Source organism: Wolffia australiana, chromosome 13 (genome assembly GCF_029677425.1).
Source record: "Wolffia australiana isolate 7733 chromosome 13, ASM2967742v1".
Classification (NCBI taxonomy): Eukaryota; Viridiplantae; Streptophyta; class Magnoliopsida; order Alismatales; family Araceae; genus Wolffia; species Wolffia australiana.
The window spans coordinates 4,655,707-4,727,795 of NC_135847.1; the positions used below are offsets into that span (position 1 = coordinate 4,655,707).

Genomic DNA, 72,089 nt, shown 5'->3' on the forward strand with positions numbered 1-72,089 from the left:
TGTTTAACTCTTCTTGGAGGACTGCCCTGCCTCCCATATCTCATCTCTGCCCGATCACGCCGACATCGCTGCCGCCGCCGCCGCCATCGCCGCTGCCGCCGCCACCTCTCTCTCTCCCTCTCTCTCTCTCTCTCTCTCTCTCTCTCTCTCTCTCTCTCTCTCTCTCTCTCTCTCTCTCTCTCTCTCTCTCTCTCTCTCTCTCTCTCTCTCTCTCTCTCCCAGTCTCTCTCCAAGGCTCTTGCCCAAGGCCGCCACCCCAGACCACCCTAGCCTGCCGCCCAAGGCAGCCCAAGGCATCCACCCTAGGCTGCCCCAGGCTGCCGCCCAAGGCAGCCCAAGGCTGCCGCCCCCAGCTGCCACCCAAGACAACCCAAGGCCGCCTCCCTAGGCCGCCCCAAGCTGCCACCCAAGGCAGCCCTAGGCTGCCGCCTTCCCAGGCCGCCCCAGGCCGCCCAGGCTGCCGCCCTAGGCACGCCGCCTGTGCCACCGCCCAGCCGCCGCTGCTGCCAAGGCAGCCCTAGGCCACCGCCTAGACCGCCCTAGGCTGCCAGCCAGCGTGATGTAATACAACCTGCTGGGATCGGTCGGCTCGTATTACACCACAGGATTCGATGAATAAGCTCGCGAATTATATGGATGTATGCCAATTGAAGAAATCGTCGGATGAGCAATAACGGTGTCGACCGATAGAGAAGTAAACCCACGACGATCAATGAGGAGATATTGATCCTAAAATCAAACTCCCAATGACCCTGAAGACCAACTAGACGTCTAAGCGGTGAGGGGCGTTTGACGGCTCTATGATGTTCGGTGTCTAGGTCAATGGTTACCCTTTCAACCACAAGAAGAGTCCTAGCTCTCAACGATCGTGGCTATCCTATCAAAGGTTGTAAATGTGGCAGAGGACAAGATAGCGGAAGACGATACTGGAGCAGGTAATAATATTGGATATTGATGGAGGAGAGACGAGCGGTACCTGATTGGTCGATAGTCTGCAGCGATGTTCGTGTTGAGTTGGTGTCAATGGAGAGGAGAAGCAACGATTGGAGGGGTGCTGGACGATGGACACTTTCGGTGGACAGTCGGAGCTGGATGGACGGAGCCGCGGACGAGCAGGATAGCAACGCTGCGCGGGGGCAGGATAGCGGCGCGTGGGCGCGGCGGCGCGCGGGCGCAACGGCGTGCAGGCGCGGCCGGTGGGCGAGCAGGGCGACGCGCGAGCGTGAGGGGCACGCAGGCGCAAGAGCGCGCGAGCGCGAGTGCGCGAGCATGGGGCGCGCGGGCGAGGCGGCGAGCGGGCACGGGTACGTGAGCACAGGGCGTGCACAGGCGCGGGCGGTGTACGGGCGCGGAGGGCACGTAGGCGCAGGTGGCACGCGGGCGCAAGCGGCGTGCGGGCGTGGCGGTGGCAGGGACCGAGGTCGGCGGCGGTGGAGGGCGACGGGCGGAGGCGTTGGCGGTAGAGCGGATCTTGAGCCCCAGGGATGGGTTTTCTTGAGCTGTAACCGCCCCAAGAAACCTTCAAGAAGATGGCTTCTTGGGCGTTCTTGGGAACCTTGGTGGGATCTTGAATAACCCCGTGGAAGGCGGATGTCGGTGACGAATCTTCGGCCTCGCGCACCCTCGGAGTGATCTCGACGAGGGGTTTTTCAGCTCCAGGCGTGGTCGACTTTCTTGAATCTTTCCTCTTGCCAGAGTGATTTCGACGGTACGCTTGAACACATCGTCACGGAGTGGTCTCGACGTGACGACGAGGGCTCTAACCACGGAGTGGTCTCAACGTGGTCGAGGCTAGCCAAACCTCTCTACTCTCTAACTACGATAGGGTGGAGATAAGAGTTGAAAAACTTTCTTTCAACAAATGACTCAAATATTCCTTGGGCATGCTATCCCCTTATATAGTGAGGATAGGTGCCAAGTGAACGTGGGGAGAGGACGAACCGTCGCGAGATGTGGTTCGGCCTCTCCTTACAATTTGAAAATAAAACTGAAATTTCAAAAGTAAAGATAACGGCGAGGCCCAATATTGGCCCAGTCCATGAAATCCAAAGACACAAGCAAAACATAAACAAACACAAGGGAAGATAGAGATACTTACACGGGGTACTTGAACCCCGGGTGGCAAGCGTCGACGCGAGCTGCTCGGCATGGCTGATGATGTCTCGTCGTACCGTCTCCAGGATGGTCCTCCATCACAGCGCCGCGCACGCTTGTGCCACCGATGTTGGTCGTCGTTGACGTCGTCCAAAGCTTCTAGCCGCACGCGCTTCGGGTGCGTTGCACGCCCTCCACGCTCTCTGTGCGTGCGTCAGTGCCCACGCGCACTCCATGCGCTCCGCGCACCCTACGCGTGCTTCGCGCGTGCGGGTATTCGCCTACGCCTGACTGTGCGACAACGACATCAACTCACTGCCAGGGCCGTTCAACGCCCGAAACGCCAAAACTCTTCCTCGTCTAGTGGGCCACTCAACACCCGGATCCGCTGAGTTTTGCCACGCTCAGAATTCCCCGCAGCCTCTTCACGCACTACGGTGCCGAGGTACGCCTGAACTCTTAGGTGTCAAAGTGTTCTCCCTCCAGTATTCCACGAGAAGTCTCCACCGTCATCAGATTTGTTTTGATTTGGATTTTCCTACCATTCTCTTCGAGAGTTTCTATGGAGACGTGAATTCGGGTATTGATTTTGGTGCTTCGGCATCGTCGCGGTGCGTGAAAACAGTACTCCCACCCTCGACGAGGATCGGAGCTGCACCACCAGTATTTCATCGGCTTTAAACTCCGAATTCGACCGTGTGGATTTCTATCGTCTGTTTTATCCCTCCTTTACCCAATCCATCCATTACCTTCCACCCGTCCTTATCATTTCTCTGCCCCTCAAGCCATCCATTTCCTAGTCGTCCTACATCACAAGGAATACCCCTTAATGCCCAATATCTGCAGCTACATTTCCGGGCCCGCAGGTTGACCACATATCCGTCTCCGAATAACATAACTTCGAATTGATAATGGCCAACATGTTTGAGTGTGAATTTCCTAGACTTCAATCTGTTCTCTTCGAGCAAGCCTCTTATCTGGGGGCATAACTGGTCGGAACTGTTAGAGAACAAATCCCTTCTGCTCACTATACTCTACGTGCATGCACTCCTGATATCTTCCAACATGTCTATGATACGTTTTCCTCTGTACGGCAAGATGTAACTGTTGAAGCACTCACAGATGTTGTTATCAATCGTCTCACATTCCGGCCATTCACTGATAAACGCCATGCAAAACTTGTGCACACCTACGACTTCAAAATCATGTGCGGCCTCAGGTTTAATTGACCTCATCTGTCGTAGGAGCTTCCAGAATTCTTCGGGATTTGTGCACTTGACAGTCCTCCAAAAAATATTCTTCAACAGCTCAGTGGAATGCCCCCTCTTCTTCCAATTTGCGAAGATATGCCTGGCATAATTACTATGCTCTGCATTTTGCAACAGTTTTGCCATTGCATTACCTAGACCCTTCTGCTGATCACTCATAAATGTCCAAACGATACCATCAAAAATCCCTCGGTCCTGCATTAGCAATTCAATAAACCAAGTCCAGGAATCTTCGTTTTCTCCTTCGACCACAGCCCAAGCAATTGGAAACATTTGGTTGTTTCCATCCTTTCCCACTACACTCAACCACTGCCCTTTCATCTCAGTCTTCAAAAAACAACCGTCCAGTGCAATGAATTTCCTACACCCCTCAAGAAAACCCCTAGCCAAAGACTCAAAGCATATATAGAGTCTCTTAAACCTAACTTGCGAATCAGGGGTGTCCATATCGAGCACTAACTTGAAGGTGCTATTCTCGTATACCTTCCTCAATTCTGCTACATAGGATGGCAACAAGTGGTAGTGGTCATCCAGGGATCCCTAAAGCATCTTGCGAGCAGTAGATCTTGCTTTGTAACATGTAGTCTTCCCCACCGTGATTCCAAATTTATGGTTGATCTCCCGCATCATATCGCCAACAGGCCAATCAATATTCATGCAAAAGTTCTCGATGAAATGATTCGCAATCAACTTATAATCAGCCTGTCTATTCCTTTCAGAACGACTGCACGTATGTCTATCATTTAATGTCTTCATGACGATAGCATCTTCCGTCCGGCTCCAACTAGCATATACCCGCCACAGGCAATCGTTACTGCAGAGCACTTCAACCTTTGTCTCACAAGACTTTTGCAATCTAAAATTGAACCCATTCCATACAGCATAGTTCTTCATAGCCGCCATAAATTCAGTAGCCAACTCAAATTTCATGCCTACTTCAAACCTAATCTCCTCAAGGGGGCAACCGGGATCGTACCTTTTGCAACGTGGCACAATCCTTACATTTTCAGACTCCTCATCTGTATCAGTGGGAGTTATTATCTCATCTTCAGAATTAGCATACTCACTAAAATTCCCTTCTTCACTAGAATATCCTTCAGAATCACTTCTACACGTGTCACTTTCACAGTCATGCTCACTATCGTAATTATATCCAAATACATTTCTCGCCTCATCAGCCCTATTCAACGGAGATAATAAGAAACAATAACTGACGTATTGTAATAATTCTAATTTCACATTCACATAAATGGTGAGGAATAATAACATATCGAATAAAAATTTAATGTGTGTAATAAATGTGTGCTTAAATTGTTTTTTACTTTTACGTACGCTAGAAGAAATGATGAAAATTCGTAAAGGACTCCTCGAATTCAGCGTTGTCTCCAAGAAGAATGTCAAATTTGAGCTGTCAAGATATATGTCTAAAATCAGATAGAGAGTCACAATGATTGAGTCGTGTTGTGAAATCCTGAGATTAAGAAAAATCTTTCTTGGTTCAGATGATAATTATCGAATATCGAATATCGAATACCGAATGCAAGATGGATATCAGATATCGTGTACTGAATTTATGGAGGGGATGATTCCGTTGCCGATATCATGGTATCGAGGTCTTATTGGGATACCAAATCGTTCTAATTGGTATTGAAATACTGATAGAGATATTCAATATTGAATATTGGATACTCTGACTCATGTTTAGAATACCAAGAGCAATATTCAATATCGATTGATATCAACATATCCAGCGATATTGAATACCACCGTTGGTATCGGAATATCGATATTGATGTCGGTATCCAATATCGCATCCATTTAGATCCGACACTGAGCGAGATCCTTTGAGATATTGATACCAAAACTAAATATTCGATATTCAGATCCATGTTTTGAAAACTGGTTTCTGATCGGCATTTAATTTAAAAAAACCCGCGGAAGAAGTATCGATATTAGTTTGAATATCAATTTTCTGGATCCGGTAACGATAACGAATATCGATGATGGTATCGATATATCGATAAAAATATCAATTATCGAATCCAATTAAACCCAATACTGATCGTGATCCAATTGGGATATCTACATCTAAACTCGATTTTTGATATTTGATATTCGGACCCATGTTTCGCTATGTGATATTGGGATCAATATCGGATATTGAAACGGAGTATTGAACACCAATAAGAATCAGTATCCAATGTTGGTAAAGAAAAGTCGCGGAAGAAGAAGAAAAATCGCGGAACAAGAAGAAAAATCGCGGAACAAGAAGAAAAATCATGGAAGAAGAAGAAAATCGCGGAAGAAGAAAAAATTCGTGGAAGAAGAGAAAAATCGCAGAAGACAAATACCAGTTTTGCAGAGACGCTTCTTCGGAATCGATCCTTTCGTCCTTGAATGGATCGCTCGTCAAAATCGCTGGAGAGATGAAAAGGGGTTTTCCCCGACGATTTCCGAACGAAGATGATGACTTATTTGGTTTTTTCCGACGCTGATGTGGCGTCCGACTTGGATGCCACGTCTATTACGGTCAGCCCAGCTGCCCACTTTGCCATCCGCGCTGGACGCCACGTCAGCGTCCGAAAAAACCTGGGATCAATCGCGGAACTTTTAAAAAATTGGGGATGGATTGCGGAACTTTTAAAAAACTGGGAATAGATCGTGTGAAAAAAAAAACCTGAGATAGATCGCGGACAATTTAATAAACCTGGGATATATGGGACTATTTTCCCTTTATAATATTATATTATGTATCCAAACGGCCTTCGGTCCGGTTGGACCTGAAAACTGGACCCGAGCCCGGTCCGGTTGTCCAGTGACCGACCTTCGGTCAGAAAAGTTTTCAGTCAGACCACATCTTTCCCTATATGTTCCCTAGATGTTCCCTAGGGAGAACGTGTCCTTCCCTAGCTTTCGGTCAGAAAAAATTTCTCAAATGCGGCCAGAAAAGTTGTCCTTAATGCCAGAACTCTTCCTTGATCTTTGTAATGTGATTCTCGCTGAAAGAAAATATATATGGACTCAAAAAATGAATGGGTCAATCTATTCACTTATAACAACTCGACATATGCATTTAATATGAAATAAAAATAAGGTAACTGATTTAATTCCAAAATGGCATAACTACACACTGCCATTCATCTCATAAATTATGAAAGGTAAGAAAAAATTCCATGAATTTAATTTCAAATTTTTTGGGTATATAGATAATAATTTTATTATTCAAAATATTATAAATACTTAAGTTTATTTGTACATATTTTTTTATAAATTAGTCCTCTAATTTAGATATAAATATTCTGTGGTAGGTAAAAAAATAAATGGTGGCCATTACATTTCACTGGCCAAATGATTTCTGATGAATATTGATTTTTGAAAAACAATGTAACATGGCTTTTGAAATTTCATAAAAATATTTAGCCCTAAGTCAATGGTTTGAATCATAGAGCAGATAGTCTGACATCAGATATAATCCCCATGTTGGAAGATACGAAAATGAAAGACTATATAACAACCAATCATTTATTCATTTTGAATCAAATGAAACTGTCTCCCCGTGGTGGGGTAACCGAATCAATGGCTCACATGCTCCTTGCACTGGTCCAGCCCAATACAAATAAATTCATTTAATTTAATTACAATATTTTATACAAACTGATATAGCTGAATTGAGAGCTGATTTCTACGCAAGCTCAAGATTTTTTCACTTTTTCTGAGAGATTTAAGTTGGTACAAATCTCTCATAACTAACACAACATGTAATAGATGATTAGATAAAATAATTTTGGACCAACAAAGGTCAAAGATTATAAACTCATACGCTTAAAATATTGAGCTTCTACTGAGTATTTAATTTATGCATATCTCATGCAAATTTTAGAAAATAATAAAAAATATATCATATATGAAATAATGCATAAAATGGGATTCTTAATTCAAGCCCCATAAAATTTCAGCATAATTGAAGTTCTGGATATCATATAATCATTCAAATCATAAAGTTGCATGCATGAATTTTTATATGTCACACATATAGGGTGGAAAGCTCAAGATTGGTTCAGTGAGTGCAATCGTGTACATGGGTTGGCACCCAATGGTTGAGTCTACACATGTGTCTTAAAACATGTATGGTCATCTGAAAATATCGCAAAAACTTCATGCATGCACTTCTATGTGCATTGATGAAAGTAACATAGACAGCAGCAGTGTACTGCATCGCGATGAGGGAGCATGATTGTCACAGTTTCAGTACACAATGAGAGACAATGAGAATGGATCCGAATCGATGTGATACCATGTATCCATTACTTTCATGGATGGAAAACCAACCACCATAGGAACACCCAATAATGTATAGAAGGGAGAAAACAGAGCTAGAAAAATGAAACTTCTACTCTGGATGGTCACAAAAGCCAACAGTATAAATATTATGTTTTTACACAAAGGGTTTCTATATAGGGGGTCTAATTAGGTAGTCTAATTTTTAATTTTATTATTTTTATTCATGTTGAATTTCTGTAACATATATGTTCCTACCTAACTCAAGAAATATAATATAAAGATATTACAGTGTCTTATCCAAGTTTTTGGGCAACCCCTACCCTTATTTTGCATATCCTTCACAATGCACCGAAATCCACACTTTATGCACATATGGCCTAGAAAATGTAAAGTGGGCTTTGATAAGTCCAAATTTATGGATTTTATGCCATTGATTTAATTCAGACTTAACTAACAATAATTATGAAATTTTCCACTTAAATACTCTATAATTCATATAGGGCAAGTAAGTGGTCAATCCACAGAGAGGCAGAACTTCACTTTCAGAATTTTCAAGAATCTTGAAATGAAGGAAATGATTTTAAAGATAAGAGATATAATTTCTAGGATTTTTATGGATTTTTAATCAATCTATATAATTTTATATGGTTAAAATTAACTCAGAAATACAAGGAGACACACTAAAAATATTTTACACTAATTCCCCTAATTTAAATTAACAACAGAAATCAAAAATATTTTTTCTATAATTTTATAGAATTTAATTTACATCAAAACCACTAAAAGTATTAACAACAAGAGTTAGAGATTTTTTAAGAATATTTTTAGATGTTAAAATCACTAGAAATTGATCATATGAATTTTAGGGATTTTTGCTGATTTATTTATAATTTTTAAATGCATAAAATGATGAAAATACCTACTCTGGAGATCTCCGGCGGCAGCGGCAATGGGGGAGCAACAGCGTGCGGTTTGGGCTTTTGGGTCGGCGGGGCCCGGTCTGGACCATTTAGGTGACCTATGGGTCAGCCCAATTGGGTCATCCCAATTAAAATCCCAATTGGATTTGGCTAAGTCCTGCAGCACGCACAGCCTGGCGGGCGGAGGGGTGTCCCTGCCGCACGGCACAACACAACAGCTCACTAGTGAGGCTATGAGGGGGGAAATCCAAGTTTTGAAGGGATAAAATTGATTTTTAAATTTTATTTTCTTGGGATTCAAATTGGGAAATGATAGAAGATATATAAAGAGATATAAATGGATTTTAGAGAGAAAGAAACTACTCCAGAGAGAGAGAAATGTCAGAATGAGGAGATAGATAGAGAAAATGAAGAAGGGGTGTGGAAGGTGTTTGAGAGGGAATTTGAAGGTGCAAATGAATAACATTTTTTATGATTATTTTATTGGAGTAACTAGGGATATGGATGAAGTCTAGAGAGATAAAGAGTAAATTCTTGATAGAGAAAGTAGGGAAAATGAATCTTTAGAGTGAGAGAGTGATGACTTTAAAGGGGAAATGGATAGATAATGATGGAAAAATGTAAATCTAGGTTTCTAAAACCTCAATGAAAGTCTGATGACCCCTCAATGCTTCATCTTAATTGTGGATCCTTATATTTTTTCAGGATCAATGTTTCTCAACGCAAACAAGATACGAGATTGAATGAAAACTTTAACAAACTTACATTAAGTAGGTTGAATAACCTGGATTCTGAAATATGCCTTGTCCTGATGGCCAGCTACTTGCTAGAGTACGTTCAGAATGAGGGGAATTTCAGGAGAAAAAGAGTATTTATACATAGTAAGAATTCCTAAAATACCCCTTTAGGTATTTTCTATTCTCTTTCTTTACATTTTTGCCTTTTTTCTCCATGGGTTGAGAGCTTCCCCTTGTAATCTTCAACTTCCATCTTTAGAAGGCTTTTGAGAGCCCAATGTTCAGTTAAAGGTATTGGTCCATCTTCCTCAGATTTCTCTCTTGAAGGTCTACAAATCCACTTGATCCTTTCAAGCCCCTTTGTACAATCACTAAGCTCCCAAAAATTCTCCAATTCCCTGAGAATTGTATCTTTTAATTCCTGTAAATTTCTGAAAATTTGGAACTATAAAATTCTCATCATTAATCAATCTTCTTGACTTCAGATAAGTCAAGGAAGTTAGTGAAAAATAACCATAATGTGCAAAAATTAGAATTTCTTGCGAATGCATAAATATTTGGTTAATTCAAATGATAACATGATATATTCTGAATTAATAATACCAAAATCATCTAAAATCTATCTAAATATCCATGCATTTATCATGTTATCAGGATTTTACAACCTCCTCTATTTTCTACCGTGTTTGATCAAACGGTCTCACAGTCCCTCAATTTGATGTCCTCCATATGTGTAAAAAGTGGACAAATCTTCATACTCGTGGAGCATTGACACATCCAATCTTTGCACCTGATGACAGCTTCATCTTGATCAATCAGGCTTTTGTGGTGGAGATTTAAATGTAGCCTTCCTACTTGATCAGCCCACATTGGCTCCTTAGTCTAGATGGTGTTGAATCATGTTCTTACTTTCACAAAATTTTGATCAACCTCGAATGGTGTAATTAATATCTTATTAACAGAATTTGGGCTAGAGGATTAAAAAATTTGGGTCAAAAATATTCAGGAGCATATTTATTCCATTTGAAATAATAAACTATATATTGAAAACTAAAATTGGGCAGGTCAGATAAGTCCTCATGTTTAAATTTTGGAATAAAAAAATAGAATATTATATTAACAATTGTAATCATTCAGAACTGGGTTGACTAGGAGTAGATATAATTTCATTTTTTTAATTGATTTTAATTTGCACACAATTCTATATGGTAGTATGGAATTCCAAATGTATGTGTCGCAAATACATTATATTTGGGTTATCTAATTTATATTTTACTAAATAACATCCAGCTCTCATATTTTATAATTTTAACTCAGAGAAGAGACATCCAAATCATAATATTCTAATTACTGCTTCATAACATAACATCCAAATTTTGTTTTTGTAAGTTACACTTCAGAACTTATAATACATTTTTTACAAATTATACATTAAAAAATATAAGAATTGAGAGGAGTAATTTTTTCTTGTATTTTTACTTTAGAATACCAGATGAATATCATTTTAATGCATCTTCATCAGATATTTCAAATTGACTTTGAGATCCCCTCATGAAGTCTGGCCTCTCATTTTCTTTCTCTTTTCTCTTAATATTTTTAACTTCATTTTTTATTTATTGGACCTGCATTCTAAATAAACATTTTCAATCTTTTTATCACTGAATAAAGTACAACACAATATTTTACTGTAGATCAGGAATAGCAGAAATATTTTCTTCTAGGGAATACACCCATTGAGAACCTCAACCAAGGAGAGATTTTATAAGATCCAATGCTGGAAAAACATTAAGGACCTCATAGAAACTGGTTGGAGGTATACTGCAATGACTTATATGAGGAGAGATTTTAGAAGGGGGTACATAGATAATAGACATACTGCAATAACTTACATGAGGAGAGAAATACATTATATTTCTCACCTAATTTAAACGGATTAAACATTTGGGATCAATAAAAACTTCACTTAAATTGATAAGAAATCACAAACTGAGCAATGCTTATGACACTTCTCTAACAAAAAAAGTAATGGGATAACTCTCTCTAGATTTAATACAATGAGAAGATAATGTCTCAAAACCACCTACTTATCTGATTCAGAACATGCGGAAAGACAACATTTGGACAACACCTTATTCCACATTTGGAGAACACCTTATCGTTCTCAAACCCTTGAGAAATAAAGAGTGAAAATTTAGGTAGAAAAAATTATCATGGCATCCTCATATTTCTGAGTTCTCAGCTTAGAGAGAGAAAAAAGAAGCAAGAGGGAAAACATAATTAAAATCAGCACTAGTCTCATGGTCTTCTCTCCTGGGACATTATGCGATGTGGCCGAAAATGTGAAAGGGAGGGAGAGATAGGTCATAAGGCTTGAAACTCATGTTAAAAGGAAAATATAAAGGTCTTATAACTCATAAAAACATGTAAATACACAAAATGATATTACATATTCACAAAAGTTACTATTTGCGACATAAAATATTTCAAGGCTCCCCTCCTTTAAACATCTCTTTAAATTTCAGCCAACGTGCGTATGACGTCTTCCATCGAAGTGTCCCAAATCATGTAACTTATCTTCAAACCTTACTATAAGCATTCCAAAATAATTACTAATTGATTCCAAATAGTCTTTTTACACATGTGAATATAATTTTTTTTCAAATTTTAAAATTATTAACATCCATTAAGTCAAAAAAGGTTTATCATCGAAATTAATAAAATGTTTTCATGCATGTCAAAAATAAGGGCAAGATGCTTATGTATACATGAGAAATGTTAGCATGCATTACTTACATAAAATAAAATTCAAAAATATATAAATGTAGATATTATTTTCATGTAAACGCTACCAGTTTACAGATATATAAAGACTATTGTATTTTAGGGATGTGATTGAGGTTAAACATTGAATATTCATGCAGTGGAAGATGTAAAATGGAATCATAATGGAACACTTAAATCTGATGAACTAAACACTTTATGTGGATGGGATCTGAAATGTGTCGGTTCCTCGAGGGAGGCGTGTTGAGATTTTCATGTGCCCAGCATTGAGACATACCCATGTGTCAAATATCTTCCTTCATCTTGATGAGCCTCATTATTTCTCCATTATCATCGTTACACCGTTCTAGCAACATTGAGAGCGTTATTAAGCCAAGGGAAGAAAAGAGAAGGACATGCACAAGAAAATTTCTGACCTGGATGAATTGTTGGGTTATAACTGTGTGACCGATGTGAAACTTAACTAAGAATGGAATCGTAACAACACTCAAAAATAAAATGACCAAATCACATTTTCTTGGGTCACATATGTGATTTATTGATTCCTCTAGTGTAATGGTGTGATTGAGCTTTTGATGTGTCCAGCCTCTAAACCTATCAATGTAATCCCCAGAAAATTAAATTTCCTCCTTCATATTGATGAGTCCCTAGATCACATCTCCATCGTTACACCTTCCAATCACATCGGAAGTGAAGAGGGGACAAGGGTTGAAGGGACAAGAAGGGATAATCCCAAGAAAAATTATGGCCTAGGTGAATTCTATTCGTGGCATTCCCCTATTTATACTAAATGGGAAGTTTATATAAAAACCCCTCAACTTTAAGCATATCTTCTAACATCCAAAAGACTATGTGCATGTGGCCTTTTAGTCCCATGCATTATTTTAGTTAATGACTCTAGATCCTAACCGAATTAAGTATCTATATCAACATATAGGTTAATTAATCACAAGTTGACTTAACTTAATCAATAGGTCTAGTTTCTCACCCGTAGGATGCAAGACTACACCTCATGTCCTAAAAGATACAAAGGATATATTAACTCTCTCATGTAACACCTTTCTATCAGTGGTTATCATGTTCATATAGTCTCCCAACTGCTTGAGACTCCTCGGATAACTTAGGTTATGGTCAAGTATCAAACCCTAATCTGTCATCGCAGTCGGTGCTTACTAATTAAAAAATCACCAGGGAACTCTTATTTTTTATATGACTATCTTGGGGGAGGACTTCATCACATCTTCTTCATTGAGTTTCCTCTTCTTATATCAAGGGTGAAAACTCTCATCTTGTCCATTCAATCATCTTCCTGAACTTCTTTGTGCACCTAAGATAAGGCTGTTTAGAAATCATAATATAATACTGCACCTAAGTTTATAATTAGGAACTTGTAGGTTATAGAGAAAGTAAAATCATCAAGCTAAACCCTGATCTTTGATGTTTTAGGTCATAGTCAAAGTAAAACCATGATGTGAATCAAAAAAATTATTCAGTATAATTCCATTTAGTGATTCTTTTGAGTCAATTTATTAAATCTTTTTCACCAAAGAGCACACATTATCTATCATTAGTGCCTCTACACAAATGGCTATAAGATCAGCTATACTCATCATATGAGTGGGATTAGATAGTGATATCGTATCAGTATATTTTGATGTTCAGTCGAGTACCTTTTGATTATGAATATTTAGAACACAAACTTAAAGACTAGTGATCAACATCTTATAAAATTATCATAATTAACTAAGTTGGATCATATATTCACGGTCTTCATCATAAGCACCACACATGCTTTATAATGAATTTCATGTACTAAAGAACATTGAAAGAGATATGGAATATGTGATCGGCTTTCCAACCATATTTTTTGATGATTTACTTATATTGACAGGATAATGTGATTATTGTAAAGCTCTTTACAACATATAGTTACTATCACCATGACTATGTCCTTTTCTCATATAGATCAATGATGATGTGTAACAGACATGCTCTATGAATGGGACAAGATATGATTCTTAAGAGTAGATTTGTGCATTCTGGCTTTTGATTTATGGGCTCCATGTTCGGAAGGCCTAAGGTATTTTTATATGGTATTTGGAGTCTCATCTTATTCTCCGCTGAGAGGCATTAAAACGTGAGAAAACCTCACTTTATTTTTACTCCACTGAGAGGTATTATCGTAGTCCTTATGTATAATGAAGGAATATCTCTGAGAACTGAGTGTCATTTGCGAATCCTGAAGAAGTATACTAGCCTATTGAATCTACCTTTTAAATATTCAAACCTATTATTTCTATATAAATATAATCTCCTTCCATTTCCAGACCTAGTGTTTTGTTATTTTAGTTCACAATTTAAAACAGATGAGAAGCATATCATCACTATAATAACTACCTAGTATATAGGGAAATAATGACACAATTGGATCCAAATTCACTATTCAACTAGAATTTTGATTTTCCAGTTTTCAATATCTGATTAGAATTTTTGTCAATCAATCCTTAGATTCTTCTTTGCAAAGTACACACTATCTCATAATATCAACACTATAACGTAATACGTCTCCATTTATAAATCCTAAACCTAATTAAGCTCAATGTTGGTTACCAAATATCAAATATTATTCAATTTATATAATATATATCAGAACAATAGGCAATTAAGTTCTCAAAATTCTAGAAGCAACTAACACCTTGCCATATTGGATGACAAAAAGTAATTTGAAAATAAATGGCCAAAGTAAAGGGGATGTGGCAACCACTCATGAATGTCAAGTAATATGAAACTTTTGAACGGCCGATTTTAATTTCGAAACCAATATTACAATGTACGGACTGAGAGAATTGGATATGAAACTAGCTTTGAGAGATGGAGACTACTCTGAGCTACCAGGCATGCCATTATTGAAGAACTAGAAATTAGCTAAATTGATAGTTTTATAATAGGCTTTCAATCATTACAATTAAGCATGGTTTTATATTACTTATACACAGTGCATGTTATCATTTTCATTGTAAATGTTATACACTCTAGACATATTGCATTGAAGGTGCATATCTGGATCAATGTTTACACACTCTAGACTTGCAAAAAAATTCTGACAAACAGTGAAAAAGTTGCAAGATTTGGATCAACGTGATAGTATGATTATAATTTAAACTTGATGAAAGATGATATATTTTTTATTAAATTACACAGGGCGGAATTCAGATAATAGTTAAGCAGATCCTTCTTAACATGAAAAGTGACAATGATAATCTCAGGAAGTATCTATCTTTTTTGGATATTGTTAAAACAGTCAAAGGACATTCTCTATCTCTATCTCTATCTCTATCTCTATCTCTATCTCTATCTCTATCTCTATCTCTATCTCTATCTCTATCTCTATCTCCGTCTCTATATCTATCTCTATATCTATCTCTATCTCTATCTCTATATCTATCTCTATCTCCATCTCTGTCTCTATCTCTATCTTTATCTTTAACTTTGTCTCTACGAAAAAGATTTCAAATATTAGCATTACATCACATTACATAAAAAGTGATAATAATAAAAATAAAGAAATAGGTCGCAGTAGACATTTTCGGAATTCAGACGTTTTGAGAGAGTGGAACATATTCAAACTTCTAAACGTAAGCTCCACTATTCTTGAAAGTAGTGAATAAATTGGAAGTAGGATAATACCAGATGAACAGTGGTTTCTAGAAAAATGTTATTTACAACTCTTAAAAGCTACATCACCGAGAAGGCGCAGATAAGATATTAAGAAACTCCCTGTTTTTTCACAATCATCACCTTCCACAGATCCAAGCATTGGAGAGCAACCATAACAAATAGACACTGAAATGGGCAGAGATTTTCAGAAAAAATGGTAGATCTACAAAAAATATTGCCACTGATGTCAAAGGTGGAGATCGTCGAGCAGAACGTCTTGAGATAAGAGCTTAAGTTTCTGCATTGACGAAAGAGCAACATAAAAATTAATCATGTGCCTAAATGGGAGAAACGGATGAATCATAGAAAACGCCGTAAACCGGAGATTACACGAGTAAAGAATCACACTATTTTACTGGAAAACAGGTGCAGAAACTGGAAGAAAGATATAAATTTATATGGCAGTCAAAGGAAATTTCTTTTGATGGTGCCCGATAATAATCATCAACATCAAAAATGTAATCCAGATAAGGCCCAGCACTAGTGGACAATGATGATGGCGATGAGAAATCGTCATTCTCATCGTCATCGTCATCATCACTCATCCTAGCGGAAACGTGGATGATGATGATGATGAGATTTAACGATGATGATGGAAAATTCATCATCGTCCAACCACCACTGTTTGGCGTCAGCGATTCAGATAATGAGTGCACAATGATGATTAATTGTCATCCAGTTTCCAAGAGCCATCATCATTATCCATCCTTAACAAACGAATTGTTGTCATCATCCCCATTTATCCAAACCTAAACATGGATGTCAATTGGTGATTATGATATAAATCCTATTTCGACATCAACAATGACGACGAAAAGTCCAAGATGTTAGTTCATTATAATCATCTGGTTTCCACAAGTCATTGTCGTAGTCATTCATTCTTGTATGAATACGGATGAATATGATGATGACAAAATTACGGAAAAAGGCCTTCAATCATTCAAAATGACATTCAGACCGCTTAAAGGCCAAAGAAACAGACGGATTGCACTCTTGTCTGGAAACCATGCATGGATTTCTCACCGTTATGAACTGTGGGGGGTCATCAAGACTTGAGGAGCCAAGGACTACTTCTCGTTTTAACTTAGCAGTGAGCTTGTGGGCAGCGCGAAGCTGAGAAAAGGCAAGATAAAGCCTCAGAGGCAAACCCACCACCAAAAGAAAAATAAAAAGAAATTGGGTATACCTCGGATCGAGTTGCACCACCAATAATAAATACAAAAATACGCTGGCCCATCTTTTTAAAATCACTGCTTGATGCATGCTTCAGAATAGAGTCACTGAAAAGTTAACCTCAAATTATGAATAATTTCTCTAATAGTTCATAGGTCTACAGAGATATTCAGAGTTGCATGTGCGAGTCAACTAAGACAGTCATATATACATAAAGGACACATTTATTGACCAAAGTTTTATTTATTTCTTGAAGTTTATGAAAATGAGTTGGCCTATGAAATTCTTAAAACAACATGAAAGAAAACACTGGGGTTTTGCTGCCGATAGAATAGAAAAAAAGTGAAGCTTAAAGCTTCAGCAGGCAAATGCAAAGGAAAGTTTCAAGGATATCCTTCAAGAATCTCATTCCAAACCAAGAGTAAGTGATATTCTCAGACACCAATTGTCTAATGGTACTTTTCCCTTCTAACCTAATAATGAGATAAAAATAGACTAATAACGAGATTCTCAAAGAATGAGATTCAAACCGACTAACAATATTCAATTGGTGTTTTCCCCTTCTAACAAAAGAAAATAAATCCAGAAAATAAAACTTTCGTTCTTCAAAGTAACTTGACAACAATGATTATCAACTGGAAGAGTAATTCTGAACAAAAAAAATGACCTTGAGTAACCATCGTCAGAATTGCGAGCTCGAGCCCAAGTTGCAGTTCGTCTGGATCTCGTAGATTGTGCCGGATTAGTTGAACGTGCAGATGAACTTGAAGGTGTTCCATGAAATGATTGACTAGGATCACTCATGCTTGGATATTCATCTTTCGGCAGCTCACCTTTGCTGAGTTTTTCAATTAGCTCCTGGAAATGTAACGGAAAAGCAATGCAGCGTCACTTGATGGCAGGCATGAGTAGTGTTTGAAGCCTCAGGACACAGTTATCTTCGACATCCAGAAATTGCCATCATCATTGTCGCAATCTTGTGATGATGACGATGACCATGGCATTGATAGCTTTATATGAAAACTGGATGATGATGACGAGAGTACGAGGTTGGATGTTGGGCGAACAAAAAAACTGAAAGCATGACAGGAGAGGGAGGGGAAGAGAGACAGAAAGAGAGAGAGAGAGAGAGAGAGAGAGAGATTGGGGAGAAATAGATAGATTGAGAGAGAGAGATGGGACTCACCGGAGAAGAGAAATAGAGATATGATAGACAAATATTGGGAGAGAGACAGACAGGACTTGTGATGATGACGACTTTGTCATCATCATCATCATAGCGCAAATGAACGATGGGAGCGATGGTGAATCATCATCATCATCATCAGGGGCAACCCCTAGATGCGAGGAAATATATACATGAAATCTGTACATGAATCTAAATGCCGACACAACGGAATGTCAACACACCTCTACCATGGGATAGAACCGCGCTAGTTGCCATGTACCCTCCTCCTCCTGCCGCTCCTTTCTAGCAGCATGCTTCTTCTGATTAAAAGTGAAGAAAAACCATGACCAACCCCAAAGACCCTTTACCACAACACTAAAATTGAAAATATAGGTTCCACAGATGTCTACCTTGGCAAGGTCAAATTTGAGAGAGAAAGTGGAAGTTGTAGTCTTCTTGCCATCTGAACCTCCCAAGAACTTCATGTTGTTTACCGCATTCATATCATCAGAAGATAATCTGGCTAACTGGAGATGGAAAACGAATTGATTCATGAGGCAAACACATCTATTAACAAATGTGTTTTTAAACCATGTTACATAAACTAATGATTTTTCCATAATCACTGTATCAAAGTTCAATAGAAATGATGCTGCCTCTAGATTTAGTCCATATATGAGTGTCATACATCAGCCATAATTTGTCTTCTAATTGTTCATGTCTAGATATAAACGTAAATAAGTTATGGTTAGTTTGCCTACTGATGATTCTCTTTTTGCCCTGGCCTTCGACTTCTCCTTGATATGGCTAGATAAGAAGCATAAAAATATCGGATATTTTGAATCCAAACCTCCATTTTTTTATAATTTGGACCCAAAGACCCCCAAGAATACAATTTTTGGAGGAACTCCTGCATCTTTTATTCATACCATCTTGAATGATAAGAAGAAAGAACAATTCTTGATACCCAAACAAAGAGATTACAAGGGGTTTTATAGGGAGCCCTAATGGGCTAATAATAGAAAGGGCCCTTAATGGGCTAATAATAGAAAGGAGCTAATAATAGAAAGAAGAAAAGAAAAAAGGAAAGGAGACAATAATGTCAACACTCCCCCTCAAGCTGGAGCGTGGATGTTTTCCACACCCAGCTTGGAACAGAGCTCCTCAAACCGAGGGGCATGAAGCCCTTTGGTGAAGATGTCTGCAAGCTGTTCAGCTGACGGAACATATGGCGTGCAGAAATTTCCCGACTCAAGCTTCTCTTTAATGAAATGTCGATCGATCTCAATTTGTTTTGTACGATCATGCTGGACAGGATCATGAGCAATGCTGATAGCCGATTTGTTGTCACAGAACAGCTGAACAGGGGAAGAAACCGGACACCTTAGTTCACGAAGCAGTTGGGTAATCCAAAGTGCTTCACAAAGACCATGCGCAAGGGCACGGAACTCCGCTTCAGCACTTGATCGAGAGACCATTTTCTGTTACTTACTCCTCCAAGTAATAAGATTGCCTCCCAAGAAGGTGCAGTACCCAGAGGTCGACCGACGATCAACCACAGATCCTGCATAATCGGCATCAGTGTAGACTTCTAGACGCAGACCACTGTGACGACGAAACATTAATCCACGGCCAATGGTGCCCTTCAAGAAACGGAGGAGGCGATGGGCAGCATGAAGATGACTCATTCGAGGGTTCTGCATAAACTGACTTAGAACACCCACTGTATATGCAATGTCGGGACGGGTGTGGGTGAGATAGAGCAGTTTGCCCACAAGTCTTCGATATTGTCCGGGCTCAGCCGGATCTTCATTCTCATCCGCACCAAGTCGATGACTCACATCAATCGGTGTCGAAATAGGCTTGGAGTCTTCCTTTCCCAGCTCGCAAAGAAGATCCACTGTATATTTCCGCTGACAGATGAAAATCCCACTCGAAGAATAAGCCACCTCAATACCAAGAAAATATCGTAATGGGCCAAGATGACGTATGGCAAAGTCCGACGACAGATACATAGCCAGCTGAGTAATGGACTCTGTATCATCACTCGTGATGATAATGTCATCCACGTACACGAGAAGAATAGGCACTCCCCCGGACGTGGAATGACGGTAGAAAAGCGTGTGATCTCCATTAGACTGACGGTATTCCCGGTTCTTCATGGCCATGGTGAAACGGCCAAACCAAGCACGAGGAGATTGCTTCAAACCGTACAGCGCTTTCTTCAGGCGACAAACAACTGAACTCGGAGTAGACGGCACTAAGGAGGCATATCCAGGAGGTAAGGCCATATAGATCTCCTCAGTAAAATCACCATGAAGAAAAGCATTCTTGACATCATATTGCTGCAATATCCAGCCCCGATCGGCGGCAAGAGCCAAGAGAATCCGGACAGTGTTCATCTTGGCCACAGGGGCAAACGTTTCCTAATAATAAATGCCATACTGTTGGGTGAACCCTTGCGCCACAACACGTGCCTTGTGCCTTTCAATAGAGCCGTCGGAATTGTGCTTTACAGCATAAACCCAACGACTGCCAACCAAGTGCTTGCCCGGCGGTAGTGGAACCAGATCCCATGTGTCATTTAGGGCAAGTGCTTGTAGCTCCTCCTCCATTGCCCGACGCCAATGAGGAAGAGAGAGGGCTACGTCCACCGTCTTTGGAAGGGAGATAGTGTCAAGGGAGGTGAGAAGAGCGTGGTAGGATGGGGAAAGACGATGAGATGAGATGGATGCGGCTAATGGATACAATGGAGAAGGATGAGGGCAAGACACAAGTGCTAATGAAGGATTTTCAAGAGGAGTGGATGAGGAGGATGAGGGAACTTCAGAGGTAGGAGGAACACGAGGCTTGCGACGAGCAAGAGTGATACCATAGCGTTTTCTGGCAACGGCGTATAGGTAAAGGGGCACAACTTAGTGGGATAGAGGGATCCGATGGGGACTCTGCAGGAGGGTTCGATGAAGCAGAGGATGGATCTTTAGTAAGGACAGGTGGATTTGGGATTGGTGCAGGCAGAGGATCAGAGGACAAGGTGTTCATGGGAATATCAGATGGAGGCTCTTCGAGAGGAACAGGCAAGGAAGGACTTGGGACTGGTGACGAGGACGATGAGTTCGGAAGGATAAGAAATTCAAGGGATCTGATTGAGGTGGTAAAGAAGGAGAAGGTGGAGAAGAAGAGGGGTAATCTGAGTCAATTCACAAAGGTAGCATCCTTGCTGACAATAAACCGACGAGAGGGTGGATGATAACATCGATAACCCTTTTGAGTAGAAGCATAGCCGACGAAGACACATTGGATGGCCCGAGGATCAAGCTTGTCACGACCAAGATGGTGGTTAGGAGCAAAGCAAACGCACCCAAAGACACGAGGGGTAAGATTGGTTCGGAGAGAAATGTTGGGGAAGGAATGCTGGAGACAATCAATGGGAGTAGAGTAGTTAAGTACGCGAGACGGAAGACGGTTGAGAAGATGAATGGCAGTTAGGACAGCTTCAGCCCAAAAATACTTTGGCACATGCATGTGAAATAAGAGGCTCGAGCCATTTCAAAAATGTGACGAAATTTTTCGCTCTGCAACTCCATTTTGCTGGGGTGTAAGGACATGTGGTTTCATGGATGATGCCTTTTCTTGGAAGAAAGTACTTAACGTGGAATTGACATAGTCTCGGCATTGTCGGAGCGGAAGCGAATAGAAGTGCAGAATTGAGTTTGAATGAGAGAGTAGAACTGAGGAATAACAAGGGAGATCTCTGATTTATTTTTCAAGAGATAGGCCCACGTGAAACGAGTAGCGTCATCAATGAATATACATAACCACCGAGCACCGGACGTGCTATGAACAGGGGAGGGTCCCCACACGTCGGTGTGAACGAGAGCAAAAGGAGTCGTCAAATGGGAAGAAGAAATAGGATATGTAGTACGATGATGTTTAGCAATTCGACAAGCATCACAAACAAAGCGGTCCACAGAGTGGCCTTGGAAAAGTTTTGGAAATAAACGATAAAGAGTAGCAAAGGATGGATGGCCGAGGCGTCGATGGAGAAGCCACAAACGCTCATGAGACGCCGAAAGGGGAACTGCAGCGGCAGCAACAGCGAGGGGAGACAAGGGAGATCGAACAAGATAGAGACCCTCATGCTCCTCAGCAATGGAAATCGTCCTCCCCGACACCTTATCACGATAAAAACAGGTATTAGGAGTGAATGTAAGATCTTGGTTCAGATCACGAACAAGGCGGGATAAAGAAAGAAGATGATGAGCAAGCCGTGGAACATGAAGGACTTTAGTGAGGTTCATCGAAGGAGAGAGAGACACACGACCAATCCCAGCCACAGTGAGAAGATCACCGGAAGCTGTTTTAACTTTGGAGGAGCCGGAAACGGGTTCATAGGTCACAAAAGCTCTAGGATTGGGTGTCATGTGGGCAGTGGCACCAGAGTCAAGAAGCCAAGTGGATGATGATGACGACGGAGATGGTGAAGGAGGAGGAGAAGGAATGGTGGACATACCCGCGTTAGCTAGAGAGCACGAGCCCACGACTGGAGGGTCAAGCAATCGCCAAGACGCCCACTTCTTCAAGTGTAAAGCCGGGAAGAGAAGCACTCGCCGAAGACGCTCCACTTGGAAGAAGACCATAGGACAGAGGCACTTGACCAGGCATCGGTACTTGGTTGACAGAAGGTGCAACCGTAGCGAGATTGCTCTGTTGTGTTCGCTTCCGTTGAAGCTTAAAGCACGTCTCCTTGGAGTGACCCCGCTTTTTGCAGTAATTGCAGAAAAGGGAAGGATCACCTTTGGAGGATTCCTCAGTCCGAGTAGATGGACCACGAGACGAAGCTCCTGCTCCAGTCGATGTGGTCGTCACCGAGGAGCGCGTGGAGGAAGAGGAATGTGCTACAAGTGCAGAAGCCGGGGTCTGGGACTGCTGAAAGCGAGATTCTTCAATTCTCGCGCTGCGAAGCGCATCCTTGAAGGAAAGCTCTTTCTCCCGGTGCATAAGCTGAGCCCGTACCGCTTCATATTCCGGGTTAAGTCCTATAAGGAACTGAAAAACCCGAAGTCGAAGAGTGTACTTGCGATCCACCGAGTGAGGGTCCGGAGGCATGTAGTGATCAATCTCATTCCATAGAGAAATGAGTTCTGTGCTGTACTCCATGATCGTCCTGTCTCCTTGACGCAGATTGGTGGCCCGATGCACTAGCCCATACAGTGTAGCAATATTATTTTTCTTGGAGTGGCTGTCAAGGGCCGCTTCCCACACGGCCCGGGCAGACTCAAGAGACAGAAATTCACCCTTGATACTCGGTGAAATACTATCCAAAAGCCATCGATGGACCACCCCTTCAACGTCTAGCCAGTCATAGTACTTGGAGTCTGTCTTGGAAGGCCCTTCTTCAAGTAAATGACGCATCAGTCGTCCCTTGAGAGTAATCTGGACATATTGCTGCCACTAAAGAAGGTTAAAGCATGTAGTAATCTGGACGTTTGACCCACACTGGGTGGCGTCGAAGCTGGCGTCGATGCTGGCGTCGCACCGGAAACCGATACAGGCTCCGTCATCTTGATCACAGAATGAAGTGTCGCACGAGGAGCACACGGCTGCAGGAACGCCCGCGGCTATTGGCTGCGTGCGCGGCTGAAGAGTCGAGAGGAGCGCGTCGCGACCGAGAGGAGAGCGCGCGGTCGAGAGGGAAGCGTACGCTGCCGAGAGAGAACCACAGCTGAGGAGGGAGCGCGGTGCGGGAAGCCGGAAATGTGGCCGGAAAGAAGCTGCGCCGCCAGGAGCAGGTAGCCAACCGGAAGGAGAAGGAGCTCAAGATCGTGGCGAATGTAGAAACGCCAGAGATCGGAGCTACGGTCGAGCCTAGGAACCCGGATTAAGGTTAGGGTTAGGGCTCTGATACCATGAAGACATGAAGAAAGAACAATTCTTGATACCCAAACAAAGAGATTACAAGGGGTTTTATAGGGAGCCCTAATGGGCTAATAATAGAAAGGGCCCTTAATGGGCTAATAATAGAAAGGAGCTAATAATAGAAAGAAGAAAAGAAAAAGGAAAGGAGACAATAATGTCAACAATACACATTTCTTTAGAAGACCCCAATAAAACACAACTGAACAGCTCCAGCTGGTGTCTCACAAATTACTTCACTTACATCTTGAAAGGGAGTATGACATAGCATGGAAAGCTAGTCATTTTCCATTTAATTGGGGGTTTTATTTCATTCTGTCATCATCATTTAGTATTTTCAGGTCACAATAATCATCACGATGAGAAGTACATGTGTTCATTAATTAATCTTTCTGTCACTTTATCACTAAACTGAACAACAGAAAATTACTTTCCTATAAATAAATATCAGTTGCTAGATTTTTTCCAACTGTTCAAGGATCCGAAAGCATTGCTTATGTGATGCCTTATCAGGAACCTGTTATGAACCTTGTTGGTTCGTATCGGGAGAAGACGGGAAGAGAGGAAGAAGGCACCGGGATGGATGTCGGCGTGCCGGGATGGACTATGGCAGGTGGGGCCAGGCGGAGTGGACGTCACCTACGTGAGGGGTCTGGCGAATTGGACGTCGCCGGAGGGAGCCAGACACATTCTCGATGATACTTCTTGACTGCCCTCCTAAAGGGAGTGCTGCTCTATTTAAAGAGATTACAAAGAGGTCCAAATGACCTAAATGCCCCTATCGGGCTAAATGACACAAAGCCTAGATACATCGGGGTCGTATCAGAAACATTTTGCTCCACGCACAATTTTTTATGTTATCACAAACCACTGAATTAAGAGTTTGTATACGGAAGTTTCACTAAAAATATCCCATGGATAAGAAATAAACTCATTGCAAAAATTTCATAAAAGTGAAGGACTAAATCATTTTTTATAATACTCAGATCTGGAACATCAACAGTGAAGGAATTAAAGCGAAGATCTTCACTTTTATAGTCCACCTATCCAGCTAGGGTTAGACAAATGAAAGAGGACAGAAAACCCTCCATTCGAATATTGAATCAGCTTGCTATATCCCCGCTTACATAGGTATGGGCTAGGAGCCACATAACACATGTGGCCGACTAACATGATGTAAAATAACTCGTATGATACGTTCTTTGCAAGAATGTATTGTCGACATGCCACCAAGCAACCCCGTTAAGTCAAATCACACGTGCTACGTTGACTTAAAGTAAAGGGAGTCAGACAGGAGGAGGCATTCAAGATTCAGTTACTCTTTCGGGCCAGTGGCTGCTGAGACACTTCTGGCCAGAGAGGGGAGAACGAACTATTATCCTGCTCTATCCATTATCACCTCCTTCCCTCTTCTATTTTTCTATTTCTATTTCATCTCAACTTTCCCCAGGCTAGTATCTGTTTGGATTCACAGACATCGGATTTTCTGAAAGTGAATTCTTGATATTGATCCAGTTATTTTCATCTGCATCCATTATCTGATACCTGAAACAGTATCATTGTGGACCACTTACAACATGTGGCCTACTTACACTAAGTAAACAAAGGAAACAAATGTAAATAAACTATTGTGTATTACATCCAATTAATTCAAAAAATGCTTTAATGAACTCTGACGAGAAACTCAAAAAGAATATAATAAATGTAGTGGTTGGACGACATAAACCCTAGACCGGCAATAGGTTAACAGAAGAAAATATTCCATATTCAATGACGCCCACACATCTATATGTATATAGATGTTAATATGGGCTGTACAGTATTGGGCCTAATGTAACAGGCCAAGTTAAGTATAGAGAGTACACATAAGGGTAAATATGGAAAGAAAGAAAGAAACAGTAAAATAGAATCTCCGCTAGCAATAAACAGTTTTAATGCTATATTGTTTATCTCAATTTTCATCCATACAAGAAAATTGCCATTTTTTCAGCTAACTTATAAATAGATATGATTTATAGGAAACAGTAATCCTTCATCTTCAATTAAAAGTGCACTGTAAAAGCAAATAATTGGATCATGTCAGAACTCTTGCCTGCATCAACTTTATGCCTTTGTCTCCTTCAAATTTCTCCGGATAAATGGAAGCATAAATCATCAACAATCGTAACTTATTTTCCCGAGTTGATTCCTGCACAAAGGTTCTGCTTAATTGAAAAGATTTACAGTCCAAACTTAGAATGGTGGATCAAAATAAGTTTAGTGAACCTGATTCGATCTAAGAAAATTGATAACTTCCTTTGTTCCAGCATCCCCAAAAACCAGATCTTGCTCCAGCTGACCAACATCACGAAGCCCTGTTTCCCTAATCATTTTGTTTAGCTTTCCTGCAATCTGCACAAATACATGACCTCAGAGAAAAAACGAAATGAAGCTTGTCAGCTAACAATATATGCCCTTCTATTTTTTCTCTTTTCTGTGTTTTTTGGCCCAGTACGAGGCCCATTATGTATCACCTGTATACCCCACATATATTAGGGTATACAAGGACGTTGTTTTGCTGTTGTTGAAAAATACTTTTATTTCTCTACGTGAGTTTCTTCCTCCACCTCCTTCCGCCCGTCACTGAGGGTTTGGCTGGAGATGAATCTCACATGGTATCAGAGCGAGATCCGTGAGGACCACGCTCCAGTGTTTGACGCAACTACTTGTCATCATGGAGTCGTCGTTGTTGTTCTTGCGGCAACAAGTCGTCGCTGTTTTTCTTGCTGCAACAAGTCGTCCTTGCGGAGTCGTTGCGGAACCGTTGCGGAATCGTCATTGTTTTTCTTCCCAAGTTGCTGTATTCGTCCCTCGAAGATCAGCGGTGCAGCTGAAGGTTGACGCCGGAAGTCGACACTGTAGATCGACGCTGTTGCCATGGTGTGAAGCTGCTGCAGGAGTTTGCATATTTGCATCTGCTACACAATGTCGTATGGTGAGACCATGTCTCATTCTGAGAATCTCACACAGGGGGCCTCTGCAGAGACACAGCATCTGGTGCCGTCAGTGATTCCCCCTGTGGCTGAACCGCTTCGATACAACGGTAGGAACTTCGCTCAGTGGGGTCAGATAGTGGAGTTGACTCTTCTTGGGCGTGAGTTAGTTGACCACTTACTCAAAGAGATGGATCCATCTCATAGGTCCTTCAAAATCTGGAAGCGCAACGATGCCAATGTTCATGTTTTTCTGTTGGGTAGTATGACTAAGGATCAGTTGCCCAAGATGTCTTTTCTGAAGACATCCAAACAAATTTGGGATTATGTCCGGAAGAATGCGCTTAAGAAGAGTAATCTCTGGGGAACGTATGAGCTTGTCATCAAAGCCTGGAATTTACGGCAAGGTGACAGCACAGTAACAGACTATGTGAATGAGCTTCAGGCTATTTGGCTGGAGTTGGACCACTATCGCCCAATTCAAATCCAGATGAATGGGAACATACTCTCAGGGATAGAATGTTTAAATTCCTGATGGGTTTAAATTCGGAGTGAGGAGTCAAATTCTTAATCGGGAAAAAATTCCCAACCTTGAGCAGACGATTAATCTTATACTGGAGGAGGAAGGTCGATTACAGGTAGCTGCCATTGCATCAAAGGAAGAAAATGGAGCAGGACTGATGGCTAAAGTAAAGAATCAGAAGACTGCTAATTCAGAATACTCAAAGAAAGCTAGCACTCAAGAAGCCACCGATTTAAACCGTAAGAGTCAAGGGGGCAAAGTCTACCGGAATAATGTTGTATGTCACTATTGCAAGCTAAGGGGACATTCTAAAGACCACTGCTGGGATCTGCACGGCCGACCTCCGAAGGTTCAAGCTAATTGTGTGCACAGAGGAAGTGATCCGGAAGAAGGAGAAATTCGCACATACTCCGTTCAAGGAGAATCTAATCAGGGGACGATGAAGCATATGTCAACACCCAACACTGATGAAGTAAACAACCTCAGAGAAGAACTTGAGAAGTTAAAGGCCTTGGTCAGCACTACTTCCATGGCCAGCGCAGTTAGACCAGGTAATTCGTCATCTATTGCAAGTCACATTTATTTAGACTGGATTCTTGACTCTGGGGCCACCAATCATATGACTCCATATCGTGCGAAGTTTTGTACCTATACTTCATACGATGGAGATCGAAAAGTCTTTACAGCTGGGGGAGAAGTGCTATCGGTGATGGGTATTGGTGATATTAAGATTGTGGAGTTGTGTATCATTAAAAATGTACTGCATGTCCCTTATCTGAAAGCTCAGTTGATTTCCCCTCAACGTTTAGTTCAAGACATTGGATGTGCACTAACTATTGACTCTACGGGTTGTTTTGCTTATGACAAGGCAAGGAACCTCAGGATGTCACCCTTTAAGGAACGAAATGGGCTGATCTACGTCAAGGGTGAGATAACGGCGGGGATGATGGTGGATGCTCGTATGTTGAAGAAGAGGGACGACAATTCTCACCGAATTGAAGATTTTAAAATTTTACACTCTTGTCTGGACATCCAGCTTTTGTTTTGATGGAACGAATGTTTCCTTCTTTTGCAAAAGGACTTGAACTTTCTAAGATTGTATGTGAATCGTGTCAATGTGCCAAACATAAGAGAGCATCATATGTTGGAAATGGTGAACGGAGTGCAATCCCATTCTCACTTATTCATAGTGATGTATGGGGACCGGCACCCATTACGTCATTAATGGGAGCAAGGTGGTTCCTGATTCTAGTTGATGATTGTACACGGTTGAGTTGGTGCATTTGTTGAAGCATAAGTCAGAAGTGACAAAGGTTGTACAAGACTTCATCATCCGGGTGCAGAATCAGTTTGGAGTGACTGTGAAGAAGTTTTGATCTGATAATGCCAAGGATTTTTTTAATGAAAATTTGTCCTCTAATTTCTTGGCACATGGAATTGTACACGAGTTTTCATGTGTACATACTCCCCAAAAAAATGGAGTCGCTGAGAGGAAAATAGGCCATGTAGTGAATACGGCCAGAACGCTTCTACTGCATCGAGGTGTTCCAAAGTATTTTTGGGGAGAGGCCATATTGACAGCAGTTCATCTTATCAACAGGCTACCGTCGAAGATATTGAATTACGACAGCCCAATTGATATTGTTTTTAAGTTCTTTCCTGATGTGGAATTAAGAACCAAGCTGAAGCCCAGAATATTTGGCAGCGCTGCATTCATCCATGTACACAGTCCAATGGACAAGTTCAGTCCAAGAGCAATCAAATGTATCTTTGTTGGCTACTCGCAAGGAAAGAAAGGATATAAATGTTATGATCCAAAGTCCAGGAAGTTCTATATATCTGCAGATGTGACGTTTGCTGAGGATGAACCATATTTCTCACATGACACAGAGACTACCATTCCAGCTGCCTCAGCTGCAGATAACCATCTGGATGTGTTTGTTGAAGTGGCAAATATGAACCATGCAGATTATACGGCACCCTATGCACCCAGATGGCCCACAACACTGCCAATGCTTGGCCATCTTCTTCATTTCCTCTACCTCTGCGATTCTGAATTGAGGCCCAGAAAGTCTCTTCAGATGTCTCCTTCACCCTTGATAATACAGGGCAGGCCCAAGACGTGCGAGCAAATGAGCACTCAAAGAAGGGATGATTGCAGTCTTCTTCACTATTAGAGCATAGCAGGCATTGTGACGATGTGTCCGGATATAGCCTTTCGTGAAGTCTCTTGATATTAGCCTTCTTCGTACTAACAGCCAACCAAAGATCCTCACATTCAACGGGACTCTTTGTCTCCATATGAATCTGCCTTTCCGTTCCAATTCAGTCCCCTGTCATAGATGTCTCACAGTAATTTGATGACAAGATCATCCCATGGATTCATAATTCTCTCCACCCATTTGGATAATAATGCCATGTTCATACTCTACATGTGCAGGAACCCCAGACCTCCCAATTTGGTGGGGCAACATACCTTGTCCAAAGCCACCATCGCAAGTCTCTTGCTTTGTTCCGGCCCAAATCCTCTCCACAGAAAGTGTCTCATCATGCCTTCTAATCTCCTCCCGACTCCTGCTGGCATCTTATATACTAAGAGGTAAAATAGGACTGGAACTGGAAGTAAATTATTAAATATTTGTTTAATATTTTTTGTAAGATTCTAAATATATTAGCTCAGCATAGATGTGGTGTATTTGATCGTTGGCGGGCACCCACTTAATGAAGATGAGTTCTTCTTTGAAATCGGCCTGCAAGAACTCATCAAAACCTCTTGCTCAATTGAACTTTTCTTCCCTCTCTATTAACCCCCTATAGTTCTCCATGAAGAAACAGAGCTGTGGAGGGAGAAAGACCTAGAGAGGGAGATTGAGAGAGAAGGGGGAAAAAATGGAGACAAAGGGCCATTCATTACCAGTAGTTCTAAAGCTTGTTACGTTGATATTAAAAAAAACCATCAACATCAAGTTTCTACTTTGACTTTGGCATTGTAAAGTTAACATGACCAGACCACGACCAGATCAGACCGGACCGGGACCAAACAAGAACCAACCGGACTGAACTTTAGGTAAGGTTAGGTTTCTGCTAAAAACCCGCATTGAACCTGGACCGTTTAACCCTAGGTGGGATGGCTCATTGAACCCAGTCCTGGAAGATGCTATGTCAAATCAGAGGGCGAAAGGGTTGATAGGGAAGAACCAGAGGGCCCAACAATCACTCATACACCTCAGACATGTGACTGAGGTACAAGATGGCTGGGAGTGGCGTGGCACCTCCATTTCAGTCAGGGATCCCTACATGGTGATCACAGGGAAGAACCAGAGGGCCCAACAACCATTACCTCATGTAGTTTTCTATGGAAACAGAAACTTCACATAAAAGTGCAGATTTTTTTTTTTGGGAAAAGCGATCAAAGTGCAGATTTTTAGATGGCTGTTGATGTGATGGAGACTTGTGACACAAGTCTTAGGAAACAGAATGTTCCCAGACTCCTCTGGTGAATGTGTATTGTGCAAGAGGACCAAGGAAGATTGTTCTCATCTCTTCTTTGCACGTCAGTTCTCATCTCTTCTTTGCAGCAGATCCCAGTGGTGGATGTCTCTTCTGATGAGGCCTTCTGGGACTCTATCAAGGAAGGCCAATCCAGGAGGAAGACAGAATGGGGAAGGCTTCTTGCGGTGTTATAGGCAATATAACTTCACTGCAATGAGGTCATCTTTAAGGGGAGGACATCCTCAATGGACAAAAGTTTAGAAAGGGGTGAAGGCGGGATTTTTTCATCATGTGTATTCATCATTCATATATTTCAACAGCATCAGGTTGATCACCGATCAAGAGTAATATTCCTTATTTTTCAAAAATAATGATATATTTTAATAATTCTTTTTAAAGGGGTTGACAAATAGGGGATAGTGGTGAACCAAACTCCACCTTTATCACTTACAGGGATTGTATCATTGTACTTGTCAACAGAAACTTCATTTTTCTAGAATCCCAAACTCAGAAGCAGGAAAGAGGTATCAACATTTTAATGAAGATCGAAATATTACGTATCGATTTTTTTAATCCCTGATGCAATTTAACTTCATCATTTTATTCCTGTATGGTATTATCGATCTTATGCCAGGTAATCCGCAGCCGCAACGAATCAAATAATTTTGTCCCAAGCAACAGGTCAAACATTGAAGCAGGGAACCAAATTATCGAAAAAAATGAACAAGTAACATGGCATATGCATAAAAATGTGGAGAAGTCATCAGTAATTTTGAAGCCGAGTCTAGATGTTAATTTTGCAAATCAATGTCCTTGAAGGTATTAAACATCAAAATTGAAAAAAAAGAGTATGGTTGACCCATCATGACTTAAAAAGCTAATGACAAAAAAGACTAAGAACCATTGATTTCTAAATAAATAGCATATTTATCGGAGACAAATGAAAATTAAATACCATTAGAAATTTTTAACTCCTCATAAATTAAATCCCAGTTAAATTTTGTTTTTTTATCTCTTAAAACAAAAAAACACAGCAATGTTACACAAATTTAAGAAGATTCACGTGTTATAACTATAACAGAAGATGCACTCGTGAGAAATGGCTAGCCGGTAAACAAACTATTCTCATAATTAATAACAAGAAGGACATGGAAGAGAACTCACATCTACATGAAGGGAAAGTTTATCAACTTGCTCACTATATTGGGGTAGTGCTTGAACCATCTTCTGCAAATCTCTTGTTGTGAGCTCACCGTTACCTCTGTTTTGAGAAGAACACAGATTATGAAAAGTTGAGAAAAGATGTGTTAAACCGATGACATTAAATCAAGAGAGATGAACAAACACTAACAAACTGGGAGTTAAATCATTGCGCAAGAAATCATTTCAGCAATCAATATCAAGCAGTTCAGTATTGGGGGAAACAGTTTCTCTACTGAACAGCAAAGTATGTAAAACTCAGTCCAAGTAAAATGATAAGCCCACATTTACTGACATTACGAAAGAAATAACAGCAAAGGTCAGGGACCTCAAGGGAATTAGTATAGATCACATGACAGGCCAACATATTATTTTTGCAAAAATTTGGATCATAATAAAGTTGGGTCCTCTCACGTCTCCACTTCTAATCTTCTTGGGACCATTTCCGGCTTCCTACCATGAGCCAGATGCACCCGACCCTGTCCAGAAGAAGCAGTCCACAGCCTCATCTACTATGTGTAGTCTTCCTCCCACCTTGTCATGCAAGAAACACCCATTGTCACTGAGAGTAAGTGAGCAACCAATATCTGCGACTAGTTTCTGAGGTGAAATCAATAGTCATTTCAAAGTAGGCACATGTAATCTTTAAGAGCCCCCAGTCTCACACCTGAGCTTGTTACAACACAAACATACAAATACTTCCTTGGAATTGGACTGGGTCCCACAGTTGGATGTTGGGCCCTTCTCCATTTCTTTGTGATCTGTATCCTGTTGACCAGCTGCAGGTGGTCTGGGGACTCCTTTCTTAGAAGACAGGGCAGTCGACTCACCCTAGTTACCTGAAGCATGGACCTTGAGCCAGCTTTCTTCCTCCATAAGTGTGTGGATAATTTTATCTATTTCCAGAACCTTATTTCCATGCATAAGGGTTGCTTTCAGAAGGGCATTGACTGGTGTATATGTGCTCTAATTAGTAATGGCCAGAAACTGACTCAGAGCAGCCAGTCTATCATGGTGTATTTGTGCGAGTTCAAGACACTCAGACGGGAGGTTGATCACTACTTGTTGAAAATTTTAACGTTGTGGAAAAAAAGTACACCAAAGCATTGGCCCTTCATTTGCTTCGACTGTCAACTCCAAGTATGAAAACATACAGACTCCATGAGCAGGACATTATCTCACAGCTCCCTGGTCATAGTGCTGAGAACCCATGCATGAATAAAGACTTCCAGCCTCAAAGCCTGGGTCAATTTCAGCTGGGAGCCCATCAACTAGATGCTTGCTCAAGTCTCTGGCCCTGACAGCCTGCATAACAAATTAGGCCAATTGATAAAAAGTTGTCCTGCTGAATTTGATGTTCTCCAGAACAGGTGGCAGTGGATGAAGTATCTTCACTGAGATCGGTTTGTCCACAGGATTTATCTCTTTCTGGCCAGTTGTACCCGGCCATCGACATCCTAAGGATTATAGAATATCAAGATCAACAGCAACAAAAAAGGAGGTGAGCAGAGGACTGTCAAACAAGTCCAAGGCAAGTCCCGGGAGAAGAGCAAAGTTATGTTGCAAGACTCATCGTAGAATGCGCCACGAGAACCGTGACGCATGTCGTAGGCTCTGCACAACAAACCATAGGAAAGAAATGGCGTAGTTTCGCTAAAACTGTTGCCAGTGTACGCCGTCAAGCACCATCTGTGCTGTGGTTTCTGGTGATCGCCACCAGGTTCTGATTCCATATCAAACTAGGGTTTGTAGAATGGAAATGGTATCCATCAATGTCTAACACAAACCCATTAGAACACCAAAATGCTGTGCATGAGAGTTCACTTTTTGTCCAACAATGGTCAGGTATTATATGACTAGTGACAGTAATTAAAAAACATATATGGCTTGGAAACATCTAATTATAAGAACACAGTAAAAAGAATTATTTCCAACAAAATATGACAAAGAGAATTAACCTGGAACCATGATGAATCTGTGCTGCTTTATTCTTTGATAAGAAATTCGTCATTTTCTCATACAGCTTCTCACTAGCCTGATAAAAGACAAGAGGTCAGATAGCCCCCAATATTGTACAAACTTCATGCAAACTTGAAACACAAAAACATACATCTGCAATATGCGCATGACGAAGCTCAAGCCAAATTGGATCATGATCCTCCAGAAGGACCTCCTTCTTCTCAGGTGGACCCCCTGTCTTGCTTGGAACCTGATAAAATAAGCACCAGTTAAAATAAATTCGACATACAATCCTATACTCTCAAGGGTATAATTGGTATTTTAACCCATTAGAGGCATGTTCCTAATTTGATGTTTTAGGTTAGGTTGCTTGCTTTGCTACTAGTACATACCCTCTCTTTAAGAGTGGAATCAAGAATCAAGGTAAGATCAGCTGTTTGACTCACTGTCTCAATCCTCTTAGTCTAGGTCTCGTCGCCTTGACTGCCCAGCAATTCCCAACCCCTGCAATCCCCAATTCTTCAGCCTGCTGACTTCCAAGCCAATCCCCATCCGGCGATCATCAACCCTTCTCCACTTCTTCGGGAACTCATCCCCAATCAATCCCTGCCTCATCCATTCCCATTCTGCTCTCCAACCATGGGAACATCTAACCTCCCCCTCTATCTCCCTTCCCCGATACAAACCTAGATCAAAGTTCGTATCAATTCATCATTTAAGGTTAAAAGAAATTTGGTATGATGCATATTGTCAGCAGGTGCCCTTTCCCTTTTTTTTATATGTTTGTCCTGTTATTACGCCATGTCTTTCACTTAATTGCTTTAGTACCCTTATGAGATCCGTTTAATTTGGATCCACCATATCGGGTCCGCGAAGACCCAATCGATGTAACCCAGTATAGTACCGGGTAACTCTTAGTGAAAGCAAGTCATATTTTGAGTTGAGTCCTCTTTCTCTTGGCAGCTAGGGTGACAGCAGGCAGAATAGACAACATGGAGAAGAGTCTTCCCTGTTGATTTTTCTCCTCATTGATCAGCAAGGAAGCTGACACATATTCCAATTTTCCCCAAATAATGTGCATTAAATAAAATGTCAATCATAAACAAATACTCAGTACCCTTACAAAAAATCCAACACTGATTAATGGAAACTTCCAACATCATGATTATGTAGAAAATTAAACGTAGTCAATCTAGATGATCAATACTGAATGACGAACTCAATGTGGGCTATTATCCACATTTGAGGATAAACATTCGCATGACAGGCGGATCATTGTGTGAACGGAACTACCTCATAAACGTACTTGTTCCCATCCATATTGAGTAAATCATGGCACATGGCGTCATAGGTCCACTCATGAATTACAGGCGCGATCTGAACAAATTCAAGGAAAAATCAAAGGCTGAATTATATGTCACCAATTGATATTTTTATTTCGAATTGAATCTCTGAATGGTCAAAAACCTGATCGATTGTCCTGTCCACAATAAGCAATTCGCAAGTTTCTTGTTGAGGAAAAGAAGGCAGGGTGGCTTTGTACTTCATCAGAATATTCCAAACCAAAGCAGCAAGTTTTGTAGGAACAACCTCCCGAAAAGTTGTCATAGTCATTGCATCTTTAGATGACTTTGGAGCCTGGTACCGCACAGTTGGAAATTCCTGAGACCAAAAGCATTTGAGAGCGAACACAATCATTAACGCTTTCATCGATATGATATGATTACGCCAGAAAATATCGATTGAAATTCCACAAAAATTATTAAATTTTGTCCAACTGAAATCAGACTTAATCTTAGCATTGGATAAAAAGATTACATTCTTGGCAGGATAACCAGCAGAAAAATCATCCACCAAAGTTGTAAACCATCGAATACAGATATTTAAAAAGGTTGTAAATCATCAAACATAAATTACTAATCATAAAAAAGACACGAAATATTTTTTTACCTTCGCAATTTCATGGCTCTGTCAAAACTACTTCAAGCAGAAAAACATAATTCATCAGATAACTGCCACCTTTTTCAAGTCACCTGTCGAATGCATACTTCGACATGGACTTTAGAGGCATATTTAACGAAAATAGAGAGTATGAGGCAAGGTCCTATTTATTTGATCGGTGAAACAATCTTAGAAAATAACTGATGAAAATAGAGAGTGAAATGAGCGTTTTGATATAAATACACCAGATGGGTGGGAACCTTAAGGGAAACTCAGCTGTCACCATAACCCTTTCCCCATTTGGTATAACCTGTATTTTAGCCAGTTTATGTCAAAGATGAACAAATGTTGCTCTCTGAGGGATCAACCATCCCCTCCTCGGCGGCATGTGGATTGTGCTGAGAGGTGCTTGAAGGGATGACGATGGATCATGAGGCACATGAGGGACCTTGAGAGGGTGGTGATGGTGATTCCAGACATTCACATGAAGCTCAACAAGGTTAACATTGACAAGTGGAGCAATCTAATAGAACTAACCTTGTTGGAAGGGACCTAGGAGATCATCTGTTGGAGAATTCTATCACTCTAGAAGATCCACACTATTATGGAAGTCTGACGAAGCACTCATTCCCCAATGTATTTAGGGTACTATGACCCAGGATATGGTGAACAACTTCCCGTATGTTGACTCAGTAGAAAATTTGTGGAATGAAATACATAACTGCTCCAAGTAACATAATGATTGGAGGATAGATCAGTCGGATCCAAAAGGTAGTTCATGCCAGGAGAGAAGACAGGGATGGTATTTGTCTGAAGGTTGAAAAGTATATGAGGGAGATTGGTCATCATAGGACTGTGAAGAACCCAGACACTGAGCAGAGGAAGTACATATTGTCGAGATAAAGGTGCCTACCATTTTACTGAAAGCTATTGCTGATAGGAATGGTGCTTCTTCTTAACTTTGGCAGAATATCATTGTACAACACTCCCCCACAAATCGAGAGGAAATCAAACAAATAGAGAAGCAGGGAAATGGAGGAGATTGAGGACGAGGAGACAGTCAAGCCAGAGAGGGAGGCGATGGCGAACGAGGTTGATGATGTGACACAAGACACAATTGTGGGTGTGCTCGGAGGCTTTGCGGAGACTCAAAAGGACGGGAGGGGGTTGTGCCAGGTTCCATGAGATGCATATCATGGAATGTGCGGGTGCTCCAGGATGTCAAGAAGAGAGGGATCGTGGGCAAATACTTACGGGAGAGGGGTGCCACGGTGGTGTGTTTGCAGGAGACAATGTTGGAGGAATGTGGAGTAGGGGATTGGCGTGTGGTTGGAGGGAGTTTGCTGGAGGGTTTTATTTTGGTGAACGCAAATGGATGGTCAGGAGGGGTGGTGATTGCTTGGAACGAGGCGATCTTTAGGAAGGAGGCATGGCGAGGTCAATTTATGGCGGCAGTAAGGTTGACAAGGAGCGATGGTTTGGGGGTGGTCGTATCTTCAGTTTATGGTCCCGTCAACGCCAGCCTGAGGGAGGGGCTATGGATGGAGCTGGCAGAACTTGTGGATAAGTTTCGAGCGATGCCATTGATGTTTGGTGGGGATTTCAATGTGACGCTGGAGGCAAATGATAGGCCCAACGGAGTGGGGGGGCGTGACCCGGGGTCGGAGGAGTTCTGGGCTTTCTTGGCGTCAGCAGGGTTGCAGGAGATGGGGCCCAATGATTGTTGCTACACATGGCGGAGTTCGGAGAGAGCGGCTTATAAGTCGCGGCTGGATAGGTTTTTATGCTCAGTGGAGTTGATGGAGAGGTTCCCGAGGGCAGATGTATGCGCCTTATCCAGACTTTTATCGGATCATACACCGATCATTTGGCAGTCTCATGAGGGCCATGGGCGGACCACGTATTTCAAAATTGACAAGTCATGGCTACGAGAAGGGGGGTTCAGAGAGGAGGTAAAGGATATATGGTGGACACAATCAGAGCAGGGGCCAGGGGCTAATAGAATGGCAAATCGCATATATGGGCTGAGAGATCATTTGAAGAGCTACAGAAGGAGGATAAGGGAGGCGAGATGTAGATTGAGAATCGAGGCCCTCACAAGGATTAGAGAACTGGATGAGGTGGAGGACAGTCGGGCATTAGTGGCTGAAGAGATTCAGGAACGAAAGAGGTGGAGAAATGTAGTGGCAGAGGAAGATAGGAAGGAGGAAATGGATTGGAGACAACGGTCCCGGCAGCTCTGGCTAAAGGAGGATGACGCCAACACGAGGTTTTTCCACCTTGTAGCAAATGGACGACGGAGAGTGAATCAGATCCTATCAGTGAAGGTCGGATCACAGAGGTTTACCAGCACGCAGGCAGTGGGGTGAGCAATGGCGGAGCATTTCCATTCGATGTCACGACGGGGGGCCCCGAACAGATGGCGGTGGCCGGGTCAGGGGGCGTCACAACTAACCCAAGACCAGAGAGATGACCTGGTGCAGCCTTTTGATATAGCGGAGATTCGGGCAGCTATGGCAGGTTTGAATGGCGAAGGCGCCCCGGGACCGGACGGCATACCGGTGTTTTTCTACAAGGAGTTCTGGAGTGAGGTCAAAGATGATGTGACCGCCACATTGGGGGAGCTCAGGAACCCTCAAGCAAATATGGAACAGATTAATAAATCTTTCCTATTTTTATTACCGAAGCGGCAAGAGGCAGAAAATGTAGGCGACTACCGGCCCATATCGCTATCCAACTCCATATATCTTATAGTTGCAAAGGTACTTGCCAATCGACAACTAACCCAAGCACCCAGTTGGGGACTTGATTTGGTCCGTTTCAATCTGCCTTTGTTACGGGAAGACAGCTAGTTGATGGTGCAGCCTTGGCGGGGGAGATTATTGCTTCGTGGAAGGAGAATGGGACCAAGGGATTCATGTGGAAGGTAGATTTTGCGAAGGCATATGACTCTCTGGATTGGCGATTCCTATGGGCATCGTTAAGAATAAGGGGTTTCCCGGAGGAATGGATCAAAAGGGTGAAGCCATGCGTGAATTCTCAGTCCTTTGCGGTGCTGGTAAATGGACGCCCTGAAGGGGGGTGGATTAGACTGCAGAGAGGGATCAGACAATGGTGTCCTTTAGCACCGATGTTTTTTGTTCTGGCAGCTAATGTATTAGCCATCAGTACATCCTTGGTATGTGGGAGGGGATGTATTAGAGGGTTCCAAAAGCCGAGCCATCCTGTGGGCATCCCTCTGCTACAATATGCCGATGATACACTGTTCTTCATCGAGGGATCGGTGGAGGAGGTCAAAAATTTGGCGGCACTCCTGCGGGTGTTCGCAGATTGCTCGGGACTGCTCATCAATAGAGGTAAATCAGAATTTGTGGGTTTTGGTCTATCGCCGGAGGAGGAGACCTAGTGTGCTAGTGCACTTGGAACGCCAGTGGGATCACTGCCTATGAGATACCTGGGGCTACCCCTATCTGCCGGTAACCTACAAAAAGCAGATTGGCAACTAGTGGTGGAGAAGGTGGAGAGACGCTTGGAGGGATGGAATCAGAGAGTTTTATCGCGAGGAGGAAGACTAGTGCTATTGCGGTCAGTACTATCAGCAATACCAACCTTTTATTTATCCGTGTTTAAACTTCTGGTGGGTGTTGAGAAACGCATAAGCGGGCTCGTGCGGAGATTCTTTTGGAAGGGGTCCAACGCTGGGTAGGGGCGTGGCATGGCGTTGGTTTCATGGAATGACATTTGCACGCAAACTAAACAGGGTGGACTTGAAGTACCTCATCTAGATGCACTGAATGTGGCTCTACGGACAAAATGGGTTAGATGGATCGTGGGACCGGAGGACAACTTGATAAAGGATGTCTTGAGGGACAGATGCAGCTCCAATTTGGACTGGGAGAATTTGATGGACAAGGTGAGGGGGGAGTCGGCCTTTTGGAGAGGGATGAGGAAGGTGTTCCCATTGGTTAGGGAATTCTTCCGGGCTCGATTGGGGAATGGCGCCGGCTTTAGGTTTTGGATGGATGATTGGACGTCACATGGACGTTTGCAAGACCTTTTCCTTCGCCTGTATGCCCTAGCCCGTCATCGGCAAGCTTTGGTGGACGAGTGTTGGGATGGGGTGTGGTGTCCAATTTTTGAGGCCATCTTATCAAATCAGCGGGTGGAGGAGTTCTTAAGCCTTCAGCAAACACTGGACAACGGGAGGCCAATGGAGGGGATGACAGATGGGTGGATATGGGCATTGGGCCCGTTCTCCAGTCGAGGAGTATACCAGAGGTTGAGAACACACCACAATGAAGACCCGATCATCTTAGGGGCATGTCGCTCAATTTGGAGGCAAAAGATACCTCTGAAGGTTAGGGTGTTTGCCTGGACGCTCGCCAGGAAGCGGACAATGACCCGCGAGAGACGTCGAAGGTTTTTTCTGGCAGAATCATCGCTATGTCTTATGTGTACCAAGGAGGAAGAGGAGTGCGAGCATCTTTTCTTCCAATGTCGGCTTGCTCGTGCGATATGGGCTAGCCAGGGGCTAGCAGAGATTACGTCGAGCTCAGTATTATGGGCCACAATGCCGCGGCGTCAACAGGGGTTTGAGAAGGAGCGGGGATTCGCGGTACTTTGGGCGATATGGTCCCACCGCAACGAGGTCTTATTCAAGGGGACGGCAATGTCGGTGGACAGGGCTATAAAATGAAGTGGAGAGACTTATGTTCTGTTGGTGTGGTCCTGGCTGAGGTGGAGGGAATGGGGGGCACGAGGGGCCATTTTTTTTGGCCTATATCCCTCCTGTCCACGCGTACAGAGGTTCACCAAGCTGGGTGATCTTCTTTATTGTTCAAAAAAAAACAACACTCCCCCACAACACCTAAGAATATGAGAACCTAAGGCACCAGAATTGTCATCAGGAGGCCTACAGCTGATTCCAGAACCGCGGAAGGTCAGCCATGTAGCGTTTTACACAAAGAGTCTGACTCTTGCCCAATCTCAGAAGATGTTTGAGGTGGTAATGCCATAGAAACACCACAGGGCATGCCTGAGAACTCAGCATAGTTCCTAAAGGGTGATTTCAAAGCCAACCCATGGTGCAGCTATTGCGAGAAAAAAAAGGCACACCTGACACAATTCATTGACCCTCTGCTTGGGTCCCCCAGCTGCGGACTTGAACAATAATCAAATCTCTTGCATTATTCAATGATCTACACCCCGTAATATTTGTGGGCTTACAAGTGAACCTAAATATGACTCTAGGATTGGGCCTCAATGGTAGATTTATAATTGGTAAAAGAGACAAGGTAAAGAAAATAAGAAGTAATAAGAAGACTATTAAAATGTTAAGTCCTTCAATGGACAATACCAATAAGAATTGTTCGTTTCTTGCAAATAAAATCAACAGTCCAAAAAGGCCGATATTGCTTCATCAGAAGAACGTCGAGAATAGAGATTGAACTGTGGCCAGATAGCTGAGGCAACACAGGAAAGGGAGAATGTAACAAGAAGCTGAAAGAATAAGTCAATAGAGGGGATGATGAGTTCAACATCCATGATAACATCAGGTGAAATTTTTTTTTTTTGAAGGAAAATGTGGAAGACCACCCGGGGCCGGTGGTCTACCTGATACCATTAAAATGAAAGTCATTTACAGACCATATACAATCAAGACCCAAAGAGGGTCTGTCTTTCAGCTCTCTCCAACCCACCATGACACTAGCGCCTGAATGTCGTGGATGACATTCTCCACCAAAGCCATCCTCCCCTTAAACACCACCTCGTTCCGGTGCAGCCACAGTGCCCATAATGTTGCTAGCAGCCTCCCCCACTCCAGTCCGCTCCTGGATCTCCTGAGCATGGCTGAGGCCCAAAATTTCTCATCGGAGATAACCACCCCTGGGACCTGCTGTGATGCCCATACACTCTGAGCGAACTGAGACATGAAAAACAAATGGGAGCAGTCTTCGTCTTCGTCACTTGTGCACATAGGTCATTCGGTGGGGTCTGTTGGGGCCCACCTCCTACGGAAAACCCGTGTGACCAGCTTTCTACGCCTCAATAACCAGCTGAAGATTCGCACCGTGAGGGGAACTTTTTGCTTCATCAGCGTGTGGCATGCCTTGTTGGTTGTCGAGTCGCCCCCCCTTCACCCCGAATCTTCAAATATGCATCTTTCACCGAGAAGGATTGTCCCCGCCATACCCAACCATCTCGGGATTGAGACGACGGGGTTAGGGGTAGAAGGATCTCTTGCATCCCCAATAGCTCCTCGAATTGTATATCCGATAATGCCCCAGTCAGATTCGGGACCCAAGCCCCTTCCCAACAGTCAACAACCTTGGCATTTGGATTCATTGCTAGGGCAAAGAGTCTTGGAAACTTCAGCTTCATGGTCCCTTGATTGGACCAGTTATCTGTCCAGAAATAAAAATCAGCCCCGTCCCCCAGTCGGGGGTCAAAAAACTCACGGATGCGGGGTATAACTTGACGGAGGCCGCTCCAGAAAGGGGATTTCCCCCTAACTCTAGCCCAGCACCTCTCCCAATCTGTCATGGAGCCATACCTGTCCCTCAGGACCTTGAAGACTAGTCCCTCTGGTGATGACACAATTCTTTCCATCCATTTTGACAACATGGCCAAGTTCATGGACTCCAAATGAGGAATTCCCAGTCCTTGCTTTACCGGTCTACTTATTATTTCCCATGCTACTAGGGGCACTCCCCTACGCGCCTCTTTGTTGTTGCCTCCCCAAAAGAACCTTCTCATCAAACCCTGCAGCCGATTTACCACGACTGCTGGAATTTTGAATACCGATAAGTAGAATAAGGGAATTGCTGAAAGCACTGAACACAAGAGCCCTTGACAACCCCCTTTTGATAGAATTTGCTCTGCCATCCCTCCAGCCTCTTCTCCACTTTCTCAACCACTGGTTGCCATTCTGCAGCAGCACCGCCGCAGCACCGCCGCAGCAGCACCGCAACAGCGCCGCAGCGCCACAGCAGCAGCGCCGCAGCACCACCGCAGCAGCACCAACGCCACCATGCCATTCACCGAGACCGAATTTTTGGAGAAGCCCCTGTCCTACAAGGTGGCCCATCCTCTTCTGTCGGTCCCGGAGGTGACACTCCTACGGGGACCGAATCTCCTTCAGTGGACTCGCTTTGTCGAGACCAACCTCAAGGCGCGTCAGCTCTTCAAGCATTGCACTGAAGAACCACTGACAGCCGAACATCCGCATCATGCAGCGTGGGACGTTGAAGAACAGTTTATTCTCGGTTGGCTGTGTACGTACACACTGTCCCCCGAGTTCCACGACCGTTTTCCCCATCAGAAGACGGTGAAAGGCTTCTAGGACCAGGCGAAGTCCTTCTGTGGCAGGGAAAACGACTGTTGGCGCATTTATGCCCTTGCAGGTCAGGCCAGCAGCCTTCGTCAGGGTTCGATGTCGATCTCCGACTATGCACTTGCCCACAAGAAAATGTGGGATGAAGTGGACTACTACCTGCTGACCGATGACCCGAAGTGCAAGACGTACCAGAACGTGCTCCTCCTGCGGATCATGGGCTTCCTCAGTGGCCTGAATCGCGAGTACGATGACATCCGTCGTCGTGCCTTGCACCGCAAGGAAGGCCCTCCTACACTCGAGGATTTGGTGAAGGAGCTCCAAGAGGAGGAGAGCCACTTCCTTCTACATGGGACTCCCTCTTCAGGACCCCCGGGTGAGTCAACCGCGCTGCTGACCAGACCTGCACCAGCTGCCTCCTCTGCTGCCATTCTCCCTACGCCCACCTCCGAAGCCCGACCAGTTGGGACGGCGATTTGCACGTATTGCGGCAAACCGGGCCACGGGAAGAACAAGTGCAAGAAAAGAATGATGGATTGGAGAAAGAAGGAGGCTGCAGAAAGCAAGGCCATGGTGGCCCAGCCTGCTGCGTCCTCCACCATTGCCTCCACCACGACCATGGACCAACTCCAGGCAGATTTGGCTCGTCTCCGTGACCAGATGGCTGCCATGCAGAACCAGTCCACGGCATATTTTGGTGGTTTTGGTGCGTTTCATCCTCCTCCCTCAGATGAATGGCAGTGTGGTCATACGGCTTTCCACTCCCCTGTAGTCTCGGATACTACCTGGGTACTTGATTCGGGGGCTACCGAGCACATGACCCCGCTCAATGACCGGTTTGTATCCTACGAGAGGCATAGTGGTGGCCGTACTGTCCTCACGGCCGGGGTTGGAGGTCTCCGTGTGGCCGGAATCGGGGCAGTATATGTGGACGGCCTTGGTGCGGTCCACAACGTCCTACATGTCCCCGACCTGCGGACTGTCCTTATGTCTCCGCAGCGTTTAGTCGATGTTGTCTCCTGTTCCTTTCATCTCCAGCCTGACGAGATGTTTCTGTCTGACAAGGTGGGCCGGACTACACCGATTAGGCGGGAGAACGGACTGCTGTTGCTGGACGATGGGGGCCGTTCCCAGATCTTCCTGGTGCACCAGACGCTTCGATCGGTGGCTGAGCAGCGTCGGGGACGTCTTCTGATGGCACATCAGCGACTTGGGCACCCGCCTTTCTCGACTTTACAGCGTGTTGTTCCGTCGTTGTGTTCTGCATTGGACCTTAAGACTTTGGTTTGTGAAGCTTGTCAGTTAGCCAAGCATCGTCGATCATCGTTTACTCCATCCATGTCTCACTCCTCGACCCCGCTGTTCCGAGTCCACAGTGATGTTTGGGGACCGGCACCGCAGGCCAGCTTGAAGGGGCACCGTTACTTTCTCCTCTTTGTGGACAAAGCTACCCGCTATATGTGGGTCTACCTGCTGACTGCGAAATCAGAGGTTGCGCAGAATGTTCGCCATTTTTGCGCCATGGTGCAGACGCAGTTTGGTCGGGGCATCCAGCGTTTTCGTTCCAACAATGCCCGGGATTTCTTCTACGCCGACCTCGACTCATACTTTGCCGATCAGGGTATCCTTCACGAGTCCTCTTGCGTGGCCACACCCGAGCAGAACGGCATGGCCGAATGCCGGATCGGATATGTTACATCGACGGCTCGGACGTTGCTGTTGGACTCCAAGGCGCCGTGGCATTATTGGGGAGAGGCGGTTTTGACGAGTACTCATCTCGTTAACCGTATCTCTACCCAGCTCCTAGAGTTCTCCAGCCCCGTGGACCGGATGAGTGTGGCCTTCCCGAATGCTTCTTTGTTGACGGGACTCCTGCCTCGGATCTTCGGTTGCACCGCCTACGTACATGACACGTCGCTTAGCCGATGCTATCGCTTCTCCTCATTGGAAAGCGGCGATGGACGAGGAGATGCAGTCTCTACTCAAGAACCACACTTGGGACGTCGTTCCACTCCCTCCTGGCAAGAGGATGGTGGACTGCAAGTGGATCCATGCCAAGAAGCATCATGCGGATGGTACTCTCAAACGCCTCAAGTCTCGTCTTGTGGCTCGGGGGTTTACTCAGTCCTATGGCGTGGAATACTACGAGACCTTCTCTCCAGTGGCGAAGATGGAGACTGTCCGTCTTCTCTTGGCCCTTGCGGCTCACTTCCAATGGGTCATCCGACAGTTCGACGTCAAGAACGCCTTCTTGCATGGCGACTTGACGGAGGAGGTGTACATGCAACAGCCGCCGGGATACTCACTCGGCCCACCCGGTCACGTGTGCCGACTGCGGAAGTCCGTTTATGGACTCAAGCAGTCCCCGCGCATGTGGTTTGGTCGGTTCTCCTCAGTTCTGAAGACCGAAGGATACACTCAGAGCAATGGAGATGCTTCCATGTTCTTCCGTCACAGCCTGACTGGTATCTCCATTCTTGTCGTGTACGTCGACGACATCCTTATCACGGGATCTGATGCTGCTGAAGCCGTCCGCCTCAGCACCGCTTTGGCTAAGGAGTATGAGATCAAGGCCCTCGGCCTTCTCAGATACTTCCTTGGCCTTGAGGTGGCCTACTCCCCTCGTGGGATATTTGTCTCGCAGCAGAAGTACGCCGTCGACCTGCTGGCCCTGACAGGTATGAGCGACTGTGCGCCGGTGAGCACTCCCATTGATCCCAACGTGAAGCTGGGCAAAGGGGAGGATTCGCCGCTAACGAATTCCCACCGGTATCAGCAGCTGGTGGGGAAGCTTCTCTACTTGACGCACACTCGGCCCGACATCGCCTTCGCCGTCAACCTGTTCAACCAGTTTATGCAGTCCCCGCGGGAGATTCACCGTCAGACCGCCAACCAGGTACTTGCGTACCTGAAGGGCTGCCCCGGAAAGGGCCTGCTCTTTCCTCGAGGCACGGAGCGGACAGTGAAGGTGTACACCGATGCTGACTTTGCCGGCTCCGTTGTGGATTATCGATCTACCACGGGCTACTGCACGTTTGTCTTTGGCAGCCTCGTCAGCTGGAAGAGCAGCAAGCAGGACAAAGTGTCCCGCTCCAGTGCCGAAGCTGAGTACCGCGCCCTCGCCGAAGGGGCCTCTGAAGGCCAGTGGATCTACGGCATCCTTCCCGATCTCCGCGTGGAGTATGCTGGTCCGATTCACTTCTACTGCAACAACAAGTCGACGATTGCGTTGGCCAAGAACCCTGGACAGCAGGGACACATCAAGCACATGGAGCGCAATCGCTACTTTTTCAAGGAGCGAATGGACGAAGGGATCTTTGACCTGGATTTTGTTGCCTCCCCTGACCAGGCAGCGGACGTCCTCACCAAGGGACTATCCCGCCCTCTTCTTCAACGTGCTGTGTCCAAGCTCGGCATGGACGACATCCATACTTCGCTTGCGGGGGGGGGGGGTGTTAGTGAGATACTATGCTCTATGGTCTAATGGGCCCTGTTCTATAAGCCCATTAGACCTATTATAACTCTTTCTCTCTCTTAGGATATATATACCCTCTCATGTAACCTCATTAGGTTATGTCATTACTTCCTCTCTCAATCAACCTCCCCCAACCCCTTCTAGGGTTTGTCAATAACAGATCATTATTACGTTTTTGATACAATCTCATCGAGGATCTTATCACTACCCCAATACAGTGTGCAAGCTGAGAAAAACATTGTATGCCCTTGAGCAGTTTCAAAGGCCACGGTTTGAAAAATACTCTGATTTGGAACAAATTTACAGAAAACAAATTGAAGAATAAAGCCACAAAATTTCAGAAAATATTTTTTTTGAATAACTAAGTTTCAGAAAATATTAAATTCCAGTAAAGACAAAAATAAAGCCTTACCTTTAAGGAGGCAAAAACTGTTGCAATGCGACTTGCCATTGCATTAAGACAAGCATTAAACTTAGAGGAGTTCTCCACATTTTCTCCGAATAGCTCCTCCAAAGCCATTACATGGTCAGTGATGAACCCCTGAGGTTAAAAATCAGTACTCTTAACTTTTTAGCTATTGTCCTTTGATAAAGTAAAAATATGAAAGGTAACACAGTGAAGTAGGAAAAAGGTAATAATTGATTATAAGAATGCACCTGACTATCAATTGCAAAATATTCCAGGTTCATCTGCATATAGAAGCCAAATTACCAAAGGGGTTACGATCCGAGATGTAAATTTTTTCCTAAATTTGTGAAAATTTTATGATTTATGCCACATGAGGTGTCGAAACATTGAGATTTTGACCTCACTCAATGCGCCAATTCGAGGCAAAACACTTGTATCTCTCTTGATCTGGGCCACTAAATCCTTACAAATGGGTGAACTGAAGAAAATAAATGCCCTGGAAAACAAAATTGTAAAAATACAGTCAAGGCCACTGTTTGCGATCCATATCTGACTACGGGTTAAGTCACATACTTTTTGTACAGCGGACAACGCCCTGACATGTCAGAAAGGAACATGACAATGCTGCAAGTTAAATGTTGATGAATAAGAAATCTTACGAACAATTTATAGAAAAAATAAGAGGGCATATCCAGAAAACAAATGGGATGATAAATAGACCTTATAAATAAAGGCAAAAACAATCAAGTCTTCACTATTTTTGATAGTTTGATAAAAGTATAACAACAAATTGATGTCCGTCTAAACAATACGGAAAACATAGTTTGTTGTAGATACTCTTCGACCATCTTGTTCATGTATCTTCTACTTGTTCTGTATGTCTGTTGCATGTTGAAGAAATTCCAAACAGTCTTTCCCAAAATAAAATTCGAATTAAGCCATAATGTTCCATCCAAACCCTGCCATTCAGTTTGGAGAGACAATATGATAAAAGAGAGAGGGATGCAAGAGGCTTTCCGGTAAACAAAGAGTGAGACTGTGATAGACTCTATTCTAAGAAATATCAGAGAAGGAGATACAGATCTGGTCAACGGACTGTTGACCAGACCAATTGACTAAAGAAGGGAAGAGTGGCGTCTCAGCCCTATAAATAAAGGCGAAGCACTCAGGTATGGGCAACTAATCATTTTTCTTGGAAAGAAGTCTCGGCAGTTAGGGCCGAGGAGTCGTGAGCAGCAGAAGGGAAGTTCGCCTGCTGCCTGAGCGGGAGGAGTTCGACCAGGAGGGAGGACCGCCCGGAGATTGAGGAGGAGCTTCGCCAAGGAAGGGGGAGCCATCCGATCTGAACCTAATTCCCTATTGATTACCATCTACATTGTCCCTGGGAGTTTCTTGAACTTTGATTCGATCAAATTAGACATTGTTACAAGTGATAGTAACAGACTGAAGGAATGTTCAAAAAAATAAGAGTGAGACTGAAGGGGATACGGAGAGAAACGCCGCCTTGAGAGGTGATGCACCTTGAGGTTTGGAGAATCAAGGGAATCATCATGACCAAATGAGGAGCTGGTTGAAAGGGCGCAGGAGAGCAGAGACAAGAAAGACAGCAGAGATGGTGCTTACAAAGTAATGGTTTCCTGTCCATTTTTATGGGGAGAGAACATTATATGCACGAACAGGATTGCTCCCGAGCCTGTTGGGCCTGTTTGGCTTTCTTGGCATGCCGTCATTCATAGATGCAAGTGGGAAATTGCATCATTGTCTCTAGGATGTCTATGCCGTCTGATCACTTGGATCCCAAAAACCCACCTCAAGAGACTTTAAACAGCATGTATAAATTCCAAACTGTCATTTGGTAATCAGTGAGATTCTACTCCAGCTTCAGCCAAATTGGGTTGTGGCGCTAATATAGAACCTCAAAAACATGAAAGATGATGAGATTATCTTATACTAACCATGGACCCAAAGCCATGTAATGTGTAATAGATTAACCTAGGGGAATAATAAAATTACTAACTCCTATAGTAGACTGCAAATGGACCCTCTGCAGGCCCATTAGCAGCCCAGTAATGGTTCCTTAAGGACCATTACTGGCCCACTAAGAAACCTAGACTGGTTCCTTAGTGCAGGCCCTTTAGGGGCGGAGATATCAGGCCCATTAGTGGGCCTGATATTGTCTGGGCCTGTTCCAGACAGGCCCAGCATCCAACGGTTATTTTTATAACCGTTGGACAGGCCCTCCAACGGTCCCTTTTAAAAAGAGGACCATTGGAAGCCTACTTGTAAAACAAGTAAGCTTACTTGTTTTACAAGTAAGCCCCCTAACTTTACTTTCTGAAGGACTTTTTTGATAAAAAAATATATGTATAAAAAGGGGAACTCTGGTGAAGTAAAGATGATCCTTTTGGCCCCAATCTTGTGCACTCTCTCTCTCTCTCTCTACTTTCTCTCTCCTCCGAATTTCCACAGTTCTACAAAAGAGAAAATTAATTTTTTGTTCAAAGAAATATATAACTCTGTGATAAATACTATTCCCGGAAATACCAAAGAAGGAGGAAGAAGAGATCTGGTCAAAAGGCCGTTGACCGAGATCAGTAATTCAGGAGGGAGAGGGACCTCTCTACTCTACAAATAAAGGCCCGCGTAGGAGGGGCAGGCATGTCCAATTTTCTAATTCTTGAAGAAGAACCCGAGTCGTTCGAATCGGGAAGGTCCAAGAAAGTGGCGGGAGATCTCGTCGCTGCTTGGAAGGAGGAACTCGCCATCAAGGAGAGCGCCTAGAGGTCGGACTCGTCCGTCGGAGCTGGAGCCATCACCGTCAAGGAGGGGATCCAGATTGGAGACGTCTCGTCGAGGAGGGGGAGCGCCACAGGAGGATAGAGAGTTCTTCGTACCTGGAATTATCCAACCATCTTGATATTCTGGAACATATTTCGGTCTTCCAAGCAGTATAATTCATCCTATCGGAAGTGCATTGATCCATACGCTATCACTCTGGTTGCAAACTTTCTGCAGTGTCTTCAATAGCTTCCATCTTTATCTGCTAGAGTCTACCTAGTCTTAACCCAGCATTCCACTTTTTCCAATTCTAAGCTGTATAGACCTTTCAGTCCACATAGAGCTCTTTTAAGTCTGCAAGTCTTCATAAGACAAAGGTAGAAATTACATGTTGATTCCTCCCAAACTCTCCATGAAGGAATTTTCAAAGTGACAGAAGTATACAGAGACTCGTGAGCTTTGCTATAGGAGCAGTGGTTTCGCCATTATCAACGATACATTCTTCACTGTAGCCTTTAGCTATGAGTCTGATATTGTAATGCTTCAAGTCCCATCTGATTCAAACTTCAGACTTACGCCCATCAACATCCAACTGGATGCTTACCAGGCGGTAAGTCTGAAAGAACCCATGTCTCCTACAGGAGGACCATCATTTCTTCAATCACCAACTTACTCCAGTCCTATGATATGCTCTGTCTTTTTTATTGAGCCCACTACGGGCATTTTTGTCCTTTAACCCTTCAGTGTTTTCCTTAAATGTTACGGTCTTCCTTGTTGAGGGCAGCAAACAACTATTTCCATCGCTCATATCCTATGCAACAAATTTCATGCTGTCATAGTCCTGCCAGCGACCTGCACCTTCACGGAACCCCTCTTCATAGGCGACATCCATTCTACCAGCCTTTCATCTTCCTCTTGACAATAAAAACCCCTCTACATCCCCTTTACGCGATATGATCATCTGGGATCATATCATCCCCATTTGACAGGGCTTCACTAGCATATCTAGGAATGTGAATGGAACCCAAGAATGTCTTGAAACACTTGGAGCTTAGGTGATAGATGACCAAAGGAAGAGACATTACTCAGAGGGTACTTGGGTTTTTGAGTCCATGTCCACTTACCCCTTCTCAAGGCAATGAACCAACCCTGAGATTCCTCTGTCACCTCAAACATCAAAGTCATTACCACCTGGGGGAGTAATGGATATGGAGTATGGCGGAGTAGTGATGCCAGCTTGAGGTGGTAACAGCCAATCGTAACAGTTGGAAAGATCAGGTTCTTTGATCACTTATGTGCATCAGTTGTCTTTGGACACAGAATTCGTCTTCCTCATGAAACGTGACATCTGCATAAATATCGAATCTATTTGTTCCAGGATGATAGCACGTACCCCTTCTGGTATTGGGAATACCCAAGGAAGACGCACTTGATGGATGAGGGCTACGTTTATCTATAGCAGTACTGTAAATTGGTTTCTGTTCTTAACTCTATAACAGTACAATAATAGCATCACTTTGAGGGGATATTGACTTCTTTTGTTCTGAGAAACAAAGGACGACAATTTATGTTTACCAGGACGATATGAGTCACGAGTTTGGAAAGATCAGTCTTTGATAAAAACATGGAACATCCTCTCTAGAAAGTCAAAAGATGGGTGACACGAATTACAGTGCACCTTTTAGCTCCACCACCCTCTCCTGAACATCACAAATCGAAGAGCCTCATCCAACAGCTAACTTTTTGCCCATGGCATAACCTTTTTTTTTTAACAATTTCCCATGGCATAACCTACATATATGAGGCCATTCCTTTCTATAATTTTCCAATTCTCTGGTTTCTTGACCTTGCCAAATAGAAAAAAAACCATCTGATATGAACCCTGGCAGTACCATGAATAGGAAATCTAATGTTTCATACAGTCTGCTACATTGTTTTTTCAAAAGATCAAGTCAGAATGGGAATAAAGAGACATTGAGGAGAGAATAGATCACAAAGAAGATAGAGGTCAGGAATCATGACGTATCTTCTAAAGCTACCCCTGGATCTGGAGGATCTACTCCGCAGCAACCACTTTCAAGAAATGACTTTGATGATCTCGTCTTGGCTTTCCTGACCTTATTTTTAGCTTGAATTTTCTCACTCTTTATTTCGAGATGTGTGGCACGTGCAGCATACTTGACATATCTCATGAGGAGAGACTTGTCTCTCTTTCTCATTCGGTAGGTCACTATGGGGTTCATATCACCATCACACCCAAGTATTAGTGGGTAGTTAATGTCTTTTAACTGATGTTTGTGAAGGGGTAAGTAGAGCGTTAAGTTGAGGCACATGGAGAATACATTTAAGCACCACCCGATTCTCAATCGTTTTCTGTGACAATACCAGTTACTGGAGCAGCTTGTCCACTACAGTGAACACCTTCCTTATTACTAGGCATTAAGCTAATGAAACAGGTTTTAAGACGAAAAAGGAGGGAGAATTGCTTGAGCATGCCATAGGCATAGAACCATATTTTTCAACTTCTTGACTTATAAGACGCAGCCCGTTGATAGGATTAGAGACATAAAGACAAATATAACTCCTTTGATCAACAAGCTTAAAGTAAAAACCATCGCATCAAAAATGGAAATTAGGGATCATCTGACACAAAATTAAGAAAAAAACAGGAAAAGCATCATAATAAATGAATGTGAAGCAATTGGGTTCATTTCACGAAATAAGATTCAAAAGTAGCTAATCAAATCTAAAAGCATATTTGAATTTACTTCTCCTTAGTTGGCTGAATAAAATATATAGCATCCAACGATGGTAACGGCTGCCGCCTTTTAGAAATGTCTTCAACCACTACAAAATGAATATATAAAAAACGTGTTACCTATTTAATGTAATAAATCAACTCCCATAGCAAAGTAAAACAAGATGCAAAGATTTCTACTAATAAAATTTCATCACTTTTCAAAAAGCTGTCAATTATCAGCAAAAAACTAGCTCCGCTTGAACATCAAGAAAGACAAAAGCTCATTTTGTAGGTAATGAAAGGAAGGAACCACCAAATGGTCCATACGTATTGTAATCAAATTGAAAGGTGCATACTAACATGATACTCCTTCCTCCGTAATATCTGCCATCTTGCAGGAGTAGGACATTATCTTTGTCGTAAACTTGTCCATAATAAGTACCTGCAAAGAAGTAAGAATAAATTTTTTTTATGGAAGTCACTCAATGCACAAATGGTGGCACCCAAATTTAAGTGCTACATAGAAGAGAGATGAATTCAGCTTAAACATGAGATTCCAAGAAACCAATTCAGAGATCAGATAATTAACATAAAAAGACCATGGCATAGACAGCAATGTTGTCTTAAATATTAAAACAATACATGAAATGGAGTTTGAAAGAAACAGAGAAAGATGATATTAATGAGAACAGGCTGCAGAAGATACAAAGAAAAACCCAAAACCCAAAAAGGTGACCAGGGAAGAAAACCCCAAAAAAATGGTTTGGTATTAGAGTGAGAAATTGATTACAGGACAACGACAATGCTGGGAAATACCAATGACGATTCAGATCAGAGGATTAATATTTATAGCCCAAACCAACGAAATTGTAATCAGGTGATAAATTGAATTCAAAACAAAGAAATAAGTACGCTACTTTAATCAAATACAGAAAGAACGTATAGTTCATGAAGGAACCTTCCATGTCCCTTTGGAGTCTCTTAACCTTGCAGACCGAAGCATCTCATACAACAATCCTAAAAAACAGTTTCAAAAGGAATAGATGAGCATATGAAACAGTCGAGGAAGTATACCAACCAACTGAAAATTACAAAGTACATAAACGAGGAACTATACTGGAAAGGCAAAGTAAAGCGAAGAAACTAGATCCTGACATGAAGTAAAGTGAGCTTTTGAGAGATTGGAAGGAGAAGAGAATGAAAAATGTACACTATTCCACTCCATTGGATATAGCTTAAATAGGTTGATAGGGGGTTACAAGATTACATAAAACACCCATTTGAAGACTAATTGGCCTAAAAATTACTCACATTTCGAAGCATTCAAGGATAAAATAAGGAAAAGGACCCTCACATACCGTTTAAGCTTCTAGTGCATCTGTCGTGAATTCTATAGTGGGTCAGAGTAATTTTACTTTAATCTTTGTATATGACTGAAGAATAGTGGCCTCCAGACAGCCTTTCCAACTAAAATAACTAGAACTATACAATTATGCCTTTGCAATCTGATGTACTGTTGTATCAGATTCATTAGGTGAGTTGTTATTGTTCGAGTTAAGCCCATAAGATTAAAGACAAATTATTTTTAAATCTACAAGAAAAATATTGAACACTAAGACCGATTCAGTCAAAGAAAGTTCTAACTTCGCTACTCCAGAGTCTATATCACTCGGGTCTTTAAGGGATAGAGTGATGGTAAAATATTATATGTTTAGTTAAAAGATGAGATGGAATTTTCTAGGTTTCACAGTATAATATGCAGACCCACGCTGTTTTGATCCGTTACACTTCAATAAATTTTCTTGAGAGGTAGTTTCTCTTTTGAAAGTCAACCGTGTAAATGTTCATGTTGTTACGGCATTCCTTCTTGCTGGTTCTTCAGTAAGAAGTGAAAAAAATTATGATAAAAGTAAAAAATAATGCCAGACTTCGCAGGTTATCAGGAAATAAGCCTATTAATAGAAGCCACGTTATCAGGATCAGCGAATTTCATTATATCATAATTAAGAGAGGAAAAGTATTGAAGTCAAAATGCCAGACTTCGCAGGTTTCTCCTGCGTAGTGAAGTTTCATGAATTTTTCGGGTAAAAGTCGCCCAACATTGGCTCTCTCCGACAGAACAAAATTTCAAAGAGATTCACCCTCAAACACAGACCGCCCCAAGCGATTCCCATCTATCTCAACCTAGAGACATTTTCCACGTTATCTGTAAACTTTATACGTACTCACCAAATTTCTCACACGAATTTCACGCAGAGAATTCATCGAAACAGATCCCGAAAACCCCCAGCAATGACCACCTTACATAACTCAGGATCAACATCTTCGAACCCAAAAAAAGCGAATAACCGATCATATAACAACATTTTGATACACGAAACACAACAGTCCAGCAAAAATACCACACGTCAAAATTAAGAAAACCAACAGAAAACTCACTTTCGCGGCTGATTTGTCCAAACGTCTTGTACTCGGTCCCGCCGGATGAAGACGAATCAGAATCAGATATCGACATGGCGACGATCTCGCGATCTTCTCACAAATTTCGCCCTCTCTTCTCCTTCTTATTCTTCTTCTTCTCTTTCTCTCACTTCTTCCTCTCTCTCTCTATATATATTTATAGGCGGGAGGAAGAGAAGAGAGAGAAAATGTGAGAATTGAAGGCCAGCCGCGGCTGGCAAATTTGACCAAAATAAAAGCGTAGCCCGCCAGCGAAGGAACGGATATAACTACCATTTAGGGGATATATAAAAAATTAATTATGATTACATGGGAATTCTGCAATTTCAAGGATTGTTGTATTAATCTCTTCCATTACTATTGAGTATTATGTTTAAAAAAAAAAAAGAGGGTGATGGCGCACGCCATCAAGGATCGTCATCGACGTCATCCACGCTCCGCGCCCACGACGTTGAAGACTGGGTGACCTTGCTCCGGTTATCTTCCTTGCTTTCCGTTCTCTTTCGTTCATGTTTTGTTTTACCCCGTCTCTTCCGACTGTTTTTGTCATGTTTCGTCGCTCCCGCGACGGTCGTTTCTCATTGTTTTTCCACCGAGGGGATGGATGTCTCCATCCACCCTTCTCCCCTCGTTTCTTCCCCCAAATTCCCCTCATTTCCCCTTTATTTTCTTCAGTTCTGTCTTGTATGTGTTAAGGGGAGCCCATTTAGAAGGGCCCCCAAGTCGGACCCATGATGACCCACTTAGGGCCCAACTCTTCTCCCCCTCATAAGGGAAGAGAGGGCGCCCTAGGTCAGTGAGACCCATTTTCTTTCATTGAAGCATTTTATCGAACAGTTGGTGGGTCTCGTTCCTCGTTTTGAGAAGAACAGAAAGAAGAGGAAGAAGAGGGAAGAAGGAGGAGGAAGAGGAAGGAAAGGGAAGGAGGAAGAGGAGGAGAGGAAGGAGGAGGGTCGCCGCCGCCGCCGTCGTGCGCCGCCCCTAACACAGCCGCCGCTCGCGCCGCCTCCAGCGCCGCTGCTCGAGCGCCGCCCGTGCGCCGCCCGATCGCGAGCCGCCTGCGCGCTGCCGCCGCGCCGCCGCCGCGCGCGCCACCGTCCGCGCGCGCTCGCGCACTTCGACATGCGCGCCGCGCTGCCGCCGCTGCGCCGCGTCGCGCCGCCATGCGCCCGCCGCCGCTGCCAGCGCGCTCGCTGCCGTAAGCCCGCCGTCGCGTTGCCCGCGCTGCCGCCCCACCGCTACCGTGCCGCCGCGCCGCTGATGTGCCGCCTCGGCGCTGCCGCCGCTTATCGTGCCGCCGCCGCACCGCCGTGTTGCCGCTCCGCTCCCGCCCACGCCGAGCCGTCGCCCGTGCTGTGCCCGCCGTGATCGCCGACGGCCGACCGCGGCCACATCGCCGCCGTGTTCGCGCCGTCATCCCACCGCGTCGCTCGCTGACGACCGCGCTGCCCTGCAGCGCTCCGCGCCGTCCGCGCGTCACCACCACTCCACTAGATAGGCGCTCCAACGCCTAGACCTCGACGACCGAACTTTGCCAGCCGCTCCGGCACCGTCGCTGCCCGTCGAGCCGCCGTGACCTCTCCGGCGCCCGTCACCCAACCCGCTCCGACATCGGCCGTCGTCGAATACTGCACTTCGAGCTCATCGTCGAGGTACACCGTATTCTACGACGCTCGTTTATTTATTCTTTGCAGTATATTTTCGTCTCGACTCCACCGCGCTCGGGCTAGGTAGGTGAGTTTGGTAGAACGGGAGAAAAACTACGAATCTGAGCGTCTTACCGGCGCGGACGAATTCGTCCGTCACGTGCGAGCCCTACGGACTGAGTCCGTTCAGCCGTAGTCGCCTACGTCCCTCCGACGAGGTCGAGTGGCCCCCATTGCTGTCACCCGGCAACTCCCGTCAAAGCTTGGAGCTCGGCGCCTCCCTCGAGTCGAGGCCTGCACGTACGACACGTAGGGCATTCATCTCGTAGTTACATACCCGTTAGGGTATCGTCGGACGACAACATCGTCGCTCCCGATACATATCCTTTATCGTCGCCGAGCCATCATACTCGGTGACGACGGGACGACGTCCTGGGCGTACGTCCTGCATCAGAGGGTAGATCACCCGAACTCAATGATCAACACAAAAGTAATATTGATATATATGATCGTGACAAAATGTACCGAAAACAAGCTCTATCGCGTAATTCGGCTGACCAGTCATCTATCCAATATCGAAAACATGTTCCGTCACCTAATTTGGGTTTCTATGTTTTTTTTGGTTAGTGAAAGAATTTCAACTCTTAGTTTATTTTAAATAATGTAGGACTAACAGCTAATCAGATATTAATCTCTTCCAGCAAACTGGAATTCTGGAAGCTTCTTGTGAATGAGCCTGTGTATGAAATTAATAAAGCCTAGATCCAAATTTATGTAGTTATCCCTATTTTAAATAAACTAAAATTTGGTATTCATTAACTGACTTTCATGATCTAATATCCCTATTTTAAAGGAATAGCAGCTGACCAAATAGTAATCTCTTCTTGAATAATTTAAAGTATGGAAGCTTCCTTAGATAGTTCGTTGATAACATGCATTTCTAATGCCTTATATTATTATATTCATGTGTATTTATGCATTAAATTACTCATATTTGCATGTTATTAAGCTTAAAATGATTAAATCTATTTTTAGAACAAAATTCTAAATTTTCTCTATTTTTTAGGATTTTTCTAACAGAATATTTTAAAAGAATATAACTATTGAGATAGAATATGATTTTTCTAGAATTTTTGGATATTAAATTTGGAAAGATATGATTTTTCTGAGTCAAAATATATATTTATAAGTATTTTTTGGGCTTTTATTTTATTTAATATTAAATTTCAAGTATTTTGGTTTTTTTTATGGCATAAGGTGACGTGGCGCGCCAATGTGCCGCCACGTCAGCATCAAGAAAGAGATTTTTTTTCTTTGTTTTTGTCCTTTTGTCGTGTACGTGTGGCACATAATGCAAAAAGCCATGGAATACGAAAAGTCACGGAATACAAAAAGTCATGGAATACGAAAAGCCATGGAATATGAAAAGCCACGGAATACGAAAAGCCACAGAATACCAAGTGCTTTGACTTCTTAACTGGCACGAAACTGAGGACATTGATGAGGAGAGAGAAGAAATTAAAGGCTAGGATTGCGTCAACTTCCAACAGCCATAACTTTTGATCTTCCCCTCCTCTTTCTATCCATACCCTCTAATCTATAAATAGAGGCCTGGATCAGTGTAAAAATCATCTTGAACTTGCTTCCTACTTTTGTAGGCTGATTGAAAGAGAGTGAGTTTTGAGATCCATCAAGAGTGGTCTTGGTGTCTTGGGTGTGTTGGAAGAGACAAAAGAGAAGAGGGGGAGCTTACCGGCACTTGCAAATCGCCGTGATCCTGGCAAGGATCGAAGGTAAGTGTATTCGCCTTACGTTGTTTCTCTCCCAACATCATCGTTATAATAGTTATAGGTTTTTATCAACGTTTCATTATCACTTCACTTACTTACGTCCCCATTCTCTCATCTCTCCATCCTTGCCATCGTACCACTCCATATCGAACCACTATCTTCGTTCATATCGTCGGTCATCATCATATCCATCACAATCACTTACTCTTTTCTTTAAGTTAAATTAGCTTATAATTACGTATCTTTTATCGATATCACTAGCTCACATCCTCAAATCTTGTTTTCGTCGATCCTCTCGTCCATCATCACTAGTATAAGAATGTAATTCCTTAATCGTCGTTCCCTGTGGAAATGATCCGTACTCATCAGTAACTAAGTATTTTTAAGTTCGGTTAAATATATTTTATTGAATAATCTCAATCACCAACGACAAATTTTAACCCTAAAATTGAGATTATCATTCGTGTGTATAAAATGGATAAAGAGAGTTAGAGGCACTGTGCGAATAAAGTTGATGGGTGAATAAAGACTAAAACCAAAACTATGGGATATTTATCACACAATAAGTGATGATTATTTGAAAGAAAAACTTTCTAGAGTCAAACCTTTAAAAATAAAAAAGATTCATTTGGTACTAGTTCATTTTGGTTTGAGGGATAAGACGGGCCTAGTTCTGTCTGCTTTTTAGATCATGATAGTCAGTGAATGAATGCCAACTCTTAGTTTATTTATATTATGTGGAAGAAAAATAGCTGATCAGATATTAATATCTTTGAAATAATTGGAAGTATGGAAGCTTCCTAAGAATGTGAACTCATATGAAATGGATAAAGAGAGTAAAGATGGAGTGCTGATACAACGTTATGATTGTCATTTTGACCGAATAAATTGTTATTACACAATATGCAACTAAAGTTGATGCATGAATAAATTTTGGATCCAAAACTATGTTGTTATCCCACAATATGGGATGCTTCATAGAAGAAAAAAATTTGAAGCGTTTACCCTTTTAGAATAAATAAGATTGATTAGGAACTATTATGTTGTAGTATATGTATTGAAATGGGTCTAATTGTTTTCTGCTGATTAGACCATAATAGTCAGTAAATGAGTTACAAGACTTATTTTCTCATACATTTTGTATCATTAATAACTTCCAACTTATATCAGAAAATATTTTCCATTTCTAAAACCCTGGTGGCCAACAAGACCAAAATATTTAGTTTTTTCAATAGATAGGCGTTCACTAATGCATGAAGTCTAAGGAACTTTCAACATAAAATCCATAGATATAAGCTCTCATTTGTATCATACAATTATAAACCCAAAATTAGGTAGGTTTGAACTTTAACTATTAAATGTGAAGTCATGTTTAGCATTGAGGCACATTCAATAGTTGAGCGGAATACCCACTCCCACTTTATCTCTCATAAGGTTTAATGATGTTGTTTTTAATTTATTTATTTTATGGTCTGATTAAATCAATATATTTAAATCATCAAGAGAAATATTAGAATTTTAATGTAATGGATTTTAAGGCTCTTCAGTCTATATTAATCACTAGGGTTCCCCATGCTCTAACCGAAATTCAGTCATACCAATCTAAGCCATGGTCCTCCGTTGTGACTTAAGACAAGTTGACTCCCATGATTGTATCAACTAACTCAGCTAATCAGATCTTTGAACATTAGAGAATTGTGTAGAAAAAATAGATAAATTCTGGGTAATCTCCAAACCAAGGAGCCACAAAATGAATATTATCACATATTCCTCCAAGATAAGCAGAAGTGAGGAATAATTTGCACATACAGAGGTAAAATTAAAATTTTTCAATGGATAATTTCATTCCAATTTGGATTTTCAAGTTCATTATTTGAACTTCTGGACTATTGTATTTTTAGTGATTTTATTTGAATGAATGGTCCAAATCCGGATGTCTATAATTTATCCTACTTTTTGAGCCCCATCAATAACACTTCATATAATTGAAATTTATAATATTATCAATGTCATAATTTATATCTTATGCAGTTTCATCAATACAAAATGGGAAGTAAATTTCTATAATCAATATGAGATGCAAAAAGTAAATTACACATGTACATCTTTAGTTTATTTTTCTGATATTTAATGTTGAGTTATTTTTCATACCATATGTCACATAAAATGGTGCAAAAAAAACTAACTTGTCAACGAATGATTGAAAGCATTCACAATTTAACAAGGTCTCACATTATTAAAGTAATACACAATAATAGAAATGGTAATTATTGATGCAACCTTTGTGAAAACCAGATAATGGTGAATAAGGATAAGACACGTCGTATGATGAAGTTATTGAAAAGCTTTATAAATTCTCATGTTAAATTTCATAGGAAAATTGACCCTTCCTTTAGTTAGAAACATGGATAAGACTATTTTCCCATGCCAACATAACTTCCAAACAAAGCATACCATTTAAACTCATCATCAGTACAGACATGTCATTATACATAATTGAACGTCAAAAATCTAAAATATTTTTCTTAGTACCAACACTCTGAAGGTTCCAAATACCAATGATGGAAATATATGTGGCTGGCAGGCCAATCACACATTCCATATCTCGTTCTATATTCATTAATAGAGCATACTAATTATCGCATGTGTGTGATGCTTATAGTGAATTCCATGAATACAGCATTAGACTTAATGAATTATGATGAGATTGTAATACGGAGATCACTAGTCTTTAAATATATGTTCTAAATATTCTGATTCAAAGGATACTCGAGAAGGACACTCAAGTATCTTGTTAGAATAGCACTATCTAGCATCACTCATATGATGAGTATGGCTGGTTTCGTAGCCATTACTCTAGAGACACTAAGGATTGATAATGGGTGCTTTTTAGTGGAACGAGTTCATTGAATTGATACGTACGAATCCCTGAAGGATATTGTACCAAACTGCCAATCAGGTTTATTCATGTCACCTTGTGCAAGTGGTCCTTAGACCTGAGACACTAAAGACGTCTTGTGGACGGACAATTGTACTTTGAGTATGACCTAGGGGTCCTTGGTATTCTCAATAGTCTTAGTTCAGGAGCATCAAGAAGTTCATGAAGACGATTGAGTAGTCACGATGGTATTGTCCATCTTCAGTATAAGAGGTGACAGCTCAAGGAAGACAATGCGATGAAGTCCTTAGCCGAGGTAGCGAAATATCAGAGAACAATTCTCTGATGATTTCTGGATGCATTAGTACTAACTAGGATGATCTATTAGGGATTGATAGTTGACTATACCATAAGTCATCCTAGGATTGTCAAGTGGATGTGGGACTATACGTAAATCATAATCGATGATAAACAGGTTCCATGAGTGAGTCGATACATGCTTCTTTAAATCTTCTAGAGCACAAGGTGTAGCTTGGCCCCCCACGTGTTAGAGACTCAACCTATAGATTGGGTTAAATTGATCTGACATTAATTAACCTATATGATGATATAGTTAATTAATTTGGAAGGCCAATAAAGGTTATTGGGCCACTAGAGTCGTTAACTAGATTGATACATAGCCTAGAGGGTCAAATGCAAATGGTCTTTGCAAGTCGAAAGATATACTTATGTTCGGGGGGTTCTATGAAAAATATCCGCTAAGTATAAATAGGGGAAGGCCCTGAACCAAATTCACCTAGACCAGAATTGTTCAGGGGCCTTCTCCTTCTTCCCCCTTCTCCCCATGGCCCTTCTATCTTTCCGATGCTATCGGGACACCATAACGATGATGATGGAGGGTGAAAAGAGTTCAAAAGAGTAAAGGAGAAGATTTGATGTGCCTAGGATCACGTGGATACATCTAGAGGCTGTACACATGAGCAACTTCACTCGTCTCATTCAAGGATCCAACAAATCACAGATGCAATCTATGTCCAGGTAATTCATTTAATGGTTTTGATGATACCATTATGATTCCATTTAAGTCTTTTGTTGTGAATTGATAAGTCCAAATTTAAGGGGTTATATGTCATTATTTTGATTTAGACTTAACCAACAATATTTATGAAAATTTCCACTTAAATACTCTATAATTCATATAGAGCAAGTAAGGGTCAATCAACAGAGAGGTAGAAATTTAATTTCAGAATTTTTTCCCAACCTTGGGATCAAGAAAATGATTTTAAAAGTGAAAAATACAATTTCTAGGATTTCTATGGATTTTTAGGTATTTAATATAATTTTTTATGATTTAGATTGAAGCAGAATACAAAGAAAAACACTAAACATTTTTTACACTAATTTTCATATTTTTTCTTAACAAAATAAATCAAAAATGAATATTTTTACAATCTTATGGAATTTAATTTACACTAAAACCACTAAAAATATTAAAAATGAGATTTTGAGATTTTTAGAATTTTTTTAGATGATAAATAATTGTGAATCGATTATATGAATTTTATGGATTTTTCCTATTTTTGGAATTTTATAATGCAGAAAATATTTTTTCTAATTTTTTTTATTTTTAATGATTTTTGAAAATAATTTTTTAATGCTAAAAATAGAGAATTTACCTTCTCCGACGGCAACGGCGCCAAAGCGGCAGTGGCGGGACGGCGGCGAATGCGGAGCTGTAGCGGTGGCGGGGGCAACGGTGGCTGCAATGACTGACCGGATAGGCTGGCAGGACTGGTGTGGCCCGTATAGGGCTGGCCTTAGTGGGTCAGTCTTCTAAGGTTCAGCCCAATTTGGCTAAGTCAAGACTTAGCCAAATAGGCTAAGCCCTATTTGGCTTGACCCAATATGGTCAGTATTCAGCCGATTCGGTTGAATTCTCCTTTAAGATCTAGGCCGCTATAACCCAGCAACAGTATCAATAGAAATCACAAAATTCCTTAGAGGACACTCTATAGAGCAAGCATCGTCGCTGTCTGCTGATATACCTATAGGTTAAAGAGAAATGAATTGTAGAATCACTAAGCTCTCAAAAAAATTCCAACTCTTTAAGAGTTATCATCTTCTCATTCCTGTAAATTTATAGCTATAGAATGCTCATCAATACTAAAATTTCTTGACTTCAAAGAAGTCGAGTTTAGTCAAAAATAACCATAATGTGCAAAAATTAGAATATATAGCTAGTGGATAAATATTTAGTTAATTCAAGTGATAACATGATAAATTCTAAATTAATAATACCAAAAATATCTAAAATGTATGAAAATATACATGCATTTCTCATGTTATCATGGATCATTTGAATTCTCCTTTCAGATCTAGGCCGCTATAACCCAGCAACAGTATCAATAGAAATCACAAAATTCCTTAGAGGACACTCTATAGAGCAACCATCGTCGCTGTCAGCTGATATACCTATAGGTTAAAGAGAAATGAATTGTATCTCAAGCCCACTCCACCGGTTTTCCAATTATATGTGAAGTGCACATCCAATGATTTCATACTATACATGAAGCCCACTCTAGCGCAAGTGAACAGAAATGAATGTTAAGCATAATTTTAAATGGGCACATGCCTAAGTTGTATGCCACACATAAAGCCCACTCAAACACAAATGAACGGTAATGAATGGAAAACCCTAATTTTATAATGGTCTTTTATGGAATTAGAAAGATAATGTAGAAATGTAGGTAATAATACAGGGAAAGAGAGAGATAATTTAGATAGAGAGAGTGGTCAAAATGAAGAGATAGAAAAATAAAGTGAATAAATAGTGAGAGATGCTGGGTGATGGAAATATATGTGTCTGGCAAGCCAATCACACATTCCACATCTCGTTCCATATTCATTAATAGAACATATTCATTATAGTGCACGTGTGATGCATATAATGAAGTCCATGAATACATGATCGGACGTAGTGAATTATGATGAGATCATAATGCGAATATCACTAGTCTTTAAGTGTGTGTTCTAAACATTTCTATTCAAAGGATACGCAAGAAGGATATCGAAGTATCCGGATAGAATAGCACTATCTAGCCTCACTCTATGATGAGTATGGCCGGTCCCTTAGCCATTAGTGTGGCAACACTAAGGATAGATAGTGGGTTCTCTTTAGTGGAAAGAGTTCACTGAATTGATCCGTACGAATCCCTGAATGGTATTATACCGAATTGTCGATCAAGTTGATTCACGTCACGGTTGTGTAAGTGGTCCTTAGATATCCTTCGTGGATGTACGGTTGTACTTTAACTATGGCTAATGAATCTCTAATTATGGGATTCTAAATGTTTTTAGTTTGGGTACATGAAGAAGTTTACGAAGACGATTGAGTGGTCAAGATGGGATCTTCCACCCTCTGTATAAGAGGTGATAGCTCAAAGAACACAATGCGATGAAGTCTTTGGCCAAGGCAATGAAATATCGGAGAAGAGTTCTCCAATGATTTCCGAATGCATCAGTACTAACTCGGATGATCAATTAGGGTTTGACAGTTGACCATACCCTAAGTCATCCGACGAGCGTCAAGTGGATGAGGAATTATACATACACGATAACTGATGACGAATAGGTTCCATGAGTGAGTCGATACACACTCCTTTGTATCTTCTAGGACACCAGGTGTAGCTTGGCACCCCACGTGTCGGAGTCTCGACCTATCGATTGGGTTAAATCGATCCGACGTTAATTAATCTATATGATGACATAGTTAATTAATTTGGAAGGTCAATAAAGGTTATTGGGCCGCTGGAGTTGTTAACTAGACTGATACATGGGCCTAGAGGGTCACACGCAAATGGTCTTTTGGACGTTGGAAGATATACTTAAGTTTTGGGGGTTTTTATGAAAAACGCCCACTTAGTATAAATAGGGGAATGCCCTGAACGAAATTCACCCAGGCCAGAATTATTTCAGGGGCGTTTCCCCTTCTTCTCCACTCTCCTCACACCCCCTCTCCATCCCTAATGCGATCGGGACGACGTAACGACGCCGACGAAGGAAGAACGGGGCTCGTCAATGAGAAAGAGGAGATCCGACATGCCGAGGACCGCGTGGATACGTCTAGAGGCTGCACACTTGAGCAGCTTGACTCGTCTCGCTCCGGGATCGAAGAAATCACGAATGAGATTCGTGCAAAGGTACATCTTTTCAATGTTTTTGTTGATGCCGTTCGATTCGCAAAAGTCTTCCGTTGCGCATCGTTTTTGATATGTTCATCCAGATCTAGGCCTCTAGAACCCAACACTGGGAATGTAATTTGAAGCTGGAAAAGGTCAATTTGTTTTATTAGAAATTAGGGAAATAAACTAGAGACATGTAGAAAGGTTTAGAGAGAGAAATATATAATGTTAGAGAAAGATGAAAAAAGGGAAACCATTTATTTAGAGAGAGAAATTGGTTGAATGAATGGGGCAAAGGGATAGGAAATGGTGTGAAAATGGAGATTTAATTTCATATAATCTTTATGAAAATATTTAAATCCTTAAATTCTTCCTCTAAACTATAGTTCCTTATATTCTTCTTGGATCAGGCATTTATCGATCCACGAAATAAAAGAGATTAATGAAAACTTCAAAAATCATACATTAAGAACCTGGACCTTTGAGGATGCCTTATCCTGGAGGCTAGTACCTTATGAATATATTCTAAAAATATTTTTTAGATCTTCACAAAATATTGATGTAGTTGAAGAGGAGACTTATCGTTCCTGTAATCTTGTTAATACTTCTGGAAACCAGACACTTGAATGACGTTGTGATACTATTTTGGGGAACAAAATGATAGTGGACTAAGTTCCACATTGGTTGATGTGATAATTTTTATTTTATGTTTTAACACAAAATATAATGTTTATGAATTCGGTTCTATGTATCAATTTTGATCAATCAAGCCCACATAACCCAACTAGAATGTTTACATCTTTTGGTCATCCATTACCAACATAGGGGTTAGAGTGTCTATAAATTTCGATATTCCTTGCTGACAGAAAAATACTTTCATTATAGGAAAAAGTGTTGGAGATAAGCATTCATCTTCTAGGGAGATGATAACACCTATCTCCCTTCTATGAATGGAAGTATGTAACAAAGACAGTTTAGTGCTGATGGAGCTTACTTCTTTGTATGACTTAGATGTAGGTGTACATGTTATGTACGTCCAATTAGTCAAATCTCCAAGTGGTTATGAATCTTAGCTGTGGGATAGGTCTACATAACAACATCTAATGAAGATCCATCAGAGATGGATTTATTGTGAAGTTGATTTATGAGATGAACAAACAACAGAGATGAACAAACAATTTGCATACATTACTCTAACTAATTTCAGCTTTAGTTTTTTTTCTAAAAAATGTCTTAGCTTAAGTTAAGTGACTCATTTCTTTTAAGGGGTGATGGTGCATGAGGATTCATGGACAATTTCACACTCTCTAAATAGGGCTGTAATGTGAGACTATATGAATTTATTTACATTTTCAGTTTGAAATCATTTAATATAGGCTCTAATTTTTTTTATTTGACCATATCCACTTAAAATAGAGATGACCATGGGGTGAGATCCCACACATCACAATGAATCCTCTATACAACTTGACCTAACCACAAAAGCAGAATAACTATTTCATTTCTAACGGGCCAAGTAGCACACATAACACAATTTTTTTTCCAATTGTAGCCCATGACAAAAATATTCAAATATAGTTTTAAAGATATGAAAAGAAAGGTGCCCCGACAATTGGTGAGTTGACAGACTTGAACCTCCCCTGCAGAGCTTACATTGGCAGCCATAGGTTTCATGCCATCATCCAAGGAAGAGGATCAAAAGAGGTGGAGGCCATCACACATCCTAGCTAGCTCATGCTTCTGGCTCTAAAACTTTGTCACCAAGATATTCATCAACCCCATCAAAGATCAGGTGATACAAGGAGATCTAAGCTGATTCTCGCACTAAGAGTAGACACACATATTTTGGAATTTGAAAAACATGTGTTGTTGGCCTGAAAACATCAATCACAATGGTACAAATACCAAGCACCAAAATTAAGGTGTTCTCAACAATTTTAAGTTTCATATTACTAGGGAAAATTTCATGTCATAAAAAATGATTTATCTAGTGTAATACGATCCGTGCCAATAGAATATAAGATCTATGAGGGAGATCAATGTTTTGGTGCTGAATAAATGTTTCAAAAATATGATGTACCCCAATGTAGTAAGTGGACCCCACAATGTTAGCGTGATTTTTAATGAGGCTCTAGAGTTGATGAACTTCATCCTTGAGATGTGCCATATCACTTGGTTTGGATTGTGCCTCTGAGAGCTACTCATCATCAGATTGAGAAGTATATGATCACATGGAAATTATAAAGTTATTTCTATCAAATTTACTTATTTATATGCACTTAAATAACTGTATATGTGTGTTCTCAATCTTCAAATGATTAAATCTATTTTTAGGGTGAAATTCTGATTTGCGTGGATGAATGGTATTTTATGGATTTTTTAAATCATACTCTCAAAGAAATTTATTTTCTGATTCGGAATACATTTAATGATTTTTTTGACTTATATTCATGGAAATATTACTTTTCTAAGTTGTGATATCTAAATATAATAATTTTATGACTTAAGATTTAAAATATAATAATTTATTAATTTTAATAAATTCATTTTAAAATTTCACCCTGCCATGTGTCACCATTCGATTCGATCAAATGACGCCAATCAAAAGCATCGTCAATGATTAGCTGTGCCAGCCATTGCAAAAAGGTGTAGTTATATGGTTTCATAAATTGCGATGTCACACTGCCTAATCATTGACTAACAAGATCTTATTTTTTTGCTCGCAGCGGTGACATGGACCAATAAAAAAAGGATCAGACTTAAATAACAATAAAATGTGATTCAAAGATTGGGGAAAAAATATTAAATGATTCATTTTAAATAAGGTCAAAAGTTTTGCAGTAGATGTAGCACACACGTTAGGAATTGCTTGAAGAGTATACGCAGAAATTAATCTATCATTTTTTTATCATTTGGGTGATGAATTTCAATACGATCTATATGTAATATAATTGTTAATATTAATGTATCTGCATTGCTCATTTGATAATTCAGTATGAGGTTGATGCTCTATATTACTCGAATTTTACTTGAGGATTTTCATTCAATATTTCTTGCAGATATTTATTGATTATATGTTGATATCTTACGTTTTAGTTGTTCAAAATTTTTTGGTCATCTATTTTGGACCCAAGCATATGCATATATTAACTTTTGTATTATCACGCTGTATTGACTTTATATGTATCTCTGGAAGCCATACCATTGCTTTGAATATTACATGGGCTCTCTCAAAACCTAATGATCTGAAACATTCACTTTTGATAACTCATCTTTCGTGTACATGAATTTCAATAAGTTGATTATTTTTTATTTTATATCGTCCCTTTCAAAATTTATGCTTCCATTTTTTCTTCTACTAAAAACATTTGAATAATTTGGCGACTAATTAATAGGCCATATATCGGAGCGTTGATCATATCATTTCATTAATTAATTGATGTCACTTCAGACTTAAAATATAACCAAGTGTGTAGAACATGTTAATAGTGTTGAGCTTTAATTTCAACATAATCTGTTTGGTATGTTGATTCTATTGTCAAAGTTCTATGATCATCAAGACATGATGATATTAAATGGTAACATTGTCAATTTCAGGATAGACATGATTTCTTCTCTCATGGTCCAAGATATAAACAGAATCTTACTTGAGTCAAAACGTGTTGATTAATTGTTGAAAAAAGCTTTTAAGGCTTTACAAATCTTGAGCATTCATCAAAATACTAATTTAGGCATTTGCAATTAAATGTCTTGACCTTTATCTCTCTCTCATAATCTCAATCTCTAAAGATACCTATATTCCCACATGAAATCAGCCATAAAGTGAGATCAAGAGTTTGAGTCATACTGCATTGATTATACGATATCCTATGTTTTTTGGAGGATGATGAAAAATATAATATTCCAAGCATAGGACTTTGGGTACTTCAAAATAACTAAATGAAAAAATTGAAGTGCAGTAGATTATATTTCTTGAAGTTCCATTCCTCCTGATCTCTGTCTTGATTGCTGGATTACTTCTTCATTTTCATAATCGACTTGGGCTTGCATTAATGCCAAAGTTCAAATTTGCATCCATTATACATCCCATGCAAAGTTGTTAAATTAAAAGCCATGACACCCTAGTTTTCAAAGCATTTTTGAGTTGTGTTTCTTTTATATCCCATTCATACTGACATTTGGGGACTTGGTCTCGTTTTTCTCCCAATTATATTCTTTTCTCCAATTTGTTTTATATTTTTCATGTCCCATAAATATATAAGTACATACTGTGACTGAATAAAAAGTATGTAGCACATTTGTCAGTCTTAATTTCGTTTTGAAATTATATCCATAATATATCATATCAAACGATAACGAATTTTTTATTATTTTTTGTTTTCAATGCATATTCTTCATAGCGTAATAGAGCGTCTAAATCGTTATTTACAAGACTGGCAGTTCAACAAGATAATGAAAACACTTGTCACTTGTCTAAATCACCAAGCCTTTCTATTTCTGAATATCATCATAGACAGTAGAGTGAGTTACTAATTCCACACAACTTAACTAAACTTCTCAAGCACACCTTAAGTGTCTTATATTTTGATGTCTAAAGATGGAGCTTTATTTTTCATGATTTCAATGAGATTTTGTTGAAGTCAAAGTGAACTGTCATGCTACTATTTTAAAGTTTTATCAACTCATATTAAGCTAATTATAAGTAGTATTTATTAGTGCTCTAAATAACCTACCCTAAGATCAAGTGAAGATTAGGATGCTCAGAGACATGTTGTGATGAAAGATAATTCATTAGAATATGAGTCTAGGATAAAAAAATGCAAAAAAGAAATCACTGTTCACACATCATTTTAGGACCGTATTGGATCATGCCCAACCAGTGTTGACAAAAACAATGACGATGATGATAACGATAACGATTCACCGATAAAGATGAGAGGTTTATGATAATGATTCGTGATCACAGTCGTCCTCCAGTTTCCAAGATCCCACATTCTCATTACCATTTGATCACGCCCAAACATGGATGACAATGATGATGACAAGATTCGGGTTGACGACAATGATGACGAGATATGGGGATGACGATGACAAACATCATCAGCCAAACCTTGTTCGGCATCAACGACGACAATTCTTCATCAGCATCCATCATCTGGTGGCGAATCGCATTCGTCCAAGCCCAAACATGGATGACGACGAAGATGCTGAGAATTCGTCTTCGTCTGCCAACCCTTGTAGCATGTCCAGAGTAATTCAGATAATTCCTAGAGTCAAGTACCAGAAATAAAGTGCCATTGAAGCAAAAAAAAATATAATGTTTTTGCTACTTGACAAAGCATCAGGAGAAGCAAATACAACTGATGAAGTCACAATTATTTTGGGTTGAAACAAAAAAAAGAAACAGATTGCTTAGAGAATATCCAGGAACAGAAATGATAATTAAAACATTAGATAAGAGAACAAGGTTCTTCTGCCGGCCAAGGAGAAATAAATTGGGGGTGAACTGATTATTTCAAGCCAGCAAGAGGCCAAATACAAAAAAAAAAAAAGCAAACAAGATCAATGGCACCTAAGCAGACTCCTCCAAGGAAGATAACAGCAATGTGGAAGTAAAAAAAACACTCGTCACTAAAGAGTGGGGAAATTAAGCAAACCGGATAGAACACATTTTACCAACTCACAAGAACGCGTCCTTCTCCAGCAGCTTCAGCACCTCATCCTGGTTATTGAGCTTGGCCACGTCTATCGGGGTCTTTCCATCCAAGTTCTGAAGAGTACTGCTCGCAGAGACACAGAGAAAGAGAGTTTATGATAGAGAAGAAGAGTCTTTCGGATGAGAGAGAAAGCGGCAAACGATAAAAAAAACTTATGCTCTGATCGATTATTCAAAATCTGAAGAGTACAGTTCTTTATGTTAGAATCCTTTGGAATAAATCAAATTTCTTCATTAATGATTACCATTTACATTATGTGATATTTTCCACGATTACCGAATATAGTGAAAAAAAGGATAAAAATTCCATACTATATTGTCCAGGAACTAACTTCAAACTTTGAAATAAAAAATTTAAAACGTACACAGCTGCGCCATTTTTGAGCAAGAGCTCAACACATTCTTTGCGTCCGTAGCCTGAGGCATAATGAAGTGCCGTGTTCTTGTTCTTGTCCAGCGCATCAACCAACGCCCCAGCCTCAAGAAGGGTCTGAGCGCACTTCACCTGAAAGCGAATCATTTATAAAAAGTCACGTTCTGT

General features: G+C 41.6%; 2 protein-coding genes across 2 annotated transcripts in view; both read right to left on the reverse strand.

Moving 5' to 3' along the window:
• Positions 1–15,705: 15,705 nt before the first annotated feature.
• LOC144710849 (SNARE-interacting protein KEULE-like) lies at positions 15,706–55,476 on the reverse strand. The gene is made up of 21 exons (XM_078584679.1): positions 55,317–55,476; positions 53,836–53,894; positions 53,238–53,319; positions 52,906–52,984; positions 47,933–47,983; positions 47,759–47,855; positions 47,608–47,640; positions 47,363–47,491; positions 35,669–35,863; positions 35,495–35,578; positions 34,353–34,451; positions 34,201–34,277; positions 32,207–32,303; positions 26,321–26,446; positions 26,148–26,243; positions 18,550–18,666; positions 18,382–18,459; positions 17,639–17,829; positions 16,985–17,078; positions 16,822–16,911; positions 15,706–16,036 (listed from the first exon to the last, which is right to left on the reverse strand). Exons 1-21 carry the CDS (start codon positions 55,390–55,392, stop codon positions 15,986–15,988), a joined length of 2,001 nt encoding a protein of 666 aa, XP_078440805.1. The 5' UTR covers positions 55,393–55,476; the 3' UTR covers positions 15,706–15,985.
• A 15,778-nt stretch (positions 55,477–71,254) lies between these two features.
• Positions 71,255–72,089, reverse strand: part of LOC144710944 (ankyrin repeat domain-containing protein 2A-like) — a 7,272-nt gene continuing 6,437 nt past the window's right edge. Inside the window, exons 7-8 of the mRNA XM_078584796.1 lie at positions 71,914–72,053; positions 71,255–71,612 (exon numbers count right to left, since the gene is read on the reverse strand). Coding sequence (XP_078440922.1) covers positions 71,513–71,612; positions 71,914–72,053 — 240 coding nt within the window. The 3' untranslated portion in view covers positions 71,255–71,512. The remainder of the gene's footprint in view (positions 71,613–71,913; positions 72,054–72,089) is intronic.

Coding starts and splice junctions, on each gene's coding strand:
- LOC144710849 (XM_078584679.1), bottom strand. CDS start 55,392: ATGTCGATATCTGATTCTGATTCGTCTTCATCCGGCGGGACCGAGTAC. Junction 53,895..55,316: donor TGGACAAATCAGCCGCGAAA/GTGAGTTTTCTG, acceptor ACTGTTTTTTAG/GATTGTTGTATGAGATGCTT. Junction 17,079..17,638: donor TCTGACGATGGTTACTCAAG/GTCATTTTTTTT, acceptor TTAACTTTTCAG/TGACTCTATTCTGAAGCATG.